At 34.6% G+C, this 72089-nt stretch overlaps 3 protein-coding genes and 1 long non-coding RNA gene across 4 annotated transcripts; 3 read left to right on the plus strand and 1 right to left on the minus strand.

Annotated features, from left to right (window-relative positions):
* Positions 1–642: 642 nt before the first annotated feature.
* On the plus strand, positions 643–1131 carry LOC142612174 (uncharacterized). Its single transcript, XM_075784289.1, has one exon. The coding sequence runs from the start codon at positions 643–645 to the stop codon at positions 1129–1131; it is 489 nt and encodes a 162-aa protein (XP_075640404.1).
* An 11777-nt stretch (positions 1132–12908) lies between these two features.
* LOC142612651 (uncharacterized) lies at positions 12909–13688 on the plus strand. The gene is made up of 3 exons (XR_012840161.1): positions 12909–13249; positions 13371–13455; positions 13534–13688. It is a non-coding gene; the product is annotated as an uncharacterized LOC142612651 (long non-coding RNA).
* Positions 13689–22437: 8749 nt separating this feature from the next.
* LOC142613632 (FCS-Like Zinc finger 8-like) lies at positions 22438–24897 on the plus strand. Its single transcript, XM_075786068.1, has 3 exons — positions 22438–23121; positions 23247–24090; positions 24498–24897. Exons 2-3 carry the CDS (start codon positions 23306–23308, stop codon positions 24598–24600), a joined length of 888 nt encoding a protein of 295 aa, XP_075642183.1. The 5' UTR covers positions 22438–23121; positions 23247–23305; the 3' UTR covers positions 24601–24897.
* A 9580-nt stretch (positions 24898–34477) lies between these two features.
* Positions 34478–37481, minus strand: LOC142612904 (uncharacterized). Its single transcript, XM_075785078.1, has 3 exons — positions 37212–37481; positions 34929–37101; positions 34478–34834 (listed from the first exon to the last, which is right to left on the minus strand). The coding sequence occupies exon 2, from the start codon at positions 36851–36853 to the stop codon at positions 36179–36181; it is 675 nt and encodes a 224-aa protein (XP_075641193.1). The 5' UTR covers positions 36854–37101; positions 37212–37481; the 3' UTR covers positions 34478–34834; positions 34929–36178.
* Between the last annotated feature and the right edge of the window lie 34608 nt (positions 37482–72089).

The raw sequence follows: 72089 nt of genomic DNA on the forward strand, positions 1-72089 counted from the left end.
ACCCGGACCGACCTGTGAACACCCCTAGTCAAACCATTTTGATGTGATTCCAGATGGTCAATAAAAGGACTTGTAAATATAAAAGGCTACAGTGAGATTTCAGTTGTAACACGGGTTTCTATTGTTGTGATATATGAAGTATTTATTTTATGGATTTTGCTAATGTGTGCTCTTTGAGCACACAATAATTTATCATTTTTGAAAAAAAAATTTCAAGAATTGAAAAATTTTTGACAACTTTTTTAATTTTTGAAATTTTTTTTCAAAAATGGATAGGTTAATGTGTGCCACCGGACCCTTATTTTATTGACTAATTAAGATGATTGGATATTTTGTTTAACCAAACATATTCTAATAATAAAAAATTTCTTTTTTCCGGTGGCTAGGTTTTCTCTTTAGAAAACCTTAGAGCTAGAGCAGTGGAACGCCTCGCCTACCTTAGGTAGGTCTTCTTTCTCCCTTTTGGGTATAATCTTTGCCACACCATCCCGTTTTCAACCATGGAGGACATTATTGGACGCTGGGCTAATCTATCTCTCAACACAAAAGAAACTCAAACCATAGAGTTGGGAGTCTCACAATACCGAAACAGATAATAATAGGATCTTGGTGGTAAAGTTCTTCACTAAACGGCGATCAAACATGGAAGCCATCACGTGCACGCTACGAAGTATGTGGAGATCGGGTGGAGCTTTCAAAATTAGAGACCTTGGTTCTAACACTGCACTACTCTTGTTCGACGACGAGGCGAATGTGAACTGTATCCTCATGCAGGGACCATGGTCCTTTGACAAGTATCTAATTGGTTTGTATAAACCTGGTGATGACGCCTCTGTGGACGATGCATCATTCAATAGAGCTTCCTTTTGGATTCAAATCCATGGGCTTCCAATCCGCAGAATAAGTAAGGTAAATGCTGAGGCTATTGGCCAAACTCTAGGCATAGTTGAACGTATTGATGATTTTAGTTCAAGCGATCGCCATGGTAAGTGCATAAGGGTCCGGGTTAACATTGATATCACTCAATCACTTTGTCGAGGAAGGATGGTGAACCTAGGGGGCAAAAACCTCAATGGATTTCTTTCCAATATGATTGTCTCCCTATTTTCTGCTATTAGTGTAGTCTTTTGAATCATGACGAGAAGGACTGCGCACTATGGTTGAGAAGCAAAGGCAGATTGCATAAAGATGAACAATAGTATGGGGGTTGGATGCGAGCAACGATGGAGAGATTTTTTAAGTCACTGCCTATAACTAACCAAGGTGGTGGCCAACCCGTTAAGACCGACAGACCACAAAGGCCCTCCTCGACATTTTGCTTGACTGTATTAGAAGACCATGAAGAGACTAGGATTAAGGAAACCATGGGAAGCCCGATATCACGGCATACAGATAATGAGAAGGAAATTGATATGGCTTTGATGCCTGAATCTAGTGAACCCGTGGATGTGGTGAATAATGTAGACACTACAAATAGAACGTCACCCACTGTGGAGAACCATGGCCCAGACCCAAAACCAAGTAATAAGGAAATCCTCTCGAATCCAACTCTGTTCCAGTCACACCTTTAGGAACTTGACCAAGAACTGATTCAATTTCCTGCAACCCAGCCATGTACTTGTTTGGGGGAAGCGATGTCAGATGGGGTTTTAGTTGGAAAAACACAAGTTGTTCTCTTAGATGACCTGGACATGATGGGTGCTCAACGTATGGATACTACTGATATTCAGGTAATTAGTTCTGAGAATGGGAGTGTGGAGCATGTGCTAAAGGAAGATGAGATTGGCCATGGCAGCAACAAAACACCTAAGCAATGGAATCAATTTAATGAAGAGAAGCATATAACTGATGAGTTTGACCTTGGTCCTACCTTCACACATGCAACAAGTGGGGAGGACTTGGTACCTAAACAGAGGACATGGAAAAGAAAAAATCTGAAGCCAGGACTAATGAACACAAGTATTGTGATGGCATTTGAACAGATAGGTACTAAGAGGAAAGGCAAGGAAATTCAGACTATGGGGGAAGCAGGGAATGAGAAGAAACAGAGATTGAATGAGGAAACAATGTTGCTTGGAAAGTTGATGGCAAAAAGTTTTGGATTAGTGGTGACTGCTAGGCAGCACCGCTGGGAGTCATGAGTACCTTAAGTTAGAACTGTCGGGGGCTTGGGAACCAACGAACAATTCAGGTCCTTAAGAAAATTTTGAGGGCAGAAGATCTCAAGTTTGTCTTCTTGATGGAGACTAAACTTCATTGTGATGTTGTGAAAAAAAATGAAAGAAGACTTGGGCTATACACAGGGTGTTGCTGTTTCAAGTGAGGGTAATAGTGGTGGACTTGCTTTACTTTGGAAACCTGAATCTAGAGTTGAGGTTCGTATGTATTTTAGGTGGTACTTTGATGTGTTTATTGATAGTAATAACAAGGGGGGCAAGTGGAGACTGGCGGGTTTTTATGGATACCCTGAAACTAGTAGAAGAGGAGAGACATGGACCTTGTTAGAATCTCTCAGCCAGGTTAGCACATTACCATGGCTTTGCATTGGAGATTTTAATGAAATTACCAAGGCCACTAAGAAAGAGGGGGGAAATGTGAGACCATTAAGACAAATGAATCGATTTCGTGGTCTTATCCATCATTGTGGCTTCTTCGATCTAGGCTTTTATGGGGCTCCTTTCACTTGATTTAAAAATCAATCCGAGGAGGGTCGTCTTAAGATTCATTTGGACAGGGGCCTAGCGACTAATACGCGGAGGCAAAAATTTCTCAATGCAGCCATTCAACACATTCAAAATTTTATTTCAGACCATTCTATTTTAACTTTACATATTTCTCCAATAAAGCAAGGCCAACAGTGGCAACACTATAAACCCTTCAGGTTTGAGGCTATGTGGCTTAAAGATCCTAGATATGGTGAGGTGGTGACGGATTTGTGGCAAGAAGGTTTGAATAAACCTGGGCGATATCAATTTAACAATTTTATTGATAAATGCATGTGAAAGGTTGAAGATTTGGAATAAAGTGGAGTTTGGGCATGTGGGGAGGAAAATTGCTGGTCAAAAAAAAAAAAAAAAAAAACTACAGGATTTGGAATATCAACAGACAACAAGACAAACTAAGAAGGAAATATTTGAGGTTCGTAGAGATTTAAATATGTGGCTTGATGCAGAAAGTACAATGTGGAATCAAAGGTCTCATAGCACATGATTGGTTAGTGGAAATCGTAATACTGGCTTCTTCCATGCAAAGGCATCTCATCGGTTTCAACGTAATACTATAAAAGGCTTATTCGATGCAGCTGGGGTATGGCAAGAGGAGGATTTGATTATGGAGGGTATAGCTATGGGGTACTTTCACTCAATCTACCAATCAAATGGGCTGAGACAACTAGGGTTATAGAAGCTATTCAACCAGTGGTGACTACCTCCATGAATGATTCCCTAGACATGGAGTTCAAAGCTGAGGAGGTCTATAAAGCACTCTCACAAATGCATCCAAAAAAAAGCACCTGGTCTGGATGGTATGCCCCCTCTCTTTTATCAACATTATTGGTCCTTAGTTGGTAATTGTGTCACTCAGACTATTTTGGATTTTCTAAATCATGGTATAGCCCCCCTAAAATTTAATGAAACACATATTATCCTAGCACCTAAAGTGAAGAACCTGCTAAAGATAACTCAGCATAGGCCGATTAGCCTCAGTAATGTTGTTTCCAGGATTGCTTCCAAAGTGTTACCAAACCGGTTGAAAACCTTCCTTCCTCATATTATCAGTGAGAATCAAAGTGCCTTCATGACCAAATGTTTAATCACTGGCAATATTTTGGTGGCCTTTGAAACTATGCACCATATTAATCAAAAGAAGAAGGGAAAGGTAGGGGAGATGGCTCTTAAATTAGATATGAGTAAGGCTTATGATCAGGTTGAATGGGAATGTTTGGAGAATATTATGCTTAAGATGGGTTTTCATAGACAGTGGGTGGATTTAATGATGTTGTGTGTTCGTTCTGTCAACTATTCTATTAAGTTTAATGGTAAACCCTGAGGTGTCATTCATTCCACTAGGGGTCTACGCCAAGGGCATCCCCCTTTCCCATATCTATTTTTATTTTGTGCAGAAGGGCTCTCTGCACTAATTAGACAAGCAGTGGAATGTGGTGCCATTAAGGGGATAGTAGCTTGTGCAAAAGGACCAACTATTTCTCACTTGTTCTTTGCAGATGATAGTCTGATCTTTTGCCAAGCCACAAATGAGGAGTGCTCTAACTTGATTACCATATTGGAAACATAAGAACAAGAGTCGGGCCAACAGTTGAATCGTGATAAGATATCCCTCTTCTTCAGTCGTAACACTCCACAACCTATTTAAGATGACATTAAGAATAGGTTTGGGGCAAAGATCATCAAGCAGCATGAGAAGTATCTTGGCCTCCCATCTTTGGTGGGAAAAAATAAATGCAACACCTTCCATCAATTAATTGAAAAGTTGGATAATAAACTTTCTCGGTGGAAAGAAAACTTGTTGCCTAATGCGGGTAAAGAGATCTTGATAAAGATTGTGGCACAAGCAGTGCCAAATTACACGATAAGTGTCTTTAAACTTCCTAATACTCTCTGTGATGAAATGACTAGTATGATACGTAAATTTTGGTGGGGTCAAACAAATGAGAGAAACAAAATGGCATGGCTAAGCTGGGGTAAGATGTGTCTACCAAAAGATGAGGGTGGGTTAGGATTTCGAGACTTGAAGGCCTTTAATCTTGCTCTATTGAGTAAACATGGATGGCGACATCAAACCAACACTGCCTCACTAGTTCATAGGGTATTCAAGGCACGTTATTTCCCTAAGGGTGACTTTCTTTCAGCTAAACTCGGCAACCATCCCTCTTATGCATGGTGGACTATTATGGCAGCTCGACCCATTATACAGAGGGGGAACTGTTGGCAAGTTGGCAATGGCCATTCCCTACAAATTTGGAGGGATAAATGGCTCAATCAACCATCCACTTTCACCCTCACGTCCAAGCCACTAATTGTCCCATATAATGCGAAGGTTTCAATGCTTATTGATCCTCGTACTCGGGCATGGATGACTGACATGGTCTCACAGTTCTTCTCACCAATGGATGCAGCAACTATTCTAAGCATTCCTTTAAATTATCAACTCCCTTATGATTAGATGGTTTGGGCTTTTACACCCAAGTGGAACTTCACAGTTTGAAGTGCATATAGGTTGGCATTGGACATGTTAAATAGTGCTGGCAATGGGGAAGCTTCAAACAGCCATTAACGTAGTCTGTTTTGGAAGACTCTTTGGCACTTGAATGTCCCTAACAAGATTAAGTCTTTTGCTTAGCATGCATGCAAAAAAATCTCACACACAAAAGATAACTTATGTCGAAGGAAGGTGATTGATATTCCTACATGTGAGGCTTGTGGCTCTAGTGCAGAGAGTACGGGGCATGTCTTTTGGGAATGTGAGAAAGCACACGAAGTTTGGATATTGTCAGGCATTCCTTTTGATCCACCAGAGCTCCTTGCTCTGGATTTTGTGGACTTTCTTTGGCATCTGAAGTTTAGGCAGAAGATGGGGGATGAATTGCTAGAGTTAGTGGTTATGGTGGCATGGTGTTTATGGTTTAACCGCAATGAAGTGAGGCAAGGTAAGGCTTGAGAATCGGGGTCTGCTATTCTGAGCAAAGCCCGATACTCATGGTTGTCAAAATTGTGATCTGATCGTAGGATCGCACGATTTTATGATCTCACCTCACTAAAACGTATAGGATTGCACTACGATTGTAAAAATGGTAGGATCATACGTAGGATCGTAAAAATGGTAGGATCATATGTAGGATCGTATAGGATCGTATGAGATCGTACCAATCCTCCAAAAATATAAATTTTTGGTTTTTTTATGGGATAATTTTTTTGTTTTGATGAAACTTTAAGGGTTTTTATTTTTTCATGTTGTGATGGTATGACTTTTTATTTTATTTTTATAAAATTATGTTAACCTAAGCAAATGTTTTTTAATTTCTAGTTCACTTGTAATCAAAATGAAGGAATGCTTCTTCATTTCTAAATGAAGAATTTGATGTTGGCTTTGTTGCCTTTTAAGCTATAATGTTGTTAAGTTTGTTTGATCAATATACTAATTTGTGTTCTAATATTACTAAAATATTTTTTTATATATAATTTTATCAATTATGCTTGTACAGTTGTATTTGTATATTGATTGATTGATTTTTTTGAGCATGCTCTTTAATTTTTGTTGAGTGGTATAACTTGAATAGTTGAGTGTGAAATTGTATCTTGATATCTTTTGCAGTTCTAGTATACAAATTTATAATATTTAAGAACCTTAGATTGAGAATAATTAAATGTTCACTTCATCTTAATATTCATCTTGCTTTTGGATTTCATATTGTAGTTAGCTAGTTTCCATTTGATAACTTATTTTGGATTTCAAACTTGGAACTTAGAATTTGGAAAATATTTTTCATATGTTTTGATAAATATTTTGGTATTTGGTTGCTAATTAAATATTTATTAAACTTTTTAGGCACATTGAGTCAAAACTTAAATATATTTGTTTCGTTAGTATAGACTTAGTGATATATAACATGCAAATTACATCATATGATGCAAATCTTAATTTTTTTATGGATGAATTTATAATTTACGTGATTATTTAACATAGAAAGTCATTATCAATGTGTTTTTTGCTTTAAATTTGAAAATATGTATGATCTTACGATTCACGATTCGATCTTACGACTTACGATCCCACCTACCTTCAACAATCCTACGTAAAAGCCCTGATTTTGACAACCTTGCCGGTACTTACTAGATGAGTTCCAGACGGCTAACCTTAAGCTGTCCCAGACCATGTCGAAGGATGAGATTCAATGGGCACTTCCAACTGATCCGTGGTACAAGATTAGTGTGGATGCAATCGCCTTTTCCAGCACAAATTCAATAGAAATAGTAGCTCTCATCCGAGATCATGAGGGACGTGTCAAAACTGCTATCAACAAGTCCATCCCCATTTTGTTGGGATAGTTAGAGGTTGAAGCTAAGGCTTTGGAGGAAAGTGTATTTTTTGCATGGGATGTGGGTGTTAGAGATGTGATGTTTGAATGTGACTCCTGAATTGTTGTTGATGCAGTAAATGATCTTTGTGAGCCACCTACTGCTATTGATAATATTATAGACGGCATTCGGCAAAGCCTGCATGACTTTTGTAGGACCAAAGTTTCACATATTTGTCAATAGGGTAATCGCTCTGCTCATATTTTAGCTCAGTATGCTTCTCATATCATTGGTTTTATAACCTGGATAGAGGAAATTCCTTATATGAGTCTGCTATGACTCAAGATGTATTGTTTTTATCTTCTTCTTAATAAAATTTATGGTCTTCTTATCAGGGGGAAAAAAAAAAGATGATTAGATCATAGGAATCTTTCCTCTATGGGGATGAAAAATATTTTATTGCACTAGCAAAAGCAATCATAATCAAATTTTATTATTATCATATTTTTTCGTCAAACTATAATTTTGGCTGCTATATTATATATTTGTCATAGTTTTAGTTTCATCCTCATAAATTTATTTGTCTCAATTTAGGCTTTAACTTTTAAAACCAAAGCCCTTAAATTATTAATTGGGTTAATTTAGTCTATTAATTTAAATTCTCTAAAAAAGTCTATTAATTTAAATTGATTGAATATTAAATATTTGATTTTGGAAGTTGAGGAGTACAATTGGAACAATAAATGGTTGAGAGACAAAGTTGAGATTATAGGAATATAATTGAAATTTCCCATGGACCAAAAGTGTAGGGTTTTTTTTTTCTTTTTAATCCTTCTTACCTAGCAAATTTTAAATAAGCTACTCTATCGCTTTATTACTTTAGTTATGACTTATGAACCAATGATTAAGGTCAGAATATGATCTCTCCATTATAGGTTTTTTATTTTTTATTTTTGGTATCTGTTGAGGGCTAGAAAAATAATATAATAAGAAAAACGTGATAAGAGGCCCAAAGAGATGGTACATTAGGCCAATCCGTGGGAGATAAAATTGAAAAAAAAAAAAAGAAAAAAGAAAAAAAAGGAGAAAGGTTGGGGCTACAAAAGAAAGAGGGATGATGGACCTAAGACCCAAAAAGGGGGTAAGGAGTCCATAAGAAAAAGGGGGAGAAAGAAAAGAATTCAACCCAGCAAGACCAAGAGAAAGAAAAGGAGCTGGGCAAGGATGCCGGTGGCTGCCTAGGACCTCTGGGTGTACAGAACGGTTAAAGGAGGATTAAGACAGCTCAAAAGAAACCAGGAACAAGAAGCAGATGGGCCCTTCTCGAAGCACCTAGCGATGTAGCACAAGGCCTGAGGACTTGGATAGCAACAGCTCAGGAGTAAGAAGTCGGTGCCTCGGGGAACCTAGAATAAGAGATCCATGAAAGAAAATGGTTGGGGAAAACTTCGGTTTGACAGAAGAAGATTTCACTTATTGGGAAAAATGACAAAAGGGAAAGGGCGGCTAAAAGGGGGGTAAGCTCGAAAAGAGAAGACAGAGAAAAAGGGCTTGGAGAGAGAGAGCAAAGCTAAAGATTCAGCTCCCCCAAAGGCACCTCGGAATAGAAGGTCAGCAAGACACTTTCAAGAAAAAAACACCAAAAGAAGGGAGCTATGGAAAATAAGGAAATGAGCAGTTGTCAGAAGAGCTGAGACAAACAGGGGGCTCTAATACCCAGGGGGCCAAGGGGGAAGAATCAATAGTACCCCAAAACCCTAATGTGACACTATAAAAGAGGAGAAGTAGCCAACATTAAGGACATTCAGCAAGGAAGAAATCGTATAGAATCATTAAGAAAAAGCTCTATAAAACTCTAAGAAAACAGGGAAATATCTCCTAGTATTCCAGAAACAGCCACTATAGCACATGCTTTGATTCAAAAGGATTCAGATTTTACAAGTCTTAGAGGCTTAGAGAGTCATCTAAGTCTGCAATTTTTGAGCTTATTTGAACCTTGCACTAAGTCTTGGTGAGCTCACTGTAATCCACAATTACGAAAAGTAATGAAATATTTCCTAGTAATTTGGGGATCCCGAGAAATTATTCCTTTTTATTACGCTTGTCTGCCTTTGCTGTTTTTCCTTGTTAATCAATACATATATTCTCGCTTGCTAGTGTATGTGTATTGCAGGAGTTTTGCCTTGTGCATCACTTGGTCTTTAAACAGCTCACTTAGCTGCAGTAGACCAAGCCCAGTCTCTTCAAATTACAATTAGAGGGTCCGGAGTCCTTGTTCAAGCCTAGGCCTGGATACTGTTCAAAAACTGACCCTCACAGTATCTAAACAATAAACCTAGTACCACATAATTTTAAATGATGTAATATAAAATACACTTTAAAGGGTTAAGATTTAATGATTTAATTTCAATCATCAAACAAAGAAGATTATTTTTTGTATTGTCCTCACATTTTAAGTTTTAACCCCACCCTCGAAACAACTAACCAAGTAAATGGGGCAAAGTCTTTATTTTAGGGATTGTTCTACGGTTCTATGGTTAGTCTTTGCTAACTAGCCCCACGAAAAAATCCTTACGGAATTGCCTGTCCACTACACAATAGTTAGCTTATAATCAAATGTCAAACAAATACTTAATGTACGTACCTTCTTTAATGAGTAAGTACATTTTTCTATATTAAATTCTAAGGTGATCTGTAATTTTTTTACATCGCTTTTTTTTTTTAGAATATTTTTAACTTGAATTTGAGCAATTGGTAGATTATGGAGTTGAAAGTAATGCCCCGAACTCTTGAAGTCTTTTTTTTTTTTTTAATAATTTCCATTGTGCTTAACTTTTAATTTTACATACATATAATCTCAACCAAAAAAAGAAAAAGAAAGGAAAAATTATCTCTATGAAATTTTGATACGGGTTAGGTTTGTATTCAGTAGTCAGTTCCATTGGACACACTAAGATATGAACATGTATCCAAAACTGGACACATGTCTATATCTTAGTGTGTCTAATGGAATTGGTCACTAAACACAAGCCTTACTCTTTTGATACATTCTCATGATTCTTGAATCTCATCCTCACTTTTCTTTTATTTTTTTCTTTGATTGCATTATTTTCATATGAAAATTATTTGTAATTTAAATTTGAATTTTTATTTTTGTTTGGTAAATAGAGTGATAAACTATTGAGGAGATCTGAGTCATTTGACGCCGAACATACCCTTCCATTAAGGAAGGAAAATGTCGGTTGGTGCAAATGACATTTGCGGAAAAAATGCAATTAATCCTAAGTTTTTACTAACATCAATATATTTACTAAAGGTAAGCCATTGTTCACATTAGTTTTTTTTTTTAAATGCTACTTGGCTTTTCTTCAAACCTCCATACATCAATCTGATCTGATGCTACAAGAACAACTTTTAATTATTTGGTCAGAAAGAGGATTATACTAATAGAACATTAATTTACCACTAAAATTTTGGACCTTAGTTCCATTTGTCATTTATTTTTTATACAGTACTTCTTTTTCTCTGCAACCACTTGGCAATTTCTTTACGCTACAAATGGCACAATTTAAGGAGACAGTAGTAGAATTATCTTGGTAAACAAAGTCACTCAATTGGGAGGGTCAATTTCATCCTACTTGGCGCCAACACTAATACCACCTAATTTGATGTGTGATTTGATTTCATTTCAATGCTGAGACTGAGAGGTTTCGCCAAAGTGCCTCAGTCAATATATTCAATAGAAACCAGTCATGTTTCCACATTTGCTATAAGAAAATTATTGTATGACAATATCATCTAGTTTGACATGGAAATGACATTTGGCACAAAGAAAAGGACTTCCACTCGTTTTATGGGCATGATGATAGTAATTAAAATTTATTTAAGCCTAGGGAAGAATACATCAGAAATAGTCCCTAATATCCATCTTCCAATGGTGTGTTGCCATGTGGAATCAAGGACAATTTTAGAACTATGCCACCAACTTCTTCAAAAATATAATTGATGTGGTTGAAAGGAGTGTGGGTAAAGAAAGTGATTGAATAGAAAAGGCCATGTCCATTGAAGAAAATGGAGATTAGAGAAGTGACATATGTATATTGAAGAAAATCTAGTTTTGTGAAGTGATGAGACAGAGGGAGAGAGAGAGAGAGAGAGAGAGACTTTTTGAGTTCCTTGAGCAAGAGGTAATGACTCTAGTAACTTTTGAGCCATTTCAATGAAACACACGGACTATTGTGAGATGATTGTGTCTACCCACTACACAAAGCATCTTTGTAAGAATTAAGAACAAAATTGATGCTTTTCAAGGCATATCATATGAGAATACTTTATAAAGTTCTTTAAGAAATTTAGGGTAGGACAGATGCCCCATTACCATAAATATTCCCTTGAGAATCATGGCACCACTAGACTACTTTTTTTCTCCCTTTTCTTTTCTTTTTTACGATTATTAATGTGTTGGAGAAATGGTTAGAAAGATATGAAAATTTCTTCAATTTATTATTAATTGTAGTTATTCATTCTAAATTTGTTGATTCTTGGAAATTATTTTAGATGGTAGATATGAGTTTCAGTTAGTTCATTTGGTAAATATTTTTTATTACAATTCAGTATTTTTTTACACATGCATAAATAGTTATCTATCTTTGCGTTTATATTTCTTTTTTACACATGCATTGTCATATGCCCATGTCCAAAGAACTCCAAATTTGAACACTTCTCATAGCATTTTTCCAATCAAAAAACCTTTTTGCCCTACTTAACCTCTCAAAAAATTTCTCGGATGCAATCACCAACGATGAGTTACTTTATGGCTAAGTCTTGGAATCAACCTATTGAAATTGAACCACCATTTTTTCGAAGACAAAAAATGTAATGAGTGAAGAATGGAAAGGAAGAGAAGAGAGGATATGATAGGATTGTCTAAGTTGACCAATAGGATTAGGAAGTATCTCATACCATATATGGGTCAAAATTTAACACTTCAATAACTTGGGACGTGGAAACCAAATGAAGAATAATCTACACCTCACATATCCACACTTTAGATGACCATCAATTCATTTGTGTATAGAAAAAGTTAATAGATGTTCTAAGGGTATTTGTTAGTAAACTATTTTTTAAAAAAATTTATGAGAAGAAAACAAAATTTTTAATTAATGTTTTGACAGTTTTTTCTATTTTTCATAAAAGTAGTATCAAATCTTTTCTAAAATAATTCATTAATAAATAACTTAAGAGCACTTGTGAACCAGACTCGCATAAATATAAAGTTCCAAATTCCTACTCATCTCCACGCCATACCAAAAGGTGGTAATATCTGTTGAGTAATGAGTAGGCATTATGGACGGCAATTGATCTGATCTTGATAGTAAGAGGTTTTCAAGTAATTGAAATGTGATTAACTTTTTGAACTCCTTGTAGTTAGAGTTTTCAAATCTTGCTGAGGTGTTTCATTATACAACTACCCAAATGTGGTTCCTGCTAAAAAAAACAAAAAACAGAAAAAGACAACTAAAAAAAAATCCCTAGGTTTAGACTTGAGAGTTACTATTTAAGACTTTTCTAGTAGAGTAGCATAGAACCATAGACCCATAGGAGCATTTGCATTCACAATGCTAAATGACATATGTTGCTTTTATTTAGTATTTGTCTCTCAAAAACCTCCAACATCCGAAATTGTAAAATAAAGAATTGTAAAATTTTTTCCAATACTGCTACAATGTCATCCTACTTTTATGATGGTATTGTAGACTATTGTTTTTTTTTTAATCTTTTTTATTCTTTCTATCTCCTCTATCAGACTTCTCAACTCTCTCTTTCCTCATTTCGTCTCTCTCTCTCTCTCTCTGAATTGCTCTCAACTCTCACTCTCTCTCTTTGTGCCAGTGGTTTGGCCTCCATACCGATGAGTGGGTTGTGGGTTAGTGGATCGGTGGATCGGCGGGTTTGGAGTTCTGAGTTCTATGGGTTTTTTTTTTTTTTGCTATGACCGGTGCTTAAAGGAAGAAGTGTTTGGGTCCGGTGTTGTTGGGTTTTGTTGGTTGTCAGAGATCGTTGGTGTTTGGGTCCGATTTTGCTGGGTTTGGGTTTGGTGTTGCTGGGTTTTGTTGGCCGTCGAACATCGTCGGTCTTTGGGTTCGATTTTGCTGGGTTTGGGTTCGGTGTTGCCTGGTTTTTGTTGGTTATTTGTGGGTTTTGTTTTGGCGGTGGTGGGTGATGGGCAATGAGGCCTTACTTGTTTTATCTTTGAGTTGAATATAATTCTCTTTGTTTTGAATCAATTTTGAATAATTGGTGTGTGTAATTTTGATTTTTTGTGTGTTGTTGTAGATTCAGCATTGAGAGAGAGGCTGAATAAGATTATGGCGTCAGAGATCGTCGATGTTTGGGTCCAATTTTGCTGGGTTTGGGTCTGGTGTGTGTGAATCAATTTTGTTTTGAATCAATTTTGAAAAATTGTTGTGTGATTTTGATTTTTTGTGTGTTATTGTAGATTCAGCATTGAGAGAGAGGTTGAATAAGATTATGGCTTTGGACTATTTCACCACCTCGCCGAAAATGAAGGCTCCAGTGGAAGTTGCAATTGGAATAGAGGTAAAAATGAGAGAAATGAGAGAAATGAGAGAGATGGAAGAGAATAGATATGATTTTGGGATATATTGTTTTATTGTGTATAAATATTATTTTAATGTGTTGTTTTGTAAAATAAAAGTTTGGATATTGTTAATATTGTAGAATGACATGGTATAATTATTAGAGTAATTTTTTAAAATAGTAAAATAGAATAGGATATAATTTCTAGATGTGAATACTATGGTTAGTAGATTTAGCCCCAAACGGAGTTTATGAAATTTAACCTGTTAAATAAATCTACGATAATGATTTTATTAATTGAACCAATTAACAATCACGCGATTCTCAAAAAATAATAATATTAATAATAATAACAATCACGTTTTTCTGTTTTACGTGAGAATTATTTCAATGAGACCAACTTTGGATCCAACGATCGACAATCACAAAAATTGTCATTCCCAATGCAACATAAAATAAATAAATAAACAAGGCTTTTGCTAATGAGGCTAACAATTACTACAATTTAAAACACAATAAATGAAACTAACACAACATAATGTGGTTATTAATAATAAAATGGTCAACTTTTTCCTTGTCTCAAACGGTAATAAAAACAATAATTGGCAACATTTACGATGCAATTTGGAGTAATAATAAAATGTAAAATTGCTTAAGATGAATAAGAAGAAGAAGAAGACGAAGTGTCATGGGGAGAGAAGCTTGATCTTATGACATCCATTGATTAATGTTATTGTCTTCCAAGTGAAATCGAGGTTAAATTATGGGTCAAAATAGATAGTGGTCGCAATTTTTATTCATGTGTTGGGTTCATGTCATGTTAACTTAGGAGCATTCGACTATATGAGTTAACCCTAACCTGACATATTTATTAGACGAGTCAAGATTCTTCAACCAAACACAACCTATTTATTAAACAGATCAGTCGTGTCGACTTGTTTCTCAAATTTTATTAAAATGAAAAGAAAAAAATAACTAATTTTAGTATTAACCAAATTGATATGAATTATGATAAACCAAAGAAATAAATATTTTTAATATAAAATTCAGAACTAATGAGTAACTGTATCATAAATAATCATTCAAAATTAAAACATATCTCAATATCACAAATAATCAATCATAATATGTCAAAGAAAATAAATCTCAACAATTAATAAGTTTATATACTTAGAGTTTGAAGGGTATATTGGTAAAATGTCATTTAATTACATGGGTCAAAAATGTCAAACGGGTTCTATGTGTTAGACACTAACCAACCCGTTTATTAAATGGGTTAGCTGTGTCAACCCGAATATGACACAAACTCATTAAGCCTCAACCCATAACTTACTAATTTCATGTCGTGTCGGATTTGCTAATCATGTACAATTTTGACACCCCTAAAAATAGGAGTACCAACGATCCCCCATTCACTATTTTCATCAATGTCCTCTAAACATTTGTACTTTTATGGTCTTACCTATCTACTATATTCAATGAATGACGTATTTGTATTCTTCTTTAAATTGAAATAGAAAATAAAATAAAAAGACGAACGAAAAATCTTGTTGTCTATCCATTAAAACGTTACAAGATCAATATTTTATTTATTCATTTTGTTATATAAGAAAGTGGTTTGTGATTGATAGAGTTTAAGACTTTGAAATGCATAACACATTTTTTATATATATAAATTTACTGAATCCATCGCCTGAGCATTCCCAAATAGTAAAGAGTTTATATTATGTTCAGCACTCCAATAAACTAAACATGACATAAACACGACATACGTCCAAAATAACCACATGTCACTCTCGTGTGCCAATTTGGCAATTTTTAGTGAACAATCCTCCGTTTGGTACCCTCCAATATTTTCTTCTCTACAAACCAAAAGTGGGGCCCAAAAGAGGTTGGGGCTAGGGGTTAAGTATACGTTAACAAAAAAAAAAGGCGAAAAAGACAAGGCCCATTAGGGCCCACAATTTGGCATTGGGATTGTAATTATGTATATCTTTATTTATCTCTTTCTGAGTGGTGGGGTTAATATAAAAAGTGGGACCCTTTCACATAAATATTTTTTAAGTGGACCCCACGACCCTACGTATCTAACGGGAAAGGAGTAACAGGGTTGTGTAGTGTACGTCTCTCCCTGCGGCCTCAGGTCCAAGGAGCAGTACAGTGGGTCCCCTTTTCAGTTTTCACCACTTTTTTTTTTCTTTTAATAATCTTTTGTTGTGGGCCCTACCACCTCTACTAAGAGCCTAAGCGACAAGCAATATATCAAGCAAGCCCCCAAATTTTGGTTGACCTATTGGGCCTTCAATTCAAACCCCATTAAAATGTAAAATCCAAAAAAAAAAAAAAAAAAAAGTTTGCCTTCTGTTGGAAGGATTACTTGTCAATTGATAAAATTATTCACTTGCATTTTAAGTGCATGATTTTTTTAATGAATTATATAATTATTTTGAATTATATATATATATATATATATATATATATATATATATATATATATATATATATATATATATATTGTAAGGATAGTAATTTGAACTTCAGCCCACCAAAAACATTAAATGATAGGCTAATAAGTTCAAAACAATATATTTGTTAGAGAATAGGTCTTACAAGAAAACATTCTAGCAAATTAAGTGCAGTCCATAACAGGATCCATGTCAATAAGCCTAAAAATGCAAATTGGTGAAAATAACGCCTCTCGGTCAAGTCTGAGAATATGATGTTCTTATATTTGATCAAGCTTATCTGTATACAATATGTTCTTCCTCTTGTTCTCCTCCCTTTTTTAGATTACATGCCCTATTTTTATGGTAGCCATTTTTTATATAGTCCCTCATTTCTACATCTCAACCTTTCACCTATTGATTATTTAGGAAATCCCTTGGATGCTTGTCCCATCAGGACCTCCTAGAAACTTTGTGAGGAGTTGTGAGTTGGGATGACACTGTTCATGTGTCATTTCTCCATAAATGTGGTCAGTTCATTTGGCGCAGTGCATTTAATGTGGTGGTGACAGCCTCATTCTTAGATATTTCTTCTTCTGTTGTTGGCTTAGGTCTGCTACCTTCCCTGAAACTTATCTTTCTAGACTGGTTAACTCCCTAAAGCTCTTTTGAGGTGACTTGACTCCTTGGGAACCTCAGTTGTTTTGTCAACCTCAAGCATGGCCATAACCCAATAAACATGCTTGATCTACTTGTCCTCACATATATTATTTTATAAATCGTTATTGAGTGGGTTAAATAGGTTAAAAGAGATTCTTCCAAATCAGTTGGAAGGAAAACTTTGTCAAAAACAAATATGAAAATTGGTTTTCTTTGAAGTTTTCTCCTTATAACGTTTGTTTAGCTAACACTATTAAAAAAAATTTATTGTTAGATTTATATCATTTGTATAATATCAAGATTATCTTAACATATTATTATGTTGTTTATAAATGTTCATATTTTAGTTTTTTAATATATATATATTTTAAAATCATATTATATATAATAAAAGTTGAGCTTAGACATTGCGGTTACGCCACGTGGCTTCACCAAATTGCAGAAATTTTATTAAATTTTTAGATTTTTAAAAAACTAAAAAGGAATAGTATACTATCAGGACTCTAATTCATTTCTATTATTAATTAGTTTATCTCTTTAGAAAAAATAAAGAAATAAAAAACTGCTTCACGTCTGCTTCATGTAAGATTGTAGGCATAGATTAATATTAGATTGATCAAAAAAATATTATATAGTAAGTGTAAAATAAAAACTGCTTCATGTAAGATTGTAGGTAAATTAATATTAGATTAATCAGGACTCTAATTCATTCTTATCTCTAATTCATTGTTATCATAAAGTAAGTGTATCTCTAAAAAAATGAAATAAAAAACTGCAGATTAATATTAGATTAATCAGGACTCTAATTCATTCATATCTCAAATTCAAAAAATCATGACTCTAATTCATTCTTATCTCTAATTCATTGTTATCATAAATTACATGTATCTCTAAAAAAAAAAAAAAACATACTACTTCTCGTAAGTTTTTTTTTTTTTTTTTGGTATTAACTTTAACGTAAAAAAAAAAAAAAAATCTGATTACAATCTAGCTAATAAAGTTAACTATTTTTTTGGGATAAATTATTTTTAAAAAAACTAATATGTAATTAACCTAAATTTCTTGATTAGGTAACTTCAAGGAGTTTAGACTTTAGAGTATTTGATTTTTACTTGGACTCCTTTTTTAGGTGGAGTATGTATATATATACACCGTTAGTTGGTGTTGTTTTTCATTCTCCAACTTATTGTAAAATTTTTTTTTATTTAGGCTTCCATTTTTCTACCTACAATCATGTAGGCATCTATTTTTTACTCTAATTTTTTATTATAATCAATTAGATACATTTTATGTATTTGTTGCCTTTTGTTTAAGCTAATTTCCTTATGTTTTTTCTTGTTTTGAGGGGGTAATTTCCTTATGTTTGATCTAATTCATATGGTAATGGTTTGATCTAGTTTAATTATTTTGTTGGTCAATATATATGTAAGTTGTCATAGTAAATTCCAATTATAGACTATTAAATTTACATACAATTTTGCAATCTATATGGTACTTTGTTTTTTTAACTCTGTTTAATTTTCTTCTTGAATTTTTTTTAAGGTTTGTCAAAAAAGATTTCAAGCATCCTAAGAAAGGTTTGTAATCCAGATGTAGAGCTTTGCAATTTTTTTTTAATTAGAACAAAGGTTTTATTCCTCGAATAGTTCTATCTTTAAAATGTGGCCAATTTTACGTTACTTTGTCTATAGATTTTAATCATTAATATTATTGTATAACAATGCAATTTATTCCTTTCATTATAATAATTACTTATTTGGTTATAATAATTATATATATTCTATAAGTTTTAACATAAAACCATGCAACGCACGGACCTTCAACTAGCTTTATATTAAAACATGAGTTTTTTTTTTTCAAAAAAAAAAAAAAAATCATGTTTTAATATAAAGCTAGTTGAAGGCCTGTGCGTTGAATGAATTTTATACACTAAATAGCGTTTGATTACTAAAAAGTATGACATATCGGATAAGCATGAACCATGAAGAGAATGTGTGATCCAATAATGAAATTTTGTTAACTTAAATTTTTTTTTTTTAAATTGCTAAGCAATGCAAGTATGCAACCTTAACAAAGAATTACACATCCATTAATATTTTTCATTAGATTACATTATTTTTATAATGTGCTTACTTTTCAAGTTTTATATTTTAAATTTTAAATGTTACACAAAATAAAGAGTTTATGGATTGAGTATAAAATGACACCCAATTGACATAAATTTTAATTGTGAATAAAGCATATAATCTAATAATTTGATTTTGAAAATATTAATACAATTAAGTATTATGAGTTGTGTAAGCATTAGCTAAGAGTTTTCATTTATTTTCTGTGGAAATATCAAATATAATACTTTGAGGTTTCAAATGCCTGGAAGCAGTATAAAGTATAAACCATGATGTGATTATAGTCTATTCATGCACGCAAATGGAAAACGCACATATATTATGAAGAAAAGAAACATTATTTATTCCAAACAAAAGGTAGTGATTCCAATCTAGAAAAGAAAAGAAAAGAAAAGATAGTGACAATAGATAAGTGCCATTTGTGTCATGTTGATTTTTTTTTTTTTTTTTTTTTGTTCCACCTCACTAGATCATAATCTTTTTTTTTTTTTTTTTAAATGAGAAGTATAAAAACAAGTGAATAAATCTTTCTTCTTTAAAAAAGACAAACTAAATTAAAGCTGTACTGTATATTGTAAACGCAAAGACATATTGACTAATTCAATTACTCCACGCAAAATATATATAAATTTTTACTAAGTTCTCCATTAGGATTCTCCAGAATTCTTAAAATAATTCTACTAAAAAATTCTTTAAAACTTATCCATTCATTTTGAAATTAATAAACCACATCATTACAATTTAAACAAGAGAAATGATATGTCCATAATATTTTCACAACATTTTTACAACAAATCTTAAATTGTAGGTTGTTATCAGTTGTTATTGTTGGGGCAAAAAAGTAATCTTAGTATTTTATTCAAATTTGAACCAATAACAACTAACTACCTATGATTTGTTGTGAAAATGTTGTAAAAATATTGTGGATGTAGTATCTCTCTTTAAACAAACATTAACTATCATAATTTTGGTATCTATTTATATTATTGGTGATGTGGCAAAATTCAATTTATATATTTTAAAATAAATTGATAAAATTTAAAAATTCAATGGTAGAGTTACCTTAAAAAGAGACAACAAATCACACAAACACTATATGACAACTTTACTTAGTATATTTGGCTCCCACAAGTCTAATGTGACAAAATTTCACATCATTTTCACAATTTTTTTTTTTTAATACAAGATAGAAATTCTACTCTAACTTAATTTATGTATTTATGTATGTAAGACTCCCTCCTAGAGACTTGAACCTCGGCTCTTACCTTTCACACTCACAAGTTCTTATACTTATAGAGTGACCACGCATCAAGGGTGTACAGTGGTCATTTTCACAATTGTTAAAGTGACAATTTATGATTGATGTACATAAAAATTAATGTTAACTGTGGTCTTATGTAAAAGTGATCTTACATTAATCACAATTTACCACCTCAACAAATCATGAATATATTTGAAAATTTTATTTTGTTTATATATAGCATTTTAGGACTGTGATAGATTGCTTATTCTAGGGTAGCAATTTTTCTTTTAAGATAAAAGGGAGCCACTCATGTACTAGCATAGTGGCTTAATCTGATTTTAGCTTTCACTATGATATGCTTATCCACCAAAAAAAAAAAAAAATCCAGTTCAATTATTTAGAAAGCCAAGCCTGTTTCTAGGTCTAGTCCGTGTTTTATATATATAAAAAAAGAAGCTCTAATCCCAGTTTCCAAGTAGGCACGATTATTTGTTTCCTTAATCCTTACCAATGACTGGCCAAGCCATGTGCTTTCATCTAAACCCCAATCCTTATCCAAATCTTTTTTCTTTTCCAAAAGACACTAAGTAGAAAATTAAAGTATAAGATTTTTTTTAATATAAAATAGAATTTCTACTCTGGCCTAATCTAAGTATATAAACAAAAAAACTTTATTTTGGGTTCCATTATGTACCCTCAAACTCTTTCTTTTGGTATGTATTTGTTGCACACATATGAATCTTTACACAATTTTTTTTTTTTTAATGCTGGGATGCATCACTATAACTTAGAAGATGCTTTCTCAAAAAAAAAAAAAAAAAAAAAATCAACTTACAAGATGTACACACAATAATGTAGGAGTTTGAGGGTAATCCATCACTTTTATCACCCGTAAAAGTGAGTAATAGGCTTGTGCAAATGACAGTTCAGACAAAACCCTCGTAATCATAGACCAACTCAAATACCTTTAAAAAATCTCTTATGAAAATGAAGTATTTTCTTTTTTTCAAAAACATCAAAGTAGAATAATATACTACATTACATGTTGCAAAAATGGTATAAATTACATATACTAATATACCTTCATTGTGATGTATCCTAATACACGAAGGTATCTTATATTTTAATTTATTTATTTCTTTAATATTTTGACCGTCTCATTTGGAAACATCACGAGGTATCAAAAGCGCTACAAGACTTTTGACATATTATACTTTATTTTATAACACTTACAACTATTATGATTAGATTCAAAAAAAATTTATTAACTTTAGCGAAATTGAATGATGTGGCAAATGATAATGTCACATACGAAGAAATAAATCCAAGAACAAATTTTTTTATAGGATGCGTTAATTATTTAAGAGCATTCAAATCAAAATATCTAAAAAAAAATATACGGTAGCTTTTAACAACTAAAAAAGTTATTTTATTTATTTTAATACCTCATTTTACAATACACTCAAAATTAAAGGTTCTATTTTAGCATACAACATATTAAAATAATATAAAACAACACAATAAAATAATATATCCTATACAATAAATACCAAAAAAAACTAGAGAGAAAAAAAATACAAGAGGAGACATACCGTGCCACAATAAAAAAATTCTTTTAAGTTATATATTTTTAAAAATATAATACCTTTGATTTATAGCCCATTTTAGTGTTTTGAGTTATAAAATAACATTTTAGCTATTTTCACATCTTTAATATGAACGTTCAATTCCCCTCAAAAAAAAAAAAAAAAAAAAATATATATATATATATATATATATGAACGCACAACAAATTAATTGTCAATCTTATAATTACCTGAACAATATAAATTTTAGGGTTGAACTATTCTCCTTTTTTTTTTCAATTATTTCTTCATAAATGATGTTGGCATATATTTGAATTAAATTAAAATAATGGCAAAATAATTTTAACAAGTTTTGTCGTAACAAAAAATTCTTAAGTAATTTTTTTTTATATAAAATAAAAAAGTATTTTCTAAGCAATCCCTACAAGTGCGTGCGTTTATTTCTGCATTTATAGCAGCTCAGTTCACACAACAGTGATAGATTTTAGACAGAGCTGAAGAGAGTCTGGACAAAGTACCATTAAAGTAAGAAAGAAAAACCTCTAACAAAAAGACAAAACTCGTTGTGTGCAAAACACACACAGAGGAAGAGAATAAGAAAACTAAAATAAAATATAAAATAAAATAAAATTTTTTAAGTAATAAAAAATTTGGTAGTTAAGGGTGTGTTGTAAAAACCACTGATTTTCACGCGCACCCCTCTTCTTCTTCTCTCTTTAAAAGGCTCACAACCAAACACAACTCACCCCTTTTGAGTTAAAGCCTCTCCTTTTTTTGAGTTCACTTTTCTCTCTTCGCATGTTCGTTGTGATTTTGCAAGGACTGAGACCTGAATAAAGAGGAAGTGACAGAGTGAAATTGATGGCAGTGAGTGTGAAAAACCCACTAACAGAAAGCAAAGTTTTGAGGCTTTCAATTTAATTACATGGTGATGATGGGGTTTCTTTTTCATGGGGGTGTGTAAAACAATTTTTATGTCCATGTCTTTCTGAAACACCTTGATAGTATAAAAATACACGGTTCTTTTTGTTGTAAATGGCAGTGCTCTTGTTCACTTCTGTCCTTGATCACATGGTTTGCATGCAAATTGCTATGATGGGAATTGTTTTTTGTTAACTTCATGAAGGAACAAGGGGAAGAGGAAACCCAATCTTTATTTCATAGTTGTTTTCTTAATGCTAAGCATATGGAGGCTACAGAGATCTAGCAGGCTTTTCAGTTTTTTGATAGAGAGTGAACTTTCTTTTTTGGTTTTTTGTTTTCAAATACTGGGTTTTTTTTTTTTTTTTTTTGATGAAGCTAAGAGCATTACAGTAGTGCTTTTCTAGGGAAAAAAAAAAAAATAGAACTTTTCGCTTCTAACCTTTGAGACAGTCACCTGCAGCAACTCATGGTGATTTCTGAGTAAATTACGCTTATTTGGTATAGGTGAGCTCTCAGTTATGCTTATGTATCTCTGGTATTGTTCTCTGCATCACTTCAATTTCTTTTTAAATTTATTTTCTTTGGTGTGAAAGACTGAAACTTTATATGTATTTCTTGTTTCATGTTAGGTAGTGAGAAATCAGAATTTTATTATATTTGGCCAAGGAGTATATGAGAATAGAGAGTTATGCTGAGAAATAGATCAAGAGCAGTGACCAGCAAGCAATCTTTAATGTCTGATCACAGCTCTCAATCATCACCATCCCAGAAACGCACAAGACCTATTCCATCTTTCTTTGGTTCACCAAGATTCAAAGCTCTAATAGCAAAGGGTCTCTCAGAAACTGAAGCTACGATGAGTCCAACCTCAATTCTTGATACACCACCATTCTCTCCTTTTGGAAGTCCTTTCTCTTATGAGAGAAACCAGCCTAAATCCCCAAAAGTTGTCTCAGAAAAAAAACACTCATGGGACAAAATGGACTCCAAAGGCATTGGCCTCGCTCTTATAGATACTCTAAATGATGGAAGTATAGAAGAGAATTGTTCTAAACCAAGCAATGGAAAGGTTCTCTTTGGTACAAAGCTTAGAGTTCTAATCCCTCCCCTGCCATCCTCTACAGTTTCTCCAACTGTTGAGTCTCCAAAATCTCCAGCTGATCTTGGAATCAAGACCAGAAATTCACAAATATCAGCATTTGGTTCTGCCAGTTCTGGCATTCAAACAAAGGAGTCTCCAAGAGTGGTCACAGCTGGTAGTCTCTCTGTGACCGAGATGGAGCTTTCTGAGGATTACACATGTGTGATATCTCATGGGCCAAATCCAAAAACCACTCATATATTTGACAACTGCATTGTGGAGGCCTACTGTTCCTTACCAGATGAACCAAACTCTATGTTGGAGAATTTCCTCAGCTTCTGTTACACTTGCAAGAAGAATCTTGAACAGACTAAAGACATTTACATTTACAGGTTTGTTCCATTTCCTTCTATTGATTTGAGAGTACTAGACATAGTAAAAAAGTTTAGTCTTCAACTTTGAAGCATCTTCCTTGACAACTAGATAGAAATATTATAGGATGCATCATCAGTATTTGATAAGTTTATAGAATTGAACATAGGATTTGAACAATTCTTTTGTGTTTAAACTCATGGCTTTGTTAAGATTCTGGTAAATGATCTCATTTTTATTATATTCTAGTACCATGTTGATGCTTTTGGTTAAACCGAAATTTTAGTGTTATGATGATATAGGAGATGGACAAAAATAGAGTTTTACTTAAAATCCTATGCTACACTAGAGTGTCTTTCTTTTATAATTCTTGTGAGTTATGACATCAACAAATTCTAGGCCTAATTGTTTGCCTCTAAACATGTAGGGGTGAGAAAGCCTTTTGCAGCCGCAAGTGCCGGTATCAAGAAATGCTGTTAGATGGAGTGGAGAATTCTGAATTTGATGATGCCCATAAAGAATTTTCTTGATAAACAGTCTATCCTTCATTGCTCTCCAAAAGCCAGTATTTTGAGAAAGATATTGTCAATTTTTCCCATTCTTGATTATGGTCACATGAGGATTATTGATTTTAGGGACAAAAACTGCTAGATCAGAGTGAGGTTTTTTTTTGTACTTCCCTTTTTTTTCGGTCTTTTTTAATTATTGATCTTGTTTTTGCTTTTTACCCTCTCCATTGCAGATAGAGATAAGAGAGGATGAGATATTGTAGAGTTGATTTTGCTCAAGTGATGACTAAAAATTTGATTGCTTCTAGGCTTTTCCCACTGTTTTTGACTTGGGAGTAGATGATGATGTGTGATTGAAAACTTGGGTTATCTTTTTTTATTTTTCACATTAATCATGATGCACATTATTTTACATGGGGACCAATTATTTCATTCATGAAGATTCTCTTCTCTTGAGTGGCTTATCCTTTCTGCTCATACTCATTTTTGTCCATCTTGGTTGGGTTCAATATTTGAAGAATTATTATATTGTGATAGTTTTATCTAATAACTGATTTTTTTAATGGAATAGATCCAAACTTGAGTGTCTTTTTCCTTACCAATACTTCATGGCCCAATCAAATGATTATGGTCCTTTTTTTTTTTTTTTTGTTCTGAAGTAGTTGTTAAGAATTTTGGTACATATTGCAGAGATGGTCCAAAGTTTCAAATCTAACTAAATTCTTCTTCAACAATTTATCTACCTGCCATTACATCATCAACCCCCTCCCCAGCTCTGTAATATCCAGAAGAGAAGGTAAACTTTTGAAGAATTTGAAAGGTGACTGCGCAAGCCAATGAGTTCCAAGTACAAAAAATAAACAAATAGACAAAGCTCGTTATTAGTGTCAAAAACTAATCTAACATAGTGGTGAAGGGTTAAAGGCATTCATAAACAAGAGGTTGGTTTACCATTATGTCTTCTGTTTTAGCCAAGTTTGTTTAGTGGTTTTTACTCTTATCCATTAAAACTATACTTGGCTTTTAAAATATGTTGCCGAACTATCTTTGTCGTTCAAATGTTTGCATTGATTAATAATGTCATGGCCAAAGGGAAAAGGTGATTCTGATTGTACATAAACAAGCTTTAGCAAATCCCATGATAACTTTTGTGATCATAAGCTGATATTGATTTCTCAACAAGCTTTTCTGATGTTGATTACTATTTAAACAAATGGATGAGATAGAATCTCGCCCAAGGTAATGTCATCACACTTGTCTTGGCTAATTGGACTTCATAAGCCAATATGTAGTTGATAACATTGGCTCAAGCCTATCCCAAATGCTCTTCATCGCACTAGTTTTTTTTTTTTTTTTTGGTATGTTACACGTATCAATGAGTCTTGAATCGAATTCTTCATTATATTATTAAAGGAGGAGGAAGTTAGAATTTATTGACTTTTCTTCACCACTTGGCTAATTGGATTTTATTAGCCAATATGTAGTTCACAATATGGGCTCAAGTCTATCTCAAACCTCTTAATCATAATAATTTTTAATTGATAAGTTACACGTATTCTTGAATCTTGAATCTAACTCATTATTAAAAAAGAAAGAAGTACCATTTGAGTTAGAGTTTATTAAATTTTTTTCAACATAATGAGAGAGAGGAAATAAATTTGTAGATAGGGTGATAATAAGTCAATATATTATATAATAAGCTTAGTTAATAATGTTTTCTTCCCTCACATTCACCTCTTGGTTGTTTATTTTCTTTTCTTGTCTAACCTGAAAACCAAATTTACAATTTTTCCTCACCTTTCTTCTATCTTCTAAAGTCAAATGAAAAGAAGAGTCCCTTAAAACTCTAATGTTACAACCCATAGATATTTCAGTACCTACTTGTGACAAAGCTTTAGAGGCTAATTAAGTCTGCTGGAGTTCAATATGCAATACAATAAGGGTGGTTTAAGGACTGGAATAAAGCTTCCATATTGAAGATATGTGGTCCTTATCTACCAAGGTGCCTATTGAGTAGCAAGGTGAAAAATCACATCTGCTTAAAAGGGGGAGCTTTCATTGTATTATCTAAACCTAATTAGTATTCCTGGGAGTTGAAGACAATGCTGATGTTGGGAGCTACTCAAGGCCTCTCCATGAAGAGTCATAATAGAAATTGTTAGGTACATCCTTCTTGTTGGATAATTGACAGCTCAATGGTCCCCTTCTTCACACAAAGCCAAAAAGTGTCTATGACCATATTAGTTCAATGAATGCTACTGCCATAGAGTCTTAGATCATGAATTCATGATCTTCAGAGCTAAAAAGCATAGACATGGACAACCCACAGGAACACGAGACTCTGAAAAAATTTAATTAATTGGATAATTAATATTTATTTATATCTTTATGTATAATTTACAATTTTGGAATATTTTCTGTTTATTTTAAGTTTTAAAAATAAATAATAATTAACAAAATCATTAAAATCATAATCAAAGAATTTCTTAAATAATAAATTGTATTTTTTTACTTCCGACACATTGAAAATACATATGCAGAAGTATCTCCGACATATCCATATCCAATCCAAATACAATGAATTTTGGAGTGTAATTGTGTAAGTACTTCTTAGGTAGAGTGGGAGCCTCTTACTATACAAATATGTATATATACTATATTGGTGGGAATTCAATCCAGTTGCGTAGAATTTGGTATAGCCCAACCAAGTTCGTACACTGTCACTAGGGATTAGAGAACAACAACCTCAACCCAAAAAAGTTTTACTGCAACATTGAGGCAAGCCACTAGAAATTTAGATCCGATCTGCCTAAAGTAAACTAGTGGAGATAAATTTCTCATAAGATAATGATCTTGAAGCATAGATCCATTGCTTGATTATTCATTATGTTAGATTATTTTTATAAAAATATTTAAAAAAATTTATTTTTAAGTGAATTGATTAAATTAATTTTTATCCTTTTATGGCTATATCAGTTTCTTTATTATTATTGAAATTCAAATCTGATAATAATTCCATATGAGTAATGCTACAGATATAAACTATTTTATAACATTTTTACAAAATGTTGATGTGGTCAATTTCTTATTAGTTTTCATTTAGGCCCATCATTAATATCACTTTTTCATTTACCATAATCACTCACCACATCAACAGTTTGTAAAAATTTTTGTAAAATAGTTTATATCTCTAACACTATTCTATATGTCAGTTTTTTTTTTTAATTTCTTAATGATATTGACTAAATGAATTTTAGTGGTTTAATGTATATAGAAATATTTTCTTGTCAAATACATTTCCTTATAAAACGTTTTCTTTTCATAGGGGTATCAATGTTCGACCTAACCCGCCAACACGACACGAACTCGACACAGGTTTTTGTGGGTTAGGGTTGTGTCTTAATTGGTTTGGGTCATAAACGGATTGGCCTGAAAGTGACACGATAAGAAACATGTCATAAGTGGGTCAACTCATATAACCCGCAATAGACACATTTGACACGCCAATTTATTTATGTCAACTCAAAATGACCCACTTAAAACAATCTGTTTAACTCGTATAATAAATAATATTCATTTTATTTTAGATTTGTCAAATACCTTTTATATCCAACATATATTTTAAATTTAAAAAGAAAAGTGAGTAATTACAAAAACTTACAAGGAATATAATTGAAACTTTACAAACTCTAGATCTCTAAACCTTACAAACCCTAAATCTCTAAACCTTCTAATAAATATCTTATTTTATTTTATTTTTTAATTTTGTTGGGTTCTAAGACTTTAGGTTTAAATGTATTAGAATTTCATTTTGTAATATTAGCAAACCATGATCAAAACGTTTAGTCTTATTTTTAGACTTGCTCAAAGTATGATTCTGTGTAAAGTTGGAATCGAGTGTACTACAGGATTTACTGTGTAAATCTGCCTGGCTCGATCGATTGAAAATTAGACTCGATCGATCGAAGCTCGTACAGATTCTTTTTCTGCAGAATTTTCCAACTCAGCCCAAGCCCGTTTGACGTGTAGGGTTTTATGTTTTGTCTTAAGTATAAAAGGAAAAACCTTAGCCACGTTTTAGGGTTGCTTTTTATGCTCTGTGTGTGAATCTCTTGTGAGATTTAGAGGTGTTTATCTTCACATACACTTAGGGTTATCAAGGGCTAGATTGATGTCGAAAGCTTGGTGATCAATTCAGTTGTAGATTCAAGAGCTTAAAGATATACAAGCGGGAGTACTTGTGCTTGCTGGGAATCCAAGAAAGAAGTAGTCCGTGGACTCGAAGCTGTCACGTGGTCGTGGTAGTAAATTTCCTACTCGAGGTAACAATAGGATGTTAGTGGTCTAAGTCGCTATTGTGTAAACTTCAATTCTTTCATAGTGGATTCGGTTTACCTTGAGGATAGTTAGGTTAAATCTTCCCCAGGTTTTTTTACCGGTTTGGTTTTCCTAGGTTATCATATCGTTGTATTCTTTATTTTCCGCACTTTACAATTATATAATATATTTGTGTTAACCTAGATTTGAATAATCTACCTAAGTTAATCACTTGGCTAAATAACTAGGTTAATCTAGTTGTGTTTAAGGGGTCTAAAAACTGTACAAATTTCAACCGTACTACTCACTCTACTATCTTATAGTCTCATGCCCAATTCTCAAACTCAAAGTCTCAAACCAATTATTACTCTCTCTCTCTCTCTCTCTCTCTCTCTCTCTCTCTCTCTCTCTCTCTCTCTCTCTCTCTCTCTCTCTAAGGATAACAATCGTAGTCATAGTCAGGATTAGTCTACTATTTGCTCCAATTCTTTTTGATACATAGCATTTGGTGAGTTCCAAGGATATTATATTTTTGTTGAACTATCTTATTTTTGTTAAACTATATTATTTTGAATTTGGGTTGAAGTGTATGTACATCTTTTAGAGTGTAAAAAACTTATTTTTAGATATATGTTATATTTTTGTTTAATTATATTATTTTGAATGTGGGTTGAAGACTTAACGTGTATGCATTGCTTTTGGGATGTAAAAAAAAAAATTATTTCTCGATGGATGTTACATTAAATATTATGCAGGTTGAAATAGGTTGTGTTACATTCGTGTCAACCTAACACGACTTGTTTATTAAGCATGTCAAATGGGTTAGGTCAGGTCAACCCGCCATATTAATAGGTCGGGTTAGGGTTGAAGGATCATGACACGATTATTAAATGGGTCAGGTTAAAGTTGAGACATTTAGTCAAATACCTCTACCTCGACACGACACGAACCCAACATGCTATCCCAAATTGACACTCTTATCTTTTCATATGCTTTGATGACGTTTTAATACGAAAGTTATTGGTATAAATATATGTTTGTTATTTGTTTCAAGGAGTAGTAAAGTTTGTTTGCTACGTATTAATGGTTATGGAAAACATATTGAATTCTTTTGAATTCACTAATGCTGCCTGACAACTATGTTAATGAGAATGCTCCTCTTAACTATTATATATATGGTGATATAGAGATATAATTTTAACTCTCTAGCTTTCTCACTTTGTTAGCTAAACTTATTTGAGAGTTCATCAAATGTATATTACATATATGCAATATTCTAAACTTATATATATATATATATATATATATATATAAAAGAAAGTACTATTGAAAGATTCCTATCTTACAAATAGTACTGTAGGCTTGAAGGATAATTAGCGAAGGTGGCTGGGTTGTTGTATCCCGAGGATAGCACATAGACGCATGTATCATATTAAGACAGTAACATGATCCACACCTCAACCCCACGATCTAAAAACAAACATGAATTGATGGTAAATTGGTTCTTGTTATGAGATTACTTTCAAGCTTCATCAAGGTAACATCTCTCCACTATTCTCTAATTTTATGGTAAATCTAATTTATGTGAATTTTAATCTTTTTTATGATATGTTGAATGTAATGAAATTCAATTTATTTATCAATTATTATTCTTAGGAACAACACATTACTAGGAGATTATCCAAGGACAGATTACTTCAGCTGGAATATTAAGGTGACAAATACTATGGAGCACGGACGCGGCGTTTGGGTTGTCGAACCCACGTCCGACGCGGGGACGCACAAGCGACGCTGCTACCTGTGCGTCGGTGTTGCGTCCCTTTTTTTTTTCTCAGCACGATATGCACCGATTCACATTGACACAGTGCCGATTCGAGCCAATGCGAGTGAAATCGGGCCGATTCAGGTCGAATCGGTCTGTATCGGGCATAACCACCGATACCGGCGCAAACTGGCCGATGCAGCCGAAATTCAAAAAATAAAAAATAACAGAAGCTGCGAAACGCACCATCTGGAAAAAATCACAAAACCCTATATCACTTCTCATTTCTCTTCAGCCTTCAGCCCTTCACACCTTCACACTTCAACTCTCGCCTCTCTGCCTCTCTCCCACTCTCTACCTCTCTAGTCTGAGGTCTCTGTGCTCGTGCTGTGCTCCACACCTCAAGTCTCAACTCACTCTCACACTCTCAAGACTCTCAACTCCCTCTTTGTCTTAACTTACTCTCACTCTCCGTCTCCCCTGCTCTCCATCTCCCCTCAGGTATCATAGCTCTCACACTCTTAGTTAATAGTAAATAGTTGATTTTTTATTTAGTTAATAGTTATTATTACTCATTGTGATTTGTGATTTGTGATTGTGTTGTGAATTTGTGGTGATCTGTTTTTTTTTTTTTTTATTTTTTTTAAATTAAGTATGCTTAGCAATATATTAAAAATATAAATAAAAATATTTTTAATAATTTTTTAATCGTCGCACCCCGCCACATCCGCACCATACTTTTTCAAAAATTGCCAAGTCCCGCACCCGCACCTGCACCCACACCCGAATCCCGAACCGCACCCGTGCTTCATAGGACAAATATGTGTTTTCTGCAAGAGGGTCGTAGAGGGTAAAAGAACAAGCATTATATGTTAATGTGGCCTTGGTAGATTCACTTGAAAGTTTGCTCTATTACTCGGCAATTAGTCTGTTGGGAAGACTATTTACTTTAACCCTGATGAAACTTGGATGCACCACATCATGCTTAGTAACAGGCCTACAGGAATGAGAGTTTTATATCAGAAAATTACATGTCCGATTAGAATTGCTTCTTGTAGGAGATAAAAGACACTGCGCAGGACAGAAAGGTTAGCTATGCCGGAGACGTCCCTGTTGAAACTGTTTGATCCTGTTTACTACATGTGGTTGGTTAACATTCTTGGTTCGTTTTGTCTGTTGCTTAAAATTTTGGTTTTCTTTTCGGCTTGTAGTTCTGCTTCTCTGCTATGAAAATGACCCTTCATTCGTGATTCAAAGCTCACAAAATTGTAGCCAACGCATATTAGAGAAGGGTAGTAGTGGCAAATATCACAATAGATGTAAGGAAAATAGTATATACTAGTGGCAACCAAAGGACAAATTGATGTACTACAACGTCGATGTTCAAATAGTTGGAAGATGACTTATTGATTCATTATGTGATCGGTGGTGTTGGCACTCTAAGACAGACCTCATCATCAATCACATGCTACGCAATATTTCAACAATCATGCAACATCAAACTGCAGATATATACCAGCAAACACTCTATAATGCAATACCAAAATCCAAATATGAGTTATTGCATTGATTCACAGTAGAAAATCTTGGGAGCCCTTTTATTAGAAAAAGATTCTTGTGCAGATATAATGCATATTTCATAAACTGATTAATATAGCAGCCGAGCCACCCACCCCTGTTTTTGGACCAAGTACCGAATGCTTTAACGTGGCATATAAAATTGTAAATTTGACACTTTAATGTAAGTGTCCAGGTACTTTATCACGTGAATTTGAACACAACGATCAAGTTCTATCCAACTTAATTAACCGAGACTCATCCTAAGATTCTACCAGTAAAGTCTGCTGATAGTATTTTGCAATTGAGAATTGAGAGTATGACTGGAAGTGTGCTCGACTGTATTGGCCATTGAACTTCAGTACCAAATGTCATAATGATAGGATAGATGCTATAGGACGTTGAGTAGACAAAGATTCGAACAGTTCTCCGATATTAGTGAGTATAGCGACACAAAAGGATGATGTATAGTTCACCCACCCACAACCCTTCAAAGCTTTTTCTGGTTTCATTTTTCCTTTTCAACGGAACAAAATAATTCTTTTTTCTTTTTTCTTTTTTCTTTTTTTCCTGTCTGTTAAAGTGCCTTTGCAAAGCGCATGCTAAAGGGTAAGGATTAAAGAAAGTATCTAAGCATAAGATGCCCAGGAATTTGGGGACAAGAAAGGCACCAACATGATCGTGACCTCACCTATGGATTTAATTAAAGAATTTATAAAATTTTTGGACCCCCATGTCCAGATTAGCTGTCAGCATTAGCAGTGAGCAAAATCCACACCCTTCAAATTTTAAAGTATCACACAAACACAGCATCAAACATCAATGTACCCGTTCATGTGCAACCTATGATAAGTAGAAATTTTTATTTCAATCCAACTCAAGGAAAATATGACGCTTTTTACATTAATATGTCTATAAAATGATAAACAACCCCAGAAAGAACTTTAATCAGCCCCAGGAATCAGTGTTTACACTTTACACAATAAAATCACAATCTTTTCAAAATCCAAAAAAACAAAATAAAAAAACAAATTAGGATTGACCATAACCAGAACAAAGGTGTCATGCAAAAGAGCTCCTGTTTAAAACTCAGAATCATGATTTACATTGCAAGCCCGTTTGGCATTTGCGTATAAGCTTTAGCTTATTTGTGTTTTTAACTTTTTTTTTTTTATGCTATTTATGGATCTCATTGCCATTCTTTATACTATTCATAAGTCTCATTGTACTATTTAGCTAGCTTTTAACTTCTACACTTTTAACAAAAAGTTTTGAAGCTAAATAAGCCGTTTTCAAACAAACCTGCATTAAACTCTTGAAGTTATACATTGCCAATCACACAAAAAAGAGCTTAAAAATACACGATGTTCAAGTTCTTAAAAGCAGCACAATTTTTGGTAAAGCAGCCAGTGGTTACTGTAGTCATTTATTGGTCATAATTGATATATATAAAAAAAAGAACAAAGTTTCTCTCCAAACAAAACTCCAAACTAGTTTGGAAAGAAACCCTACAAACTCATCATATATCTTTATATTGAATGTGAATTTTGAAAATCTAACCGTTAGATTACATGTTCTTATTACATTCTTAATGATTACAAAATTTCAAGAAGATCAAAGATCAATTGCTATGTCATCAAATAAACGTTATAATTTCAAGTTTTTGTGATTTAAAGTTGTATGTAAAAAATAAGTTAATCGATCAAATAGTAAATAATATCCAATTTTAACGAAATTTGATACGTATGTTAAGAACATAAGGAACATGAAATTCAACGATTAAATTCTCAAAATTCACACTCAAAAATGAAATATATAAGAAGTTTGAAAGAGTTTTACTCCAAACTAGTTCGGAGAGAAACTTTGTTCTAAAAAAAAATCCCTTTTGTGGGGGGGGGGGGGGGGGGCCGTAATTCAGCGAATTTTATTATCACAAAAACAGAGAAAGAATGGTTTACAGGAACCCATAGGGAACTCAAAGCACCAACTCCAAATCAAAAAACTAAAACCACAAAGACCACCATAGCTCCTGATGCAAAAAGACAACCCACACTACTGAAACACGAGTACGAATGGCTACAATAACCATCACAGATTAATACAAGTAAAAGAATATCTACTCTGATCAGTAAGCACCTATTGTATACAATTGGCACAAGACTCATTTATCCTTCCCCAACCCAATGGACACTCAAATTGGCTTTGGAAGGGTCATTCTAATTAAGAAAGTTCCAAACCAAGATTTTGTACCACTAGGAATAATGGGTAGATCATAATTGAGCACATAATAACATTAATACTAGAAACAATAATATATCAGAATCCAGACTGATGGCAAAACATCAACCTAAATGAAAAACAAGAAAACACTAGCATCAAATATAACATGAAAATGGATAAGATAGCAACAACTTAGTCAAACGCTACAAATAGACTTCGCTACTTTTAAGGGTTTCAGAGAACAAAAGACCATACAACCAGACTTGCCCATTATGCATTTGTCCAACAGAAGCGACAACGTGAAGAAACTTCATGCAAGCTCCTCACAAGACTTACATAGACACACTGGATCCAGCACAAACATATCCTACTAGTGAAGCCAGCTTGTCCAACAGTCTCCTGTTTCACAAATATTGAGAAAAAACAATAGCAATTAGATGGTGCTACAAAAACATACTATAGCATAGGATATAAAAATTCAAGATTGCATTACCTTATGCATGGTTTGGTACGATCAACAACCTCCAAAGAAGATGAGCCTTACAGAAATCAAGAGGAAAGGACACTCTGCACTCAAAAGAACAAGAAACTACAAGAGGACCACAGAAGGCTTACAAGAGTAAAGAGCAACACGGATTAGGCCTACTAACTGAAGAAGCAGAAGCAGCAAACTACTACTATCCCTATCGCTTCCCACTTTTCCCTCATAAAAAACAGGAAAATGGTGAAGGGAATGAACACCTCGTAAAGTGTACAGAAAGGAGTCAGATACTAAATAAACAAAAGAAACAGTGAGTATGAAGAGGGGAGAATATTGATAAGTAGGCATGAATCTATAGGAAGGGAGATTATCTGAGCAGCCAATTTTGGCAACTTTGATCCATGGAAGAAAGAGACTAATCAATTAGGCTATTTAGAAAAGAGAAGGATGATAAAGTTTTAAGAATAAGAAAAGAAGCTGATGGTAACAAAAATGAAACAGAAGCCTACAGGGTTTGTTAAGATAGTGAGTTCAAGATTCTACAGTATATACAGTGTCTGAAACCAGAGACCTAAATCTAAGAAGTAGGAACAGACTAGTGAAAATTAACAATTCTGTAAGGAACTTTTCCAAGAACTTGAAATCATAATTTCCATCATTCAACTAGAAACATGATTTCCTTCAGGTCCAATAGATTGAAAAGCACTCTGCCATTCCATCCCATTGCAAAGAACAGCACCAGCAATGATTCAAGTATATGCCCATTCATTTCTCCCCCCTTCTACTTCGTAAACCTCCCAAGTTAGCTTCCATCCATGTCGCAAAACCCCATACTACCATATAACCTTCCTCTCTCATAGAGATACATCCATCACCTAAATCCAGCTCTATCATTTCTGAATTTCCGTCTACACCTCAATTCTTAATGGAAAATCCGGAGATTGTTGACCCACCACAGCCAAGTCTTCCATTTCTGAATCCCCATTGCCACCACAATTCTTGATACAAAATCCAGAGATCGCCAACCCACCACAGCCAAGTCCAATTTCAAATTCCCATCTACACCTTAATTCTAATTAAGGAATTCGGAGATTGTAGACCCACCACAGCCATCACCATTGGGCACCACTACTGAAAGCTAAACAAACTTGAACATACCGACTAACATTGCCAACCAATTTATTCACTCTATATACAATCTAACACTAACCCATTTTCAAAGCTAAACCTATTTACAGGAGCCAAAGAATGGCCCCAACCACTCACTCATCATCATCAACATCAAGATTGAGAATGCGACGCAGAGTCTTGGTGGCAAACATATCCCTTGTGCAATTGCTATGCTCCCTAGTAGGTGATGGGGGTGCAGACTTAGCAATTGGGTGGTGGTTGTTATCTGCCACCAAGTCCGACCCAGACGGCAAATCAAGCGACACAGTCCGTTTCGGCATGAGCGAAAACTTGGGTATGGGCAGAGAACTCGGTGGTGGCGAGTTTGAGTAAGTGGGTCCAGCCCAGAGCTCACAAAATGAGAGACCCTCACTCCCACACTCACACTCACAACTACACCCAGTGGTACTCTCATCACCAATAAAAGCACCCTCTTTCTCACAACCTTTCCTCACAATATCAATAGGAGCGCTTTTGGCACTAGGGTGTGTGGTGTTGCAATCAGATGAAGAGTGTGACTGTGAAGGTGGTGAGGATGGTGAACAGGTATGTTTGGTTACAGGAGTATAGAAAGCCTTGAATGGGGTTGGGAGTATACCTGCCCCAGATTGGTAACTCCGGCAATTGATCCCCCTAGAAGGCACGGATGATCCGAATCGGAAACCGAACCGACCCGACCCATGGGCCTTACCATTACTACTCCTACTATAGTATTGGTGGTGGTGGTGGTGGTTTCTATGCTGAGCCACAACGACGAGTGTCTCCATTACTAACAATGAACTCACTGAGTCACCGTAACTCGTTCCCGGAAAAAGTAAACCAACTACTAGATCTGGTAAAATTTCTCACTCTACTATACATACAAATACAATATACAAAGAAAAAGATCACAGCTTTTTTTTTTTTTTTTTTTACCACTGAAACTTGTAGATCTTCGCCACCGAAATCGAAAATCAAACCAGCGAATTCAGCCAAACTCGTTGAATCAGATCTTCATAGAAACCAATCAGAATCACTGTAAAAGCAAAAACAAACACAGAAATGAGAATCAGAAGAAGAAAAAGAAAAAGAAAGTTTGGATTTTCGATTTCCATTTTGTGAGTTTGTAGTGGAGAAGAAAATTACCGTGAAGGAGCAGGAGGAGAAGAGAGAGAAAATCAGAGTGAGAAATTGTTGATTTTCTGTTGCTGAAGAATCTGAGAACTAAAAGTTAGGTTTTCGTGTGTGAATTTTGGGGAAATGGAAATGGAAATGGAAATGGAAATGGAAATACAGGGGTTAGAAACAAGGGTTTGAAAAGCAGAAACCACGGATCTCAGAAATGACTCTCTCTCACACACATACAGTCGTCGTACTCGTGAATATATCATATCATGTACTACTACTGCTACTGGTGAGGGAGGAAGAGTGGGCTTGGATTTCACTTGATTTACGAGAATGGCATTTTTTTGGATTGGTTGGTGATGCGTAGATTTTTTTTTTTTTTTTTTGACGGGTAATATTGGATAATGACTTTTTTACCCTTTTTGTAGATATGGAATGTCGAGTGGATGACATGACACTCTCAATCAATTAGAGCAATCACATCAGTTCGTTTATTTTACACATCAATTTTTATACTAAAAACCTACTTTTTCTATTTTACACATTTATTTTTATAAAACACTCATATTAGTTCATCTATTTTATTACTTTTTTCAATTAAATAATCAATTCTCTCAAATTTTTTATTATTTCTCTCAGCTACCCCTTTGCATACGCGCTCTCTCTCTCTCTCTCTACTCATTTTTTTTATTTGTTGCTCTCTCTCTCTATACCCATCTCTCTACCTATTTTTCAGATCAACTCTCCCTCTCGGTCTAATCAACACCATCTCGGTCACAAGCACCGATCCGCAGTTCTAATCAAGTAAGACCTGACAAGCACTGATTTCCCTAGCTCCGATCCACAAGCACCGACCAAATCTCCCTAGCTCCAATCAAGCAAGACCCACAAGCTTCGATCTAGGCAAGACCCACGAGCTCTGATCCAGTCAAGCACCGATCGTTTCACAAGCACCGATGTGTGTTTGTGTATCTGTGTGTGTGTGTGTGTGTGTTTTTTTTTTTTTTGAGCAAGTGTATTTCTGTGTTGATTTGTCTGTGTGGATGTGTTTGTGTGTGGGTGTGTTTGTGTGCATCTGAGGAAAAAGAAGAAGATGAGGATAGAAGTTACTGAGTTTGTTAAGCACGAAGAAGAGAGAGAAAAAAAAAAGGAGCGAATGAGAAATTAATCAAATAATAAATGAACGAGCTACAATAGCCGTGTATATTTACATTATTACTGTAACTCGTGGATGAATTTACACAATTTTACACAGCTTTACACCCACTGATGTGGGTGTTTTTTTGGCCAAAATGTGTAAAATAAAAGAGTTTTTGTATTATAGCAGAGTATCCACCAACTGATGTGGATACTTTTAACTCAACTCGCCCAATATTCATACCCTAATCTCTCTCTCTCTCTCTCTCTCTCTCTCTCTCTCTCTCTCTCTCTCTCAAATATGCCCACCATTGTTAAACCTAGAAATTTTTTTTGAATACCTTCAGATCTTTGCTCATCACCATTACCGCCTATAAGGAGATCAAAGACCTTCCATCCTTAGCACAATGTCATTGAAACCCAAAGGAAATTAAAGATCTTTGGCCTTATCAACGTCTAATGCTATTGAGCCTAGAACAAGATTGAAGACCTTTAGTCCTCGTCAACTCCTTACATTCTACATAAATGGCAACATAGTGAGATCTATAGTTTATGAATTTTATTCTTTAATTTCATTTCATTGCCACTCATTTGACACCTAACCACTGAGTCAAAAATAATGTAGGAGTTGTTTATGGACAATTGTAAAAAGAAAAGCTGACTCAATAATGTCGGGCTAAGTGGTAGGTTGACACTAAACATAATCCAACTCAAGCTGTGAGCACCCTAAGATTAGTCACATGTTAGTTAACGAGTTACGTATAAAACCTATCACCTATACCAATTATTTTAGGTTGAAAAGTTAGCATTTTATGCTGACTAAAATAAATTTGAGTTACCAACTTTGTTTTCAGTTGGGTGATAGGATCTTTTCAACTTTTAGTTTTTATTTTTATTTTTATTTTTATTGGACTTGTACGCCAAATTCCCCCTTGGTTCCCTAAATCTTCTGTCCTTATTGTCCTACCTGCATATTCACCTCTACCATGATCTACTGTAGTTGGCACCCAAATGTTAATTTCTACCTCGGCGAAAATTATATGTTGTACCCGGCATATATGCCGGGTCTCTCACACAGAGGCGGACTCCACAGTGTGTGAGACCCGCCAGTGTGTGAGTAACCCGGCATATGCCGAGTACACCATATACCAGCTCCTACCTCGGAAGCTACATTGTTGTTTTTCCCACTATCCCTTGTATCATCCCATATTTTATCCAATGGTCACTATTTGACTTAGTCCTTGAAATGCCCCTTAGAGAGTTAATGCAACTCACTCACCAAAATTCTGGACTAATTAACCTATTTTTCTTTTTTTTCATCAAAAAAAAAAAAGTTAATTAGTCCAGAAAATATTGTGTCGATAATGAGACGTGATAGAGGTTGTCTAGATAAATAAAAAATGAAGAAAAATATCTACCCACCACTTAAGTCAGTTAGGTCTTCTAAAATAAAAAAAAAAATCGGTTAAATTAATTTTCATTAAGTTAAAAAAGAAACATTTGATAGTTAAAAATTTCAATCTTGAACATTTTGGTTAGAAAAAAAAAAAAAAATCATATCAGGTACTATAGTCTTTACAGTTTACACAAAACCCTCGTTGGAAATTTCACCAGCCTAGTCACTTATCTGTGGGACTTGTAGATGCAGTAAGTATGGGTAGCAATATGGATGACCTCTTGGGACAGTTTTGTAACTACAACCACACATATCGGACCCACAAAAGTCATGCAATAGGGTCTAATTCTTAGAGCATTCCATTTACCATACAAAAACTACTTTATCAATTATATTATATTATTATTTTCAAAAAAAAGTTATACTATATTATTGTATAATGCATCTAATATTTTAACTTTTATTTTTCTATTTTACTTATTAAAATAATATATATTATCCATTAAAATAATATATATTATTTCAATATAACTCTCTCTCTTTCTTCTCCCTATCTCTCTTCTACTTTATCAATTAAAAATATATTATAATTTTTACTAAAATGCTACAATGCCATCCTACATTTAGGATGGCATTGTAGCAATTGTAAAATTTTACAAGTCTAGCTGCTGGGTTCTTTTTGTATATTTATGCTACAATTTTCCTATATATACCATTTACAATTCACAATAGGAATGCTCTTAGCATCCGGTCGAAAAAGATAGAGATAAAAGGTTGAATTTCTTGTTTTTTGGTTGATAATTAAGATAAAAGGTAGGTTGGTGTGTTGGGGGTACAAGACTCTGAATGAACCTAAAGGTGTCCCTTTATTTGGCCATTCTTTGTTGGTAATAATAATACTATAATAGCATAGGTGATGAAAGTGGAAGAGAATGACCAAAGGATATCTGAATTTTTTATTTTTATTTTTATTAATTTTAAATGAGAATAAAAAATCTCAAAGTAGTTCTTTGCTTGGTGGGGTGGATTTAAAAAGTGAGAATAGCTGTCAAAGTCTCAAATAAACGATTTTTAATTCTTTACTAGTTTGCACGCCGAAAGGTATGCCAAGACCCAAGAGTTCCTTTTGTGCAAACACCAAATGTGCCCCAATCATTATTTTGGTTTGGTATTAGCGTTGATTTTGATCAGTGCATGTAATAATTAAGGGAATGTATAAAACAAATTCGATCCCTAGTTTGAGGTTTGAGCTTGTAAATAGGAACAACTTATTTAGTTAAAATTAAAAATTTTTTTGTTGAAAATATTGTAAATAAAACTAAAATGTAGCTGAAATAGTATACTAAAACTCATAAATAGTACCAAAAAGAATAATGAGACTCATAAATAATAACAAAAATAAACTAAATAGTAAAAAAAATTGGCTTTCTAAGCAATACCAATGTACACTTAAATATGTTTGTGTGTTTTTACGTCAGTAGTTGTACTTAATGTTTTCTTCAATCATGTTGGAAAATCATATTCGTAGAATTAGAGAAATGGTGGAATCCAATTCTTAGCCAAGCATCTTTGACCAATAACTAATTTGAGTTTCTGCAACTTCTATACTAAGTTTCTTCTAAAAGAAAACAAGGACTTCTGTACTAAGTTCCTTACAAAAAAAAAAAAAATTCTATCAAAAAGTTGTGGTAGAATATATTAAAGTAGCATTATGTATGGGATCGTAAACAGTGCATCATATTTAATTAGTGGAGATTTTTCTTAATGACATTGATTAGTGGAGATTTGGTTCATATTTAATTAGTGGAGATTTTTTTTAATGACATTGATTAGTGGAGATTTGGTTGGTGTAATAGAATTTATATGACTTGATGACAGTAGGTGAGATATAATCTCCATGATTAGACCATATAAGTTTCTCCAAAAAAAAGTTTGTATCTTGTAGATTCCCAAAAAGAAAAAAAAAATGTTTGCATTTTGAATTGTTGAGAGTCTTGCGGTTTTTTCTGTTTCTGTTTCTGTTTCTTCTTATTTCTTTTTTGTCTTTTTGGTTGTGTTTTGTAACAAAGAGTCTTGTTGTTTAATGTATAATTGATTTATTAATATTGTTTATGATTCAAATATCTCTCCTTATTGTGCTATTGATTTTGCTTTTCTTAGAAAAATAAAAAAGAGTTCGAATTGAATTTGATTTGCATACAAACGACAAAAGTCCTTTTTTTTTTTTTTTTTTTTTTATTATTTGACATCCATTTGCATAGAAAATCATACTGTATTAACAAATGCCTATTTAATTACTATGCTACAATGTTCTATGTCTTTTAGAGGGTTTCATTGGAAAAAGATCTTTTTTTTTTTTTTTGAGAGTTTCAACATATGGTGTCCGTTCTTGATAATAGCTCTTTATTATCAGACCAAGACACCAATCAGTTTTTGGTGTAGACGGAGATTGAACCCCAGATCTATTATACAACCATCAGAGACTTTATCAGTTGAGCTAACTGAAACCCACGTTGGAAAAAGATCTTAATGATTAGGATCCCGTTTTAAGGCTAAAAATAGGCTTTTTTTTTTTTTTTTAAGATCTTATTATTGGATTTCAAATTAGTTGCCCATATCACCCAAGGATCGGTAATGATACTTTGGTTAAAGGAAGCCAAGATATTTTGTTTTCAAAAAATTACTTTTCATTCATCGAATACAATAAAATTAAGATGGCATATATTTTAAATATTGTTGTACTTAGTGAAGAAGACAACTTTTTCCTAAAATAATGAGGCACTAACCTCAATAGGATATCAAAATCTAATCTAAAAATGAAGATAATCCTTGATGCCATAATGCCACATATATACGTATACATTTATTTAGTTTAGCTAAAGAATTTAAACAAAAGAAGGTGCATGAGCATGACTGCATGTGATTTGCCTTTCAATCAATCAAACAAATAAAATATGGACATGATGCTACTATATATTAAAGTTTATTATTGTTTGCTTGCTTGTAATGAGAGATTGTCACATATGTTTGGTTTATACTCTCATAAAACTAAACAAGTTTAAACTGGTCAAGACTCAAGAATATTATATTTGCAGGTTGTAGGCCATCAATCATAGATTTTGAACTCTACTTTCTTAGCTGCTGATATGTGTTATTTTTTTTAAGGGTGAATGGAAAAATGACAAAGGAAACAGTTGAACATGTTCAAGAAAGTACTTGAAGAAAATAAAAAGTGTCTAAACATGTTCAACTGTTTCCTTTTTCTTTTTTCTTTTTTTTTCACCAAAAAAGAAAAAGAAAAAGGAAACAGTTGAACATGTTTAGACAGTTTTTATTTTCTTCAAGTATTTTAACAGTTTTATGCGCATAGTGAATTTGACCAACCAAACCAGTTTAAATTTGTTCAACTACTTTCCCTAAAAATTTAAAATTAAAAAAAAAACATTGTTCAACTACTTTTTGAACATATTTTCATGTATTTTAAAAGCATTTAATTAACCATCATGAGTGGCTTATTGGAAAAATTCTTTGAAAAATAGACTTTGCCCAATAGCAATTTTGTATATTCATAAACAATTTACATGGGAACAACACTATATATCTTGTGCCTCATCTACTATGTTCACAAACTCCAAGCCTCATCTACTATAATAAAGGCTATATATATCGCGATTTTTCTTGGTGGGTCTTGGAAACAAGCTAAACCCAATATTGGCAGTGTGCGCACCTGGGCCGAAGATATGGACCAAATAAAGGGGCCTATTTAGACTTTGCAATTGTAGCTTGGACTCTAGGACCCGATTGACAAGTAGTAACAGAAATTTATGCTCATATTGTAAAGTGTACTGTAAACCACTTGCTAACCATTATCAATGAACCTCCTCCTTAATATGTCCCCTTATTTCTCAACTCGGGGATGGTTATTGGTGAGTTGAAATTTGTAAGAAGTATAATTTTTATATGACGGATACCAACATAACAATGTGACAAATTTGAACCTAAAAGAATTAAATAGTCTACTTTTTAAGTTTTGATTAATCAATGTCAATGGAGATGATATGAGGTACTCCGAATTTTAAGTCAATAGAAACATTTTTGGAAAAGAAAGGTAGAATAGTGAAAAGATTTTTTATTTATTTTTTATCCGAACCTACGATCTTTTTTGACTTGGAGGAGAGGGGAGTATTTTATAAGTTTTTCTTTAGTGATTGGTGACCAATTCCTTATAAAGTTTGGAGATTATGACACCACACTATTCCCTTAGATCGGTTGAGAGAAAGGCTCTCAAAAAAACACACACACGCTCTACAAAAAATCTACCCACATTCTTATTGAAAAAAAAAACGTTCTATCCAAAAAAAAAAAAAAAACTCCCCACTGATAGACTAAGAATGTATTGACCCATTGTGATGAATTAACCAATTAATTAGCCAAGTTAATTAATTAATCCAATTAACATGCAAAACGTGTGGTAGTACAAACAAATCACCAACTAAGTTAATATGTAGCGGAAAATCAAGTTGACACAGTGATTTGTTTACAAATGGGAAAAACCTCCAAGGCAAAAACCCCACCGAGTGATTTTAAGGTCACCACTCTCGAGAATCCACTATTATCACAATAAGCGGGTGCAAGTAAAGGAATCTTAATACCTTATACCAACCTACAGTTGAACCCTTACCCCAATACACAATTGGACTAGTTCTGTAGTGACAATCTCTCCTTTTCAATGCACGGCTCCCAGTACTTGACTAACCAATCGATGTACGAATCCCAGTACGCGACTTACTCACCAACTTGAGAAAGATGTTGGTTGCAAAGTTCATCAGTTCATCAACACAATGAAGATCACGAAACTCCTTGATCACAAAGCCCAACGGCGTACAAACGCAACAGTTTCTTTAAGAGAAAGATGAACTAGGGCAAATTCTGTCTCCGGTTACAATTTGTATAAACAACACTTTGCCTTACACTTGCGCAATCTTTGACGACCCCTTAAAATAATCCTTATATATGTTTAGGGTTGTGAGAAAAGAAAGCGTAAACATGTACACACAGATTAGAGTGAAATCAGATTTGAAAAATTGATTTTCATAAATCTCGATAGATAGGTTATCTATCGAGCAGTTTTCAAGCATCGGGTTAAACAAGCCTTTTAAACCTCGATAGATGCTATCTATCGAGCTAGTTGTCGAGGTTTAAAAACTAGCACTTCTTCACTTGTTTTTTAGATAGATTTGCATGGCTTCAATACTTAGACTTGAACTCTTGTTCCTTGAAGTATTAAACACATCATAGATCTACCCAATTACAAGTAAAGTGCAATTTGTCAAAGAATTAGCTAATTCTAAATGACATATGTTCCAAACATCATTCACATATGTTCTAACAATCTCCCCCTTTGGCAATCCGTGACAAAACCACAACAAATAAATGAACATACGAGAGTTGTAATAAATCACTCAACTCATACTCACTTGTTGAATACAATAAAATCTATCATAATACAAACTCTTGAAAATTTTTGCAAGAATAGAGTTCATGGCAAGAAAGACTTTGACAACCTATATTTCTGAAATACCTTAAACAAAACTCATCACGGCATCTTAGTGTGAAGCAGAAATAAAAGACTGCATATAAGTAATAAGAATCATGTGCATGAGAGAGAAAAGAAACAACACATGAAGAGATAGGTGAAACTATAATAACAACCTCAATATATATATCAATAATGAGTACAAGGTTTGCTATCACAATGTAAGAAAAATTTATCTAAAAAGAAAGAAAAGAAAAGATACAAAAAGTCCTTACTACATCCGTCAAAGATAAAAAATACTCCCCCTAACAAAAATATCTCCTACACTAACTCTCCCCCTAAGTACATGACTAATCTCATACCCAAAATTACTTCCCTTTTTTGTCATGAATGACAAAGGGTAAGTCACTGAGAAGCAGTCATCTCCTTTTCACTAGAAGAGCTAGCACCATCATCCTTATCAACATCACTACCATCGGAGTCACCATCATCGTCCTCATCCTTAGATGCCTCTGAAGTAGGAGAAGGAGATTCTACGAAGCCACCAAGGTGAGCCTGTCATCGTGCAATATGACCGACATGGGTGTTCACCTGACACAACTCATTGCTGAGAGTGTCAAGGCAAGCATCCATGTGCTGAAGCTGCACCATGATTGCCTTGAGCATCACACCATCTGTGGAAGAAGAAGGAGCGGTGTGGATGGAGTTGAAGAAGCTAGAGGAGTCGCCACTCAGTCTGTGACCGCTTCAGTTGAAGCCAGGTCTCACTCTATTGAACGGTTGCCGTATCTATGGCACACATGACAAAGAAGTGGTCGACTCAAGATAGGAGACAGAGAAGTGGCGAATGATCCTCGTGATAGCAGAAGGAAAGATAAGCTTATCATGGGTCGCCGTATCCCTATAGACATCTATAAGGGAGAGTATGAAGTGAGAGAGAAAATCAATAGAAAGATGCTCTAAGAGGGATAACAAAAATCGAGCACGAGGCTCTATGATAGAGTTATAGTGAGACAATAGATGGAGAACAAATGTCATCACCATGTTAAGGAACCTCGAACTTTTAGCAAAAGTCGAGCAAAGGGTGTTTTGACGACCACCCCAAGATGAAGGTATCTCACAAAATAGAGACATGAGCTCGTCTTTAGACATAGTCTTAAGATGATCACAGCCGAGGTAGTTAGGATACGCTACCCTCGGTATGTGTAACACCTTGGATATAAGATCCGGAGTAACTACAATGCGCGTACCTCGAACGCAAGTGATGAAATGAGGTACGGAGTAGTCAAATCCGTGCATATTGGAGTAAAACTCCTGTATGATCATGGAGGGACAAGTGACCGGGATGTCACAAAGTGACTCCCAACCCCTACTGTAGATGTCAGTGGGAAGGTTAGTATTGGAAAAGTCCAATAGGATGACTTAGCATTCCAAATGAATGCCTCGTTGAGCGAAAAGTCCTTCGAAAAGTCCTTACAGGCTTTATCATCACGGAACTTGACATGTGAGGGGGTAGAATCCGAAGTAGATGCCCCGAAATGAAGAGGGTTCCGAGACGGAGTAGATTTCCATTTAAGTGCCATAGAGCAACTAACAAAGAGAGAGAGAGAGAGATAGAGAGGCAAAAGAGTACCAGCACAATTAATATCAAAAGATAGAAAAAGAAGGTACCTATGCATAAAAAATGCATAAACATGTGACATGCAATAATAAAATATCATGGGCTCAGCTCAATCTAAACCTACCAGTACACATGCTTGCAACAAAGTAAACACACATTTAAAATGCATAAATCATTGTTAAAATGCAAATGTGATGCAATGCATGAACATTTTAAGATTATTTAAACAAAACCTAGCCCAAAATTTTTGCTAAAACCTCATTAATTTTGAAAATCCCAAAATCTTTCAAAAACCCTAAAAGTTAGGTCAAAAAGATGAAATGCATGATTAAATGAGAGAAATAAAACCATACCAGAGGAAGAAATTGATCTTAAGGCCGAAGATTGAGTGGGGAAGAGGTTTAGAGTGAGAGGAGGGTGTTTGGGAGGGTGAGGAGTCAGAAACAGTCAAGAGAGATTGAGAAAAAAGAGTGAGAAATCGCGTTGAAGCTTTATATAGAAATCCATGATTCTTGATAGATCGAGATGTATTGAGAGGTGTCGAGATTAAAACTCGATGGATAGAGCTATCGAGGAGCTATTGAGAGGTGTCCACAGCAAAAGAACTTCGATGGATCGAGAAGCTATCGAGCATCTATCAAGCATACAAAAAATTTCTTGATGGATCAAAAACCTATTGAGAAGCTATCGAGATAAATTCACAAACACTTTGATGGATCGAAATTGCAATAGCATCTATCGAGAAAGGAGGCTCAAGAGGCTAGATAGATAGCCTAGCTATCGAGAGGTGTCCAGAAACTGTCGAGATTGCTCAAAAATAGTTTTTCGAGAAGAGAAAAACACAGACATAAATGCAATCAAACATGCTATTCAACCAAAGATCCAAACAACATTTTAAGCTCTCAAAAACATCTCTCAACAAGAAAAATGTCAAGCATATAGATCCAAAACACACACACACACACACACACTAAACAAGTCTAACTAATTTTATATTTAAAAAACAAATCAAGACAGTTTAGTGAGCATATATTAACGCTCTGTTTGTTTCAATAGAAAACCTTGTGTAAAGATAGTTTTCCTTGTTTTCCAGTGTTTGGTAGTATAAAGAAAGATGAGTCAAAGGAAAATTATCTTTAGTCAACATAAAAAGCATAGCTTATCTTTAGAGATTGTTTTCCAATAAATTTTTTTGGAAAACAACTCTATCTCACAACAAACTAAATATGAGAAGTAAGGAGTTTGTTTTTCAACACATTTAAAGTTGCTACCAAACATTAGAAAATGAGATAGTTTTATAGAAAATGTTTCTTGGAAAATGACTCATTTTTTAGAAAATATCATTGTTGAAATAAACAGAGCGTAACACATGTATTTATTGTGATGGCCAAATCATATTGTACCTACACATGTATCAAAAGTAGCAAAGAATAATGTGTGTTGTGCGTGAGAAACATCGCAAGATTGTATAAGTGTCTACATGTTATGATGATTTGAGATATGAGAAAATTACTTTAACTCACACACAATCATAACTGTTTGATGGAGACTATTATCTTTGAGGTACATCTTATAACTCCCATATCTCTTAGAAGACATGCTTGCATTCATATATAAAGCATTTTGATTCTTTTTGCTTTTAATTTTCTTTGCATATTTTCTTTTAACAAACCATGCATGGGCATATAAGAAAAAGAAAAGAAATACCCAATGATGTTAAGCTTTTGACATTGCACTTTTGCTATGCCGAAGCATACAGATGTCATTTCATGATTGACGGGTAATAGTGGTGAGATGATTATTTATGCATTTCTCTTAGGATTTTCTAGTCCTACCTATCAAAAAAAGTGATACGAGTGTTAAGTTCAAGAGATTACTTAATCTTACTTATCACAAACATGAGCCATAAAGCTCACTTGCTTAGTTGTGCATAAAGATGCTCATCTAAGCTACAAAAAATACAAAGTTTAGAAAACTTTGTTTCAATTGCCATCCAAGGTACACAAGTACCAATGTATACAAACACACACTGTTTTTTGTATTTTTTTGATTTTTCAATTTTTTATTTTTATGAAAAACAAAATAAAGCAAAACTGAAAACAACAAACAAAAACATGTTAAACAAAGCAAAGCATAAAACTAGACTGGCTCAATACAAGAAAGCAAAACACACAAGTAATGCAATAAAAAAAATAGAGGGAGAGAGAGAAAAGTGAAAAAAATCACTTCGAGCCTTTTTCCTTCCACACCTTAGAAGAACCCTTCCGTTTAGTGAACCCTTGATCCGGCAGTAATGGGGAAGGATTGAAACCGTTTAAGTTCAAAAGGAACATGAGGGTTTTAAGGAGATCTCCAAGAGGAGCAAGAGAGGATGGAAACTGATTCTGGTTTCTTGATGAGATCATACTATTGCTCTGTTGAGTGGCTAACCACTTATAGCAATTAGGTCGAGTATGTCCGGTTACTCGACAGTGATGACAGAGATGCTGCTTCTGTTTAAACTTTTGGGTATTTCCCTTCTCAGCCTTAGGGTTTTTAGTCTCTTTCCTAACAAGCTTAGGGGGTGCTCCTAAGAAAGATTTACCCTTGTCTATGTTCTCACTAGCTAAAACAGTTTTGACATCAGTGTTTTCGGATTCAACATTGTTAGCAGGAGAAACAAAACAGTAGTACTAGAGGACGCAATATTAGGAGAAGAGAAATCATACCCTAAACCAGTTCGATCAGAAGCAAATTTTTGAAGGTTGAGCATTTCATCAAGCTTTGCACTTGAAGTCCTAAGCTCTGACTTGAAACAGCTCCGCTTCAAGCTTCTTGGTTTTCTCAGCCAAGAATGTTTTCTCAAATCTCAGTGCTCCATTGGTCTGATTAGTTTCATCAAACTTTATGGAGATTTCTTCTCGTTCAAGCTCTGCATCACTGAGTTTCTTGGTGGCCAACCTATACAATTTCTTATACTTTTTCAAGACTTTGTATAATTTTACATAGGCTGTGCGAATGTCATCTTGCTCATCCATCTTTTCAAACTTAGACTTCACCAAGTCCTCTTCTTCATCTACATCTTTAACAATCCCCTCAGTAGGATTTATAGTGGCAATGAAGGCGTTCAGGATTCCATCATCCTTATTTTTTGAATCATCCTCAGGTTCGGTGTTGCTCAATGTAGTAGCAAGTGCCTTACTTTTTCCAATGGTCTTGAGATATGTGGGGCACTCTTGTTTCATATGTCCAAAGCCTTGACACCCAAAACACTTAGGTCTCGAGGGAATAGTGTACTAACTGCCATTCCTAGCATCCTTCTTCCCTTTGTCTTGGCTCTTGAACTGAGACGAATAGAGCTGCTTGCGGTCTTTGTCAAATCCTTTAGCATTGGCATTTTTCATAAACTTTTTGAACTGCCTTGTGATATAGGATTTCATCTTAGAATCTTCATTGTTAGAAGACTCATCCGTGTCACTGCTCTTGGCCTTTAGTGCCATACTCTTTCCTTTACTTGATTTCTCGATTCTTGTCAAACCCAACTCAAAGGTTTGCAGATTGCCAACCAGCTCTATCAAATGAATTTTGTTGATGTCCTTTGATTCCTCAATTTCGGTGATCTTGGCATGAAATCTTTCTGGTAGAGATTTGAGCACATTTCTGACAATCTTGAGTTTGGGAATGGTTTCCCCAAGATTAAAGGCTGAGTTCACTATGTCCTTGAGCTTGGCATAAAATTCATTAAACGACTCATCCTCCTCCATCTTGATCTATTCGAAGCTTGTAGTGAACCTCTAAAGCTTCGAATCCTTGATAGCCTTGGTTCCCTCATAGGTTGTTTAGAGAATGATCCATACTTCCTTGGTAGTTTGGTAGAGGATATCTTCTTAAACTCCTCATTTGTGACCGCACTGAATCGAGTATTCAATGCCCTGCTGTTGAAGTTAGCCGCCTTGATCTTAGCATCATCCCAATCGGCCGGCGCTTCCTTTGGCTTGGTCTTGCCTATCTCCACAGCTTGCCACACTTTTTCATCTAATGACTGCAAGAAAGCTCTTATGCGTACTTTCTAGTATGCATAGTTAGTGTCATCAAATGAAGGAGGTATAATCAATGATTGTCCTCTATCCATGACAACAGGGGTCAATGGATCACATAGCAAAGATTAACCCTAATTAGAGTGTTCCTGCTCTGATACCATTTAATAGGCCAAGAATGTATTAACCCATTGTGATGAATTAACCAATTAATTAGCCAAGTTAATTAATTAATCCAATTAACATGCAAAACGTGTGGTAGCACAAACAAATCACCAACTAAGTTAATATGAAGCGAAAAATAAAGTTAACATGGTAATTTGTTTATGAATGGGGAAAACCTTCAAGGTAAAAACCCTACCGGGTGATTTTAAGGTCACCACTTCCGAGAATCCACTATTATCACAACAAGGGGTTACAAGTAATGGAATCCTAGTACCTTATACCAACTTACAATTGAACCCTTACCCCAATACACAATTAGACTTATTCTGTAGTGATAATCTCTCATTTTCAATGCACGGCTCCCAGTACATGACTAACCAATTGATGCACGGATCTCAGTACGCGACTTACTCACCAACTTGAGAAAGATGTTGGCTGCAAAGTTTTTCAGTTCATCAATACAATGAAGATCACGAAGCTCCTTGGTCACGAAACTCAATGACGTACAAACAAAGCAGTTTCTTCAAGAGAAAGATGAACTAAGTCAAATTTTGTCTTTAGTCACAATTTGCATGAACAACACTTTGCCTCACACTTGCGCAACCTTTGAAGGCCATTAAAATAATCTTTATATATGTTTAGAGTTGTGAGAAAAGAAAGCCTAAACATGTACACACGGATCAGAGTGAAATCAGATTTGAAAAATCGATTCTTAGAAATCTCGATAGATAGGTTATCTATCAAGCAGCTGTTGAGTATTGGGCTAAACAAGCCTTTTAGGCCTCGATAGATGCTATCTGTCGAGCTAGCTGTTGAGTTTTAAAAACTAGCACTTCTTTACTTGTTTCTTGGACAGATTTGCATGGTTTTAATACTTGGACTTGAACTCTTGTTTCTTGAAGTATTAAAAATATCCTAGATCTACCCAATTACAAGTAAAGTGCGTTTTGTCAAAGGATTAGCCAATTCTAAATGATATATATTCCTAACATCATTCACATATGTCCTAACACCCACGTTGAAATAACACTCTCCAGCCACTACAAACAAGAACTTCTCAGTAGTTAAACTTTTTACAAACACAATCTCTTCCCAGTAGTTAAAAAAAAAAAAAAAACTCTTCCCTACGTATGCAAGAACTATTATTTCTATTCCTAATTGAAATAGAAATTTTTTTGGTAGGCTCAACCGTTTGTTACATCTATTCCTATTCCTAATTGATAACCAAATTCTGTCAAGTGACTACTTCTTTATATAAAAGCAGAGTGTGTGTGTGGTTTAATTGAATATAATATGGGCATAAAGGGTCATAAAGGGTCATAGAGGGTAAAAAAACAAGCAATATATCTTAATGTGGCTTTGGTGGATTCATTTGGTCTTATTCGGTCCATTCGGTACACTTTGGTGTTATTCGGTCCCCCTTAATCCATTCAATGCATTCAATCCATTTTTGTACATTTACATAATGGGAAAAAATAGGTTTGGATTGAATAAAAAAGCTAAATGGTCTCAAACATGCTAACTCCAAGAAATAGCTACATGTTAGAGGTTATGTTGTACACCATTTCTTAACTGTTTGAGAAATTAATAGGAGATGATAATGAGTTACTAATTTCTTTGAAATACAATAGAATTGAGATCATGTGCAATACCCTAAGTATTGCAACTGAGGTATGAATGACTGAGATTTAAAGTTGAATAAAAAAAAAAAAAGGCAGAAATACAATGAGTACATTTAGAATAATTTTGGTACTGATTTGTCACATCATTGCAGTGCTAATTGAAAACATGACGTAAAATAGCAAAATCAACAAGTGTGTATATATATAATGTGATGTGGCGAGGCAAACTGGACAAGGACGTAGTGGTTGGAAAAATACACCCTATTATGGGTGTATATTTCCTCACACTCACAGCTAGTGGGACCCACACGGCTGTGAGTGGGAGGAAGTATAATTACACTTGTTGGTGTCAATTTTTGAGCTTAACTCCCTTTACATTTATTTGAGTAAAACTTTCACATTTGTCAATATGAGAAAAATGAGATATTCGTGTCATTATTGATGTGACTAGCAATATTACCTATTGTATATATTCATTTGGGCATTAAAGAATGTATTAATTCAACCTTGCTAAATAGATTTGCTTAATATTGTAAGAAAATAGGTTCACATATTTTTTCTCAAAAAAAAAAAAAATCGCATATTTCTGCATCTCTCTATGTATACTTTTAAACCTAGTTCTTTTCATATATAATACGAAAGAATACTCATTTCTTTTTTTTTTTTTTTTTTTTCTATTTCTCTAACTTATGATACTATGTTTCTAAAAAAAAAAACTTATGAATTATTTTATTATTTAAGGAGATAAATAGTTTGTATATTTTTTAGTACTCTAATAATAAATATATAAATAAATAAAAAACTAAGATTTATCCATTGACTTATCAAAATGTGACAGGTGTCCCAATATCAAAAGACAAAAAAAAAATGATATTATTTTGTTATTTAAGGAGATAAATAGTTTGTATATTTTTATGAGAAATACTAACGGATGTCTTTAGGGTATTGGTTAACAATCTATTTAAAGAAAGGTTTTATGGGAAAAGAAAAAAATAATTAATATTTTGACAGCTTTTTTATTTTTCATATAAATAGTATCAAAATTTTCCTAAAATAGATTGTTAATCATTACTCCAAGAGTACTCGTTAACATGACCTATTTTTTATTACTCTAATAATAAATAAATATAAAACTAAGATCTATCCATTAACTTATCAAAATGTGACATGTGTCCCAATATAAAAAACTCAACAAATAGCAATTTAGAGTTAAAAACCCAAAGTGGGCATTAATTTGTTATGATAATTTCATGAAATAAAGTGGGTGGACAAGAACTAAGGACATGCAAATGGGGGATTCTAGCATTTTGCCCTTATTTTTTTTTAAAATTTAGCAATATGTCTATGTTTTGAAACTATATAGGTTTGTGCTCCTGTTTTGAAACTCGATTTTAATAAAATCGAGTTTCAATAAAAAACTCGATTGTTTTAAAATCGAGTTATGCCAAATGAAATTTAAAGAAAAAAAAAAAAAAACTTGCATGGAACTTGAGTTCATAGAGCTCAAGTTCTATACCTATAGCTGCGTTTTAAATGTCCTATAGTGGCGTTTTCAATGGAACTCGAGTTCCATGCAAATTTTTTTTTTTTTTTTAAATTTGATCCCCCATACCTATAGTTGCGTTTTAAATGTCCTATATTGGCGTTTTCAATGGAACTTGAGTTCTATGCAAGTTTTTTTTTTTTTTTTTTTACGCTATACTCGATTTTCTACAAATCGGGGTTTACATTGAAACTCGATTTTGAGAAAATCGAGTTTCAAAATAAGGGTATGGACCTAAATAGATATTGCTAAATTTTTTTAAAATAAGAGCAAAATGCTAGAATCCCCAATGCAAATGATTCCCTCATCACAAACACTCCCATTCTCTCCAACCAAAACGAATCACTTCTTCCCTTTCCTCTTCTTTTTCGTACTCCAACCCTCCCCACCCTAACGCTAAGAATCTCTTTCTCTCTCAAACAATATTCAATCTTTACTTTCTTATCAAAGGCTACAATCTCAGCCACGTATTTATATATTATTATTATTTCCCTGCAACGTTCTTCAAAATTTCTTCACACCCAAACAAGACCTTAAAGAAAACATTTTTCCTGTAGCTATATAAGATGATGAAGGTTCACCCAGCACCAAAGAAGCGAAACATGAAGACAACCCAATACGGCGTCACATCCAAGAAGCTCCGAAGACTCCCCCACATGTTCGCCAGAGTCCTCGAGCTTCCTATACGCTCAACCGTCGATGTTTCAGTTCAAGAAACCTCTGACTCTCTTCGTTTCATTGTCACCGCCACCACCAAAAATAACAAAGACAAGTCAAATATGAGCCAAGTGAGAGCTCATACGATCAAAATCTTGCCAGGCATGACGAAAGTTGTGATTAAAGGAATAGGTGGTGGAGATGATGAAGATGATGAGCTTGATGTCTGGCGGTTTAGGCTCCCGTCTTATACAAGACCTGAGATGACAAGCGCGAGGTTTAGTGGTGGTAAACTTGTCATCACCGTGCCTAAGGGCATGGACACGGTGAATAATAGTGATGGTGATGATGATGATAATAACAACGGTGAAAGTAAAATAAAAGAGAAGGGTTGGGGTGGAGGGAGTGGAAGAGTGATTCTTATACAGTAATGTTTCCCTTTTACTCATGTTATGTTTTTGATTTAAGCTTGGACTTTTATTTCTAATGGCATGGGACATGTATGGTTTCAATATGTGAAATTGAGTTAGCTTTTGCATTTCTTTCTCATAACTCTTCTTCATTTCGTTTAGTGAGTAAAGAAGGAGATTTTTATTTTACTCCTGCTTTGAAAAAATGAAAATTTTAAAAAGCTTATTTATTTAAATGACTAACAATTAAACCACCAAAACTTATAATCTCGGCTTTAATGGACGAGACTTAATTATTTATGCTTGTGAGCTTATTATATAATTTTTTTGGTGGATTGAGAGAATTTATGTGGTGTTTTTTTATTAGATTACGTTTTGAAAGTTCTTTTGTGATATTGCCTCACAAGGTTACTTAAAAAAAAAAAAAAAAAAAGGCTAAAATTCAATTTTTTTTTATCAACTAAAATTTAAAATTAATCCTTTAAGTTTCAACTTTTATCATTTCAGTTCTTTAAGTTTCAAATTTTGTCAATTCTATCCGCCATTACCTTTCAGTCAAGTCTTGCTGTTAACTAAACCAAAACAACGCTGTTTTGTTCTGTTTTTGTTTTTGTTTTTTTGGTTTTTTAATTTTTTTTTAGAATTTCTTAATTTTACAGAAATACCTTGATTACAAAAAACCAAAAAGAAACTAAGGTGGATGACGTTGCTCCCCTTGCCCCTGAAAATCAAAAACTATCCCAATACCCTTCTCTAATCACCCGACTATCTGAGAAATTTGGGGGAGAAAGAAAGAGAGAGATTTAGAGATTGTTAGGGGGGAGAGAAAGAGATTACGAGGTTGGGACCGTGAGAGAAAGAGAGATCGAGACTGATAGAGAAATAGAAATCGAGACCGAGAGAGAATACATCAGGTAATGGTAGATTAAGACCATTTAGTTTGTTGACTTTGGCATCAAAGGACTTGACAGAGTAGACTGCAATCTTTTTTGAGTATTCAGAGGCCCTAGTAGATATATAGTACTGATGTGTAGTGATCAGAGAAGGTTGATCTCTAACAAATTTTTCAACCTTTGTAGTGGAATAAGGCTTAATGTTTATTCAATTTAAGTTCAATGTTAAATGTTTAAAATGTTTATAGGTCTTCTTTAATAAAAGAGGCTGACAAAACCACATTTGGAGGTTGTTGAAATCACACACAAGCTCAAGGTCCTACAATGGTGGAATGAGAATCACACAGAGAAGAGAGAAAGTAGGAGCTAAGATATTGTGAATGATTCATGGTATTGATAAATATCTCTGCCCTTTATATAGTGAGAGTAGAGTAGCGGGAAACCATAATAGAAATAACAAACTATCAATCTAGCCAATTCAAAGAGGACAAGTGTCAAAACAGAAAGACAGATTAACTGAAAATGACTACTGCATAAACAAAAAGTCGTTTTAATGCATTGCTACTCTATACTACACGTAATTTAACAATCTATAGACAAACTACGATGCAGAAGATCAAGCTGCTGCTTAACACTCCACCTCAAGAAGAACTGTATATGTTTACTAAGTTCATCTTGGACAAAATATAATAGAATTGCTTATGTCCAAGAGCCTTAGTGAAGAAATCAACTATCTGGTGTCTAGTGGGAACATGAAATGTTTTAATCATCTCATCTTGGATTTTTTCAGATGAAGTGACAATCAATCTCAATATGCTTTGTCCTCTCGTGAAACACTGGATTTGCAGCAATGTAAAAAGCTACCTTGCTGTCACAGTAAAGAGAAGTAGCTTATTTGTGTTCTAACCCAAAGGTCTTAAGCAAAGCTATGAGCCAAACTATCTCACTAGTCACTGTGGCCATAAATCTATACTCAGATTCTACAGAAGACCTTGATATTACTTGTTGCTTCTTACATTTCCAGGAAATTAAGGAATCACCAAGGAAAACACAAAAGCCTAATATGGATCTTCTGGTGTTTGGACATGTTGCCCAGTTAGCATCACAGTAATATTTGAGTCTCAATTCTAAACCTGCTGAAAAAAATATCCCTTGCCCTAGTGTTTTCTTTAGATATTTGAGAACTCTATAAACTGCTTGTAAGTGAGGCATTTTAGGTGAACTCATGAACTGACTTAGCTTGTGTACTAAGTAACATATATTTGGTCTGGTGAGGGTCAAATAGAGCAACTTTCCTATCAATCTTCTGTACAAAGAAGGATTTGGAACATCCTCACCCACTGTGCTACTAAACTTTGCAGATTGTTCCAGGGAATATTGGTAGGTTTACTAGCTAACATACCTGTATTAGATAGAAGCTCCAAGGTAAACTTCAGTTGACATAAAAAAATTCCGTTTGTAGTCCTAGCAACCTCAAGACCTAAGAAATATTTCAAAGTACCAAGATCCTTAAGTTTGCATTTGTTGTCTAGGAAATGTTTGAAGGTATTCACAACATCCACATCATTGCTAGCAATTAGGATATCATCCAAATATACTAGCAGAATGATGACTAATCCTTTGTTAACCCTGGTGAAGATAGAATAGTCTAACTTGGACTGAATGAAGCCATGATCAACAATTGTGGAAGATAACTTGGTAAACCATTGCTTGTTGGCTTGCTTGAGTCTATAGAGAGATTTTGTGAGTCTACACACCTCCCCCTTGCTGCCAAATCTAGGAGGAGGAACAATATACACCTAGAGAATGTACTTTGCATTCCTACTTTCTCTTTCAATCTTATTTCTATAAGCAAATTGATCCAAAACCCTTCTACTGTTGTATTTTTCTTTCCCATTATTGTTTTATCCAGGACTTACAACTTTGGAAGATGATTGGGTTGGGTAAAAAGCAAGGAGGCCTTTACACATTGCAGTGTTCTTCTTAAGTCACTTTACCAAAGATTGTTTTTGAGGTTTTATCCAAGTTGTCATCTTCTTTTCATGACAAAAGTGTCAATTCTTGTAATACTGCTTCTTTAGACAGTACATTTAGTCTATGGCATTACAAATTAGGACACCCCTTTTTACAAAGATTAGCTTTGTTGAAAAACATTGTACTTGAGATCAATTCTTGCAATGATAATAAGACTTTTGACTATAATGTTTGTCCTCTAGCTAAGCAACATAAATTACCTTTTCCCCATTCTAGAAGCATTTCTTTATCTTGTTTTGATTTAGTTCATGCTAATATTTGGGGACCATACTCTACACCTTATTTAAATGGTTCAAAGTATTTTCTTACTTTGGTTGATGACTATAGCAGATGCACATGGGTTTTCTTGATGAAACAAAAATCTGATGCTTCCTTATTGATTCATTCTTTCTTTAATATGGTACTTACTCAGTTTAAAGTTTCTATCAAGGTTTTTAGAACTAATAATGCACCTCAATTTGCCATTCCCTCTTTCTAAGATTCAAAAGGAATTATCCATCAATTGTCTTGTGTTGAAACCCCACAACAAAATGTTGTAGTTGAATGGAAACACCACCATCTTTTGAATGTTGCTAGAGCTTTAAGGTTCCAAGCAAATATGCCTTTGAAATTTTGGGGAGATTGTGTGCTCACTGCCACATATCTCATCAGTAGGCTTCCTAGTCCTCTTTTACATAATCTTACTCCTTATGAGAAACTTTTAGGTCACCCTCCTTCTTATAGTCATCTTAAATCCTTTGGTTGTTTATGCTATGCTTCCATTTTGAGTAGAAATATAACCAAATTTGATCCTAGGGCCAAAGCTCGTATTTTCCTTAGTTATTATTTTGGTACAAAGGGTTATAAGTTGTATGATTTGGCTACTAAAATTGTTTTTTTTTTTAATCTAAAGATGTCATCTTTAAGGAATCTATTTTCCCTTTTTCAATCATTGGTTGTCCAAATCTATATCTCCATCTCTTCCTATTTCTCACTCCATGTTTCCATGTTAACCTTCAGTTCTAGATATTGTCAAATTCTTTGTTCCTTCTATTTTTGCAGAATTTTCAACTTCTTTCACTTTGGTTGATACTGCTGTTCCACCAGATGAGTTTCCAGATCTTGTGCATACTGATATAGCACGCTCTGATCCTATGCTTGATCCACCTAATGACCCTACTCCTACCCCTTCTCTCTTACTTGAGGTTCCAATTGTTAGAAGGTCTACTAGGTCTCATAAACCACCTACATTCCTTCATGTGTTAGCCTCAGCTTCTCTCACTCAGTCACATGATTCCAATACTTCTGAAAGTCCAAGTATTCTTTATCCTCTCTCTTCTACTCTTTCCTATGATAAGTTGTCTGCTTCCCATAAAGATTTTGCTATTGCCTTAACCATTGCTAAGGAACCTGATTCCTATGCTCAAGCCTTGAAAGATCCTTTGTGGCAAGCTGCTATGAAAGCTGAAATTAACACTCTTCATGCCAATCATACTTGGGTTGTCCCAATTTGGTGTAAGTGGGTCTACAAGGTTAAACTCAAGGTAGATGGGTCTGTTGAGAGAAATAAGGCATGATTGGTGGCTAAGAGCTTCACTTAGACTGAAGGCATTGACTTTTATGAAACCTTTTCTCCCGTGGTGAAATTCGTGACTGTTAGGACCTTGTTGGCTCTTGTTGCTGTCTATGCTTGGCATCTCTCTCAATTGGATGTCAACAATGTCTTTTTACATGGGGATTTGGATGAAGAGGTGTAAATGGTTCCTCCTCCTAGATTTGGCAGCAAGGGGGAGGTGTGTAGACTCACAAAATCTCTCTATGGACTCAAGCAAGCCAACAAGCAATGGTTTGCCAAGTTATCTTTCACAATTGTTGATCATGATTCACAATTCCAAAAACAGGATTCAATAGAAGAGTAAACAAAAATTGTTTTTTCTACAAATCAAGATTCTCCAGAGTAAGAAATCAGCTTAGAAACTTGTACAGTACCTATGTGAGTCACTTTAGCCATATCTCCATTAGGTAATCTAACATAAATCTGAACAGATGAAGTAATGGACTTAAAGAAGTGAAGGGAATGAACCATAAGGTCAGTAGCTCCACTGTTAAGAATGTTAGGATTAGTGCCCTTAAATCCTATTGTATGATGCTATGTATGTTATTATGTATGACTTAATGTTGTGATTAAAAAAGTTGTTTTATTATAATCTAAAATAATGGTAACATGAATATTCGGAAATTATCATATGGTCTATGAGATGCATAGTATGTGATTTATGTGATTTAGTCACAGAAGATATAAGTCACAAGTTCTTTGTAAACTTAGAATTTATAGTTCGTAGTCGGTGATGAAATTGGACGTTTCATCTGCGAAGACTATAACATATCAACTAAGATGATTTGTCTTGATCATGGAAGTGGAGACTTCTAGTTGATGTGTTGAAATGTTTTAAGATTTAAGACATATTGAACTGGACCGCTGTAAGATTTATTATTCTATTAATGATTGTCAATTGAATAATAAATCGCACGACTTTTATTTGCATGAACTTTTAATCCTGAGAGGATAATGGACCTGATCATGAAATGTAGGTTGCTTTGATATATCATGAGTGAGATCTAAGGTAACGGTCAAAACCTCAGTATGTTGGGTAGCCACATTTAGTGTTGATGGAACATGTATTCTCAAGATAGAATTCATAGTCTCTTAACCGAGATATAAAATATTACCTTAAGATAAGTTTAATAGGTTCAGTTATTCAGAGAGTTAGGCCTAACCACTTTAGTAAGGAGTTACTAAAGTATATATTTATGGAATTGGGATTTCATAAATATATAATGAATAACTTTAAAGGATTAAACTGGGTACTCAAGGAATTAAGATGTAGTAATTTACAAAGTGACAGTCTATATTCATGACTTTGTATTACTACGAATATTTTATGAAGGGGTTGCATGTACAATAAAGTCTTGAAATATAATTTATAAATAAGGTCTAGAGTGCAATTATATTTATATAGTGGTATTAAATATAGTTAATGGTAACTTTGAACTTGTCAAGAGTTGACAGAAAAGTCCAAGGCCCATTGGAGCTAGTGTCTTATTGGTCCCTTTTGGTCCCAATCAAGCCACATACTTAAACCCAATTGGAAAGGCCCAAAAGGGCAGCCCAATTAGATAATCAGTTAGATACAAAGAGAGAAATATACATAATTTTCTTTAGAGAATTACAAGAACATCATTGAGAAGTGGTGTGTATGAAAGTATTAGACACTTTGACATTTTCCCTTTGTAAACTGATTGAGAGACCACACATCTTAGGTGTAAAGTGGATTGGAGTGAAGATCAAAAGTATTCCCAAGTGCTTCCGATCTTTGTTTTGAAATTAACCACACCAAGGTACGCTCTCTTGTTTTTGAATTCTGAAACTTACATAGTGCATGTTATCGATTATGAATGAAGTAGATCCGTTATATTTCCGCTGCGTATGTTTTGTATGAGATACAAACCATGTTTAATCCTACAAAGAATCCAACCAGTGGAGCTAATGTGTGAAGTGTTAACAGTTGAGGAAAAAATAGAATATTCTAGAGATAGATAGGACCATATACCTAATAGCTCTTGACCTTGAAGACCAAGTGAGGGCTGAGTAATGATATTGGCAAGTTGATGAGTATCTAAAGTTGCCTCTGGTTGGGCCTGAGTACCAAAGTGGCATTGGGAATTCAGCAAACCAATCAACTGTTGATATTTAGCTCGAGTGAGTGTGATAGCTTCACTTGAACTATCCTCAGCAGCCACAACATTATTTGTAAAGGATGATGAAGCAGTAGCTGATTGACCTTTGCTTTTGAACTTATAGCCAGGGGGGTAACCATGTAGTTTATAGCATTTGTCAACTACATGTCCCATAGCACCACAATGAGTGCATTGAGGCCTCCTAGATTTGGGCTTGGTGAAATTTTTGGCATTGCCATTCTTAGCTCCTAGTGTTGCCAATGTTGCTACTGTGTTAGTCAAGACCTTCTTCCCAGCACCAACCTTCCTTTGCTTATCATTTTGAAGTAAAAGAGAGAAGACCTTACTCAAAGAAGCTATAGGATCCATAAGCAGAATCTGCCATTTGATTGCTGCGTAAGTATCCTTTAGCCCCTTCGAGAAAGACATGGTACAATCCTCCACTTGGTGACAACAACTACAAGTTTTGTAGTTAGCAAATTCATCCCAAAGTCCCTTAAATTTGGTGTTGTATGCATTAATACTCAAATCCTCCTGAGTCAAAGAACTGACTTCTTTCTTTAACTAAAAAATTCTAGGATATTGCCCTTTGAATACCTATATTGCAGGTCAAGCCAAACCTCCCTTGCTGTCTTGAAGTACACCATACTAGGTTGCAAATCCTTAGAGATAGAATTGAACAACCAAAACAAAATTGTGCTATTACACTTGCACCAAGCTGTGTAATAAGGATGGTCAACTGACTAAGGCTTTGGAATTGAACCATCAATGAAACCTAACTTGGTTTTGGCATCCAAAGAGATAAGGACTGCTCTACTCCAAGTATCGTAATTCTCCTCAGTGAGATGTTGAAAAATAAGGGACATGCCAGGGTTATCACTCTTAGACAAGAAATAAGGACTAGATGCATTTTCCCAAGGCTGGACAGTTGGGACAGAAGCACTAGAAGCACTATTAGCCATACTTAATGCAATTATCCAGGAAGAGCAAGTACATAAACCACAAATTAGTAATTGAAAAACCCTAAATCAAGAACTTCAATATGCTATCGTGCATAGAAAGAAATGAAGATTTAGAGGAAGAATTTAGTGCAAGAATTAAGAGAAATACAACCGAGAAAATTTCTACTTGATTCCAAGAAAAAGCACTAAGAAGAACAAGATGAAATTGAGCTAGAAAGCTCAAAGAATACTAGATTGAAGACTCTTTGAATTAGTTCAGCTCTGATACCATATTGAAATCACACACAAGCTCAAGGTCCACAATGCTGGAACGAGAATCACACAAAGAATAGAGAAAGTAGGAACTAAGATATTGCGAATGATTCATTGTATTGATAAATATCAAGCTCTGCCCTTTATACAGTGAGAGTAGAGTAGCGGGAAACCATAACAGAAAGTAACAAACTATCAATCTAGCCAATACAAAGAGGACAAGTGTCAAAACAGAAAAACAGACTAACAATGACTACTGCATAAACGACAAGTCATTTTAATGCACTGCTACTCTATGCTACACGTAGTTTAACAGTCTATATACAAACTACAATGTACAAGATCAAGCTGTTGCTTAACATAGATTTTGTTGACATCAATCCTCGCCATGAAAAGATTTCGTTAAGGAGCTTGGTGTGTTTATAATATGATTTTTTTTTTCAATTGCTTTGTTTGTGACTAAACATTATTGGTTCAACTTTTGCAAATAGACTACTCAATTGTTGAGAGTTTTGGAGGGGAAGGGAGAACTTGTATCACTGAGCCCTCAATGGTGTGTTTTTTACTTGTATCTAGAACTAGAAGGCAATCGAGGCATAGATCTGCTAGCCAAAGGCAATCTTTGATTTCTAGGGGCAAGCAAACAACATGGTTCCCCTTAGTTTTTAGTTTTTATTATTTATTATTTTGAATTAGTGTATTTCAGCAAAATTAAGAAATTAAAAAAAAGCCAACGGCGTCGTTTTAGCTTAGTTAACGGCATGGCTTAACTGAAGGGTAACAGAAGATTGAATTGACAAAATTTGAAACTTAAAGGACTTTGAAACTTAAAGGACTGAAATAAAAAAACTAAAACTTAGAGGACTAAAATGAAAAAGTTAAAATTTAGATAATCAATTTAGGATTTTAGCCAGAAAAAAAAAAAAAAAAAAAAAACCTAGAGATATAAGATTGACTTTAGTGTTTGCTTATAGCTGCTTTCATAGAAGACATTGTAGTTAGGGAAGTAGTCTTTATAATTTGTTTTTGGTATAGTTCCTATTCCCAAGTTTTAGCGAGCAAGGATAGTACCATTCGTTTCCCTCGTTTTTGTGCCCATGCATTTATTAAAAGTTGAGTTTATTTATTTATTTTTTTGCACGTTTAATACTCTTTTTTTCAGATACCATTCTCATAGTAACTCTACCTAATTGTTTTATTTTTCTTTGTTAAAAAAAAAAAAAAAAAACTTTCCCTTTTATAGGGAGGAAAAAACCTCAATTATTACAACTTGAGCTACCTCAGGGTTCAGTGATATCTATCTTAGTGAAAGTGTTTAATTTGGTCACAAATATTTCTTAAAAACTTCATTCTTGTTCTTGATCTTTTTTTTTTCTTGTCAAATACTAACGGAAAGCCCATAAGTAATTGCATTTCCGATTTTCCAAAAAAATTAATAATAATAAGGTAATTGCATTTTCGTTTCTTATGTAGGTATCACGAATTCAAGCTAAATTATCGGTCCCGCCAAAACATTAGGAAAAAAAGAAAATCATATAATGCTATCAGTTGTAGAGCAGAATTATCATGCTAAGTTCCTTTACAAACTCCACCAAGAAACAGGAGGTTATGTTGAAAAATATAAAATATGTTCAGGTTGTGATGAATATCACCTAAAATCTCCTAAAGGTACTTCTTCCTGATTTATATATTGGTGTATATTTCCAATAAAATTTACTAAAGTTGTTTATCGGTTGATGCAATTATTGATTATTAGTTTATTACTAGTTTTTTGTTTTCATCTCTAATTTTTAAGGGCACCTTTTGCAGATTCAAACATTTAAGAAGACTTGACAAAATATTTTGTCATATGAAAGTCGCGAAATTAACAAAATTATGTTGATAGAAATATTTTTTTTAATAAATATTATTATAGATCTAAAATTTAATATATAAGACTATTGACAAACTTGAGTGGTTCTTTTTCCACCCATCTGGTTTCAAAATGTTGAATAAGTAGTTTTTTTTTTGAGAAAGAAACTAGTATCTATTATGGAAAGAGAAAGCATAAACTAGCCAAAATCGGCCTGGATAATAGAAGTAATGTGTGGTGGAATATCTTCCATCCACATCACAAGACTGTTAACATGTCTAATATGTCTAGCAAGGTTATGAGCAATTGAATTGCCATTTCTATGAATATGAGAAAAACTACAAGAAAGAAAGGAAGCTACCAAAAATTTTGCCTCGGCGATAAGGTGACCATAGGAGGAGAAAGATTCATCATCACTACAAAGAGATTGAATAAGAAGACTATAGAGATTAAATTTTTACATTTTATTATATGGTCTAATTTACTATTTAATAAAAATCCTACATATTGCACTAGAGTAAGGCACATAACATATATGATGCAAAAAATCAACAGTTGAGCTCTTCGTCGTAGCGGATGGACGATGCTGTGAATGAGGTCATCTTTGTACATGAGAAACCTGCAAAATGAGCTAAGTGGAAGAGTAACACGCCGGTGTGGCGTCAGCCAAACGACCTTTGATGCTTAAGTCAATAAGGGAGAAAGATTTTAAAGAGAAAATGAGTAGAGAGTGATTTCGTAGAGTATTTGTGTTTACCTTTAGCTTCTGTTATCTTCTCTTTTATAGTTGTATGCCTTATTAATGGCAATGATGTGTTGCATTTAAGCTCAACGGCTAGTGTATCACATCTTTGTCTGGAGGCCATAGCTCATTCTCTAACCGTTGCTCCATCAGTTACGTTTTGTCATAATGACTACAATAAATGCGTAATGTCTTCTTTGAGTGAATGGCGATCTACGTATAATAACGACCATAAATTTCTGGTTCATTAGCTACCTCATTGTTCGTTTTCTCGTCTTTTAGGCGAGATAAGAACAAATTCATCTGATGCTTCATATTTCATGTGCTACGCATTGATGACGATTTGATGTCTGGGTGGTTGGTTGCCACGTGTACGGCTAGGATGTGTTTGACGTGCGAACATGTCTCGGTTTTCCCGCGTGAGTTTTGGCCACTTGTTTTGCGTTTTCCCCTCCTTTTTCCTTTCTTTTGTATCTTTCCTTATTCAGCTTTTTGTTTTAGGGTTTGTTTCTCCTCCGAGCTTCCTTTCTTTGTTCTGCCTTTCCTGGTAAGTCCTTCGTGCTTCTTCTTCTTTTTTGATTCTTCCATGGTAGATTATTCTGCTGTTAGAGCAGTTTGTCCTTCAATAGCTTTCTTTTTTGCTCACTTCGGTAGTTTACTTGAGTCCGTAGTGTTAGGATGTGTGTCCTTAAATCCTATTGTATGATATTATGTATGACATTGTGTATGACTTAATATTGTGATTAATAAAGTTGTTTTATTATTATCTAAAATAATGGTAACATGACTATTAGGACATTATCATATAGTCCATGAGATGCATAGTATGTGATTTAGTCACAGAAGATATAAGTCACAAGTTCTTTGTAAACTCAGAATTTATAGTTTGTAGTCGGTGATGAAATTGGGCATTTCATCTGCGAAGACTATAACGTATCAACTAAGATGATTTGTCTTGATCATGGATGTGGAGACTTCTAGTTGATATGTTGATATGTTTTAAGAGTTAAGACATATTGAACTGGACCGTTGTGAGATTTATTATACTCCTAACGACTGTCAAATGAATAATAAATTTCACGACTTTTATTTGCATGAACTCTTAATCCTGAGAGAATAATGGATTTGATCATGAGGTGTAGGTTGTTTTGATATATCAGGAGTGAGATCTAAAGTAACGATCAAAACCTCGGTATGTTGGGCAACCGCATTTAGTGTTGATGGAACATATATTCTCAAGATGGAATTCATAATCTCTTAACGGAGATATAAAGTATTCCCTTGAGATAAGTTTAATGGGTTTGGTTATTCAGAGTGTTAGGCCTAACCACTTTGGTAAGAATTTACTAAAGTATATATTTATGAAATTGGATTTCATAAATATATGATGAATAATCTTAAAGGATTAAACCGGGTACTTAAAGATAAGATGTAGTAATTTACAAAGTGGCAGTCTACATTTATGACTTTGTATTACTACGAATATTTTATGAAGGGGTTGCATGTACAATAAAGTCTTGGGATATAATTTATTAATAAGGCCTAGAGTGTAATTATATTTATATAGTGGTATTAAATATAATTAATGGTAACTTTGGATTTGTCAAGAGTTGACGGAAAAGCCCAAGGCCCATTGGAGCTAGTATCTTATTGGTCCCTTTTGGTCCCACTCCAAGCCACACACTAAAACCCAATTGGAAAGGCCCAATAGGCCAGTCCAATTAGATAATCAGTTAGTTATAAAGGGAGAAACATACATAATTTTTATTAGTGATATAAGAAACGGTGTGTATGTGAGAGTGAGACACACTTTCATTCTCCCTTTGAAAACTGATTGAGAGACCACACATCTTGGGCGTAAAGTGGAATTAGAGTGAAGATTAAAAGTATTCCCGAGTACTTCAATCTTTGGTTTTGAATTTCACCACACTAAGGTACGCTATCTTATTCTTAAATTCTGAAATTTACATAGTGCACGTTATCAATCATGAATAAAATAGATCCTTATTTGTTGCTTCTGCTATGTGTTTTGTATGAGATACAAAACTAGATTTTTCAACAATTGGTATCAGAGCTAGGTTTTCATATCATGATTGTATAACATGTGATTGTATTTTAGAATTTGAGAAAACCGTTATCTTTGCGTTTCAATTTTCTGCATCAAGTTATGGTGCTGTGTCATGGTTTTTAATTTTCATAGAATCCTTATATATATATATACAACACCACTGTAGCCAACCACTTCAAAGCAAAATCATCAAAAGAGCAAGCCAACCATGACAGTACCTTTCAAGTTCTTGCCCCATGAGATATTGAACAAACCCAAACCAGCCCCTGCAATTTGTATCTAGCCCCAAGCCGCACATGAGTTTCTCACCCCCAAGCCAACAGAGAAGCCAGCGATGCCTCCCAAGCCAGTGACCACCATCCGTGCCCGTCTTTGATCACAGAACCCACAGCCCACAAACCGCAAAAAAAACAAAACAAAAAAAAAAGAAAAGAAAAGAAAAAAAGAGACCCACACCGAGATCGATGAACTACTGCCTTTGAGATTGACCACCCACGCAAGCCCATCAGCCACCAGGTCGGAAACAGAGGAGTTTGAAGCCCACAAGAGCCGCCGATAATACTGAATTCGCGCCGCCGTACCGCTTCATGCTTCGCCGGTTCTATCGCCCCTTCATGCTTCGCCGCGACCTGATGAGTGATCTTCGACCCGCACCTGCGAGCACCGCTGGCCGTGACCGCCAGTGATCCCGTGCCGCTGCGTGACTGCTCTATCGTTTCTTTTTTCTTTCTCTTTTAGCTCCTTTTGTTTCTAGTAGCTTCTTTAGTTCAGTGTTTATGTTTGGGAGTTGGGTTTAGCAAACTCTTGTTTTAAACTATAGTTCTTTTATTGTATTTCACAAAAAAAAAAAAACTGTTGCTATGACAGCCCATTGCTTGTATTGGGCTTAAATTGCTTTCACAGGTCCATTCAGCCCAAGTCAATTCACTCACTTGAGGAGCAGACCGTGACTATCTAGTGCAATAAATGGAGCCACTGACTAGGGTACAATTCTGACTCTATTTTTTTGGTGGATTCAATTTTGTCTCATTAAAAAATATTATCTTTATGTTTTTTATGTGCATATCCCACCGTACTCCATTGGCCTATCCATTTTGTGCTCAAATTAGCTGTTTTATTGTTTGTGTTTTCTTTCAGTACCCACTCTAAAATTCCCAAAAAAAAAAAAAAAACCCAATTTCTTTGAAATATCTGCTCCTTATTATTAATTATGGAGCTTATTGGAATTTGACTTTTATTTGGGCTATCTCTTAATATTGTGAACACTGCAATTCATTCCTTTGATTCATCGATCCAGTCTCTACATGCACTCTTGCTTGACCTTTAATTGTACATTGAGAATTAGTTACTTGAATTTTTTGGAATCTCAACTGCATTCATAAATATTGTGTTGCATGCATCTACGTAGTGGTCGCATCATGTCAAACCCTGAACATCAATCCACTTCCAAATCTAGGCCCTCTTTAGAGCAAACCATAGGAGACCCAGCGAAGAGTGTCCGTGATTTGCTGGATAGGGTAGAGCGAATTGAAACATCTCAAAGAGAGACCATTAACCATGAAGGAGATAACATGCTTGGGCAAAATAACAATGGTCACTTTAATAGGGCTCCACACTTTGAACATGATCACTATAATCACTATGGCCCTAGGGATTATGATGATAGGATGTCTAAGGAAAAGATAGAAGCGCCCACCTTTGATAGTTGCCTAGACCAATGGGTTTTCACTGATTGGTTACGTCAAATGGAGAAATTCTTTGTCTATTACCATTGGGCTGAGAATAGGAAAGTGAGGTATGCCGAGATGAAGTTAATTGGGAGAGCTGATCTTTTCTGGGAGGACCTTGAGGAAACCCTTAGGCGACGACGTGAGCCCTACATTATTGATTGGATTGAGATGAAGGACTCCCTCTCGAGGAATTATCTTCCTCCAACTTATAGGAGCTCCCTCCTTGAGGAATGGGATCGCCTAAAACAAGGCATTGCTCCTATGACCGAATACATAGAGAAATTCAAGAGGCGAATTTGAATAGTTGAGGAAGAGGTTGTCACACTCAATAGGTTCAAGAAAGGTTTAAATGCTAACCTACTAGGCGAGATTATCACCCAAGGAGTCACTACCTTAAGAGAAGCCTATGACCTTGCTAGGAATTGTGAGTTAGCATCCAAATCTATCTTTTGGCGACGTTCTAAGTTTCAACGCGTTCCTCCCAACCCTCAACCTTTTGGTAGCAAATCTAGACTTGCCTTACCCCCTAAGGTCAACCCCAATAGCATCCTAATAGAAAAAGAGGACAAGGGAAAATGTGTGATCAATGAACCCTTAAGATTAGGCTCTTGCCTCCAATGCTTCAAATGCAATGGGATTGGACATGTCGCAGCTAGATGTCCCTCTAGGACCCTTGTCATTCAAGATGATGATGAACAGGTAGAAAATGTTGAGGAGCTAGTGTATGATCCAAATGTTGAAGAAGTCCAAGATGTTGAGGCCGGATGGGAAGATGATCCTAGCTACCTCGCGTGTATTAGAGCCATCTCTCCCCAGGTTGATGATTCCAAGGTTGTTTTTGGTGTCCCTAGAGTGAATGTGGTAAGGTGTGCTTTGACAGAACAAAAAGACACTGATGATTGGTGAATGAGTGCCATCTTCCAGATTTACACTAAGTGTGGAGACAAAACTTGCAAGGTTATTATAGATAGTGGAAGTTGCATTAATGCGGTGTCCTCTAACGTTGTTTCCCGCCTAGGCTTGAAATTGATCCCACACCCTAACCCATATAAAGTTTCTTGGGTGGATACTTCCTCCATAGCCATAAAAGAAAGATGTGTTTTCCTACTTCAATTCCTCACCTCTAAGGCGAAAATATGGTGTGACGTAATTTCCATGGATGTAGGACATATTATCTTAGGTAGACCTTGGCTTTATGATCTGGATGTCACCCTTCATGGGCGATCCAATTCTTGCTCATTTATATTTGAAGGAAAGAAGATTGTGCTTAATCCTTTGAAACCTAAGCCAATCGACATGAGCAAGAAGCCAGAAGCCCCAAAGGCGAAAGGTCTGAACATCATAAGCCCAAAGGCATTTGAGAGTGTAGCAATTCAAGAATCCATTGTGTTTGTCTTAGTTGCTAGGGAACTTCATGGAGAGACCTGTGAGGAGCAACCTGAAGAAGTGAGGTCCGTGCTCTAGGAATTTAAGGATGTTTTCCCTGAGGAACTCCCCGATCATTTACCGCCCATGCGTGATATCCAACACGCCATAGATTTCATGCCCGGAGCAACCCTACCTAACTTGCCTCACTATAGGATGAGCCCTGCAGAACATGCCGAGTTGCAAAGGCAAGTAGAAGAACTACTTAGGAAGGGTTTTGTTCGTGAGAGCATGAGCCCTTGTGCAATCCCTACACTCTTAACTCCAAAGAAAGATGGGACTTGGAGGATGTGTGTTGATAGTCGTGCCGTCAACAAGATCACTGTGAAGTATCGTTTTCCTATCCCTCGGTTGGATGAAATGTCGGATATGATGGCTGGAGCAACGATCTTCTCCACGATAGACTTGAAAAGTGGCTATCATCAAATTAGGGTTTGTCTAGGTGATGAGTGGAAAACTACCTTCAAGACGAAAGATGGCTTATATGAGTGGATGGTTATGTCTTTTGGATTGTCCAATGCTCCTAGTACCTTTATGAGAGTGATGACTTAAGTGCTCAAGCCTTTTATGGGGAAATTCCTGGTTGTGTACTTTGATGACATCCTCATCTATAGTAAGTCTAGGGAGCAACACTTAGACCACCTAACTCAAGTTTGTACAACCCTTAGGAAGGAGAGTTTATATGGTAACCTTAAGAAGTGCTCTTTCTTTACCGATAAAGTTGTCTTCCTAGGTTTCATAGTGTCTTCTGAAGGAGTTTCTGTCGACCCCCGGAAGGTTCAAGCAATTATGGATTGGCCCGAGCCCAAAAATATACATGAGATTCGAAGCTTTCATGGGCTTGCTTCCTTTTATCGCCAATTCATCAAAGGGTTTAGTACCATTATGTCCCCTATCATTGACTGCTTGAAACATGGGGAGTTTATTTGGACAAAAGCTGCTACTAAGGCCTTCAATGCGGTGAAACAAAAGATGACTGAGGCACCTGTCATGCGTCTCCCTGATTTCACCAAGCCTTTTGAAGTGGAATGTGATGCCTTGGGTATTGGCATAGGGGGAGTACTTAGTCAATAGCGCCACCCAATTGCCTATTTTAGTGAGAAGCTGAATGATGCTAAGCA

This window comes from Castanea sativa, chromosome 10, assembly GCF_040712315.1.
Source record: "Castanea sativa cultivar Marrone di Chiusa Pesio chromosome 10, ASM4071231v1".
In the NCBI taxonomy this organism is placed as follows: domain Eukaryota; kingdom Viridiplantae; phylum Streptophyta; class Magnoliopsida; order Fagales; family Fagaceae; genus Castanea; species Castanea sativa.

Bases quoted from the DNA above. Each gene is read 5' to 3' on its own strand.
- LOC142612174 (XM_075784289.1), top strand. From the start codon at position 643: ATGGAAGCCATCACGTGCACGCTACGAAGTATGTGGAGATCGGGTGGA.
- LOC142613632 (XM_075786068.1), top strand. From the start codon at position 23,306: ATGCTGAGAAATAGATCAAGAGCAGTGACCAGCAAGCAATCTTTAATG. The intron at 24,091-24,497 runs GTTTGTTCCATT...CTAAACATGTAG, and splicing joins AAAGACATTTACATTTACAG to GGGTGAGAAAGCCTTTTGCA.
- LOC142612904 (XM_075785078.1), bottom strand. From the start codon at position 36,853: ATGGAGACACTCGTCGTTGTGGCTCAGCATAGAAACCACCACCACCAC.